This window comes from Fundulus heteroclitus, chromosome 9 (assembly GCF_011125445.2).
Source record: "Fundulus heteroclitus isolate FHET01 chromosome 9, MU-UCD_Fhet_4.1, whole genome shotgun sequence".
NCBI lineage: Eukaryota > Metazoa > Chordata > Actinopteri > Cyprinodontiformes > Fundulidae > Fundulus > Fundulus heteroclitus.
The window spans coordinates 935,917-1,008,005 of record NC_046369.1 but is presented as its reverse complement, the minus strand read 5'-3'; the positions used below and the strand labels follow the sequence as shown (position 1 = coordinate 1,008,005).

At 41.1% G+C, this 72,089-nt stretch overlaps 1 protein-coding gene across 1 annotated transcript; it reads right to left on the bottom strand.

The window, feature by feature from the left end:
* Window positions 1–18,459: 18,459 nt before the first annotated feature.
* Window positions 18,460–67,594, bottom strand: LOC118564226 (NLR family CARD domain-containing protein 3-like). Its single transcript, XM_036141640.1, has 9 exons — window positions 67,590–67,594; window positions 67,410–67,523; window positions 42,314–42,392; window positions 37,027–37,255; window positions 35,094–36,882; window positions 34,663–34,836; window positions 32,347–32,520; window positions 19,173–19,219; window positions 18,460–19,025 (listed from the first exon to the last, which is right to left on the bottom strand). The coding sequence occupies exons 1-9, from the start codon at window positions 67,592–67,594 to the stop codon at window positions 18,502–18,504; spliced, it is 3,135 nt and encodes a 1,044-aa protein (XP_035997533.1). The 3' UTR covers window positions 18,460–18,501.
* Window positions 67,595–72,089: the final 4,495 nt, after the last annotated feature.

Genomic DNA, 72,089 nt, shown 5'->3' with positions numbered 1-72,089 from the left:
GTGGTTGTGTAGCATATTTGTAAATATAATATAGTACATTTTAAATCAATGTAAGTGGATAGTGACCAATCGGGTCAATGGCTAGTTGGATCAGAAACTAGATACGACTCATAAAGGAGCAGACAGACTAGAAGGTTGCAGTTGCGAGTGCCTTGTATTTATAGTGTAGAAAATTATATACATATTTACAACATCAGTGAAACATTCAAATGGCCATATAAAATGCGCAAAAGAGTAAAACAAAATAAACCGGAAAAAAAAAACAAATTAATCAATTCCACAATTAATGAACCCACACCCTTCAGTTCATTCACCCATAGCTGAGGTTGGTTAAAGGTCCCAAGCAAGTTCTTTTTAAAGTGCTTGGTGCAGTGCAGGTCCTGACTGACGCAAGTCAGATCAGGGTAGAACAGAATTGTTCGTTGGCTGCAAGGAGCCTCCTACCAGCCTGGCAGGAGATCAACAAGTCTTCACGCACCCAAAAGTGCAAATCCTTCTTGGGCTCTAGGCCTGGATCTTCAGCTCACCATCAAAACCTGGCCTGAATAATAAGACAGGACCATTTTCTCAATATATAATCAAACATTCTAGTGTGCACACACAAATTCAATAAATGGCACTCTTTGCACTGTAGATAATTCAAACTTTCAGTCAATATGCATATTCAATATAAAGTTCAATATAACTTACATCCATGAAAATCCAATAAATATGCACTATATAAGTTAGTTGACATGAAATGTAAAGAAAACCTAATATAAACAAGTGCTCAACAAACATTTAAGGTAGTGATGTTACGTGATGTGCCGAGGCTTCGAGGCGTGTGTCGAGTAATGGAGGGGGCGTTTCCGTGAAGCGCGTATCGAGGCTTGCTTCATTTAGGGGAGGAGCCGAAAACGATGACGTCCGAAGCCTCGCTGCCCGGCTGTAACACGTGACTGCTTCAGGAAGTGGTTCAGATTTCGCTGCGGGGTTTGACAGCTTTAGAAACCCCACAGGCTCCATTCAAAATGTGGGTTGTTGTAGGCGAGTTGCGGTCAGTTGAGAGAGTGGATAGAGTTTTGATAGCAGAGTTTGGATAGTGGTTATTTAGTTTGAGACAGTTAGTTTGGTGTTTGGAGAGTTTAGGAGAGAGATAGATGGAGATCAGTGCTCTCAACTATCACGCATTGACCGTGTGACACACGCCTTTCACTGACTTCACACGGTCACACGCAACACATGGCATTTCACACACATACATGACATTTTTCACGCATAAAAATCCCAACGCCCATCTGGGCAGTGGACGATAAAAACTCCGCCTTCTGCTGAGCTGTTTCTGCTTCTTTCACAGCTTGTGGCCATCAGTAATTCCTGCTGCAGTTCATGTTAACAGAGCAGCAGGAAGAGCGATCAGAGTTATGAATAATTTTAGTCTTAACCAGTGGTGAAAGTGAGCCGGTACGGTCCTGTACTACGTACGCAGAGAGCTGCTGCCAGATAAAGCCTTCATTCCGAACCAGTGATGGCTGCACTCTGGATCATAAAACAGTTCTGCTCACCAGATGCAGTTTAAAACGCTACTTCTGTTTATAAGTTGTTTTTATTAATTCTGCATTTTTTAACTACATGCACTGTATTTCTGTGCCTCAGCGCTTGCTCCTCTACCCCCTCCTTTCCCTCAAACCCAGGGGCTTTTATCACCGTTCACCATTCAAAACGTGAATCACTACGTTCAATGTTCTCACACCCGTAGCAAAGTGTGCCAATTAAAGTCACTAGGAGTGTTATGGCTGTGTTTCATGGTTTTTTGTTTTAAACAAAACAGAACCGTGGTGCTTCGGTGCGCTGCTGCCTTGCGCTTTAATTCAGGTGCGCAAAATTACGTTACTTGTAATTTGGGTGCGAACTTTTAAGAGTCATTTTAAAGAACTTGTAACATCAGGAGGCTGATCTCAGACCGGTCAGCTCCTATGATCACTGTATAGGAGCCCTTTACAGTTTTTATTTATGCATTTCCCCCCTGTTTATCCCTCGCACGCAGCGCACCATCGGGTAAAATCCTCCCACCTCACCGCAAGTCACAGAAAAACATTATAACACTACATGCCATATCACATGTCACTACTATTTTGGGAATAATTACACACAGAGAATACATTCAAACAATATTTTATTATACACATGTGTATACAAAATTCATTTAGACAAATTATTTCGTCCTACACCTTTTGTGAAGTCATTCCCAAGAGCCATAATAGACAAAAATTCAATGCATCACACGTGTTAAGATACAGCTGGCTGTGATTTTACACCTGGCCAGTAGGTGGTGTCGTGTGCACATGAAGCATCAAGAAATTAACCCTTTCACGAACCAGTTGGCTCAAGTGGTTCAATGCCTCATGAGGCTTCATCTCACCATCACTAATTTAAGGCACCCTATTGTTCACATGTGGTTTGTTCAAACCTGATATGGTCATCCGTTTGTTTAGCTGCTAAATTACTAAGTATACAAACAAACATTGACATCAATGAGCTAACACTAAGCTACAGACAGAAACACTCACCAATTCCACAGTTTATGCCTCACACAACAGGTTTTTCTCCCCATCTCATCCTGGCAAAGCAGTTAGCTCCTGCAGCTCTGCTTCTCCCAACATGTCCTTATCTTTCCTTCTTCTTCTTCTTGATTTTATTGGCGGTTGGCAACAAACTTTAAGCAGCATTACCGCCACCTACTGGTATGGAGTGTGGTCCGAAATGGACTATCAACTTATATAAGTATTTGTATCTTCCTACTCCTACCTTTAATATATAATTTAACTAAATTAATTTCCTATTTATATATACCTACATACTCTCATCCATTTTTATATATATCTTTATAATCCACCCCCCTAGATCATGCACCCATTCACACACACACCTATTTTATATATTACATATTCTTTGAAATAATTTAATTTTCTTTAAATATTTAATAATTATTTGTATATGTTTACTCCCCGAATTCTTCCTCAAAATATCTATCAAATTAATATTTTCCTTAATACATTCAAACTCTCCTTTCATACACCTTCTTTCTCTTACATACTTATGGCATTCTAACATAACATGTTCTATCGTTTCATATCTGTCACAATAATCACATTTTCCATTATTATGCTTTTGTATTTTAAAAAGTGTATAATTAAGACCTGTATGCCCTAATCTTAATCTTGTTATTACCCTTCCCTCCTTTCTATTTCTTCTTTCATTTCTTTTCTCTCCTTCTATCTTCTGTATTTTATAAAACCATCTTCCTGTTTTTTCTTCATCCCACCTTTTTTGCCATTTTTCCATCAGTTTTTCTTTAACCATACTCTTTCCCTCATACTTACTTGTTTTAACTTTAAAACTAATATTATTATGAATTGCCCTTTTTGCCATATTATCTGCCCTCTCATTTCCTTCTACCCCTATGCGCTGGAATCCATACAAATACAACTACCAGCCCCATATTCTGTATTCTATACAATGTATAAAATATTTCTAATAATATATCCATCCTACTATCTGATTGAATTTTTTTTAAACTTAATAATGCTGAACTTGAATCTGAACATATCACTGTTTTTAATGGTTTTATTTCTTCCACCCATTGCAAGGCTAACAATATTTCCAACATTTATCCTGTGTATACTGATAACTCATCTGTGCTCCGTTTTCCTATTTTTACATCGAATTCTGGCACCACAAAAGCTACTCCTATCTTCCCATTTATCTTTGACGCATCTGTATAAATTTTAATATATTTGTAATATTTGTTTATATGTATCTGTACTGAATATTTATCTACCGTGTATGATTTATCTTGTTTCTTTTCTATTATTGACATGTCTACATTTGCTTCTGGTAAAATCCATGGCGGTATTATTGACATTGGTGTTTGACTTATTTCTAAACTATCAATCTTGAATTCTTTTATTTTATTTCCAATATTCCATCCAAAACTCCTCATTTCTTTCTTTTCTTTTTCCCAACATGGACCTAAAATTTCCCGAGTTGGATGATCAATTTTATTGCTTTGTAAATTTAACCAGTAATTTATTTCTAGTTTTGTTCTTCTTAAGTTTAATGGCATTTCTCCCATTTCTACTTCTATTGCAGCTGTTGGTGTGGTTTTAAATGCTCCAGTACATAATCTTATTGCCTGATGTTGAATTATGTCTAATTTATTCAGATGTGTTTTAGCTGCTGAACCGTAAACTATGCACCCAAAGTCTATGTTAGATCTTATCATTCCATTATAAATCTGCTTCATTGATTTTCTATCTGCTCCCCAGTCACTGCCAGCCAAGCATCTTAAAATATTTAAGATTTTCTTACACTTCTCAACCACTTTTTGAATATGTATATTCCATTTTAGTTTTACATCAAACCATATTCCTAAAAATTTTATACACTTTACTTGTTCTAATTCTTGATTATATAATTTTAATTTTATTTCCTTGTTTATTTTTTTTGTGAATATCATTACTTTTGTCTTTTCAACTGAAAACTTGAATCCCCATTGCAACGCCCATTTTTCTATTTCAATGATAACCTTTTGTACTTTCTTTACAATATGATCTACATTTTCCCCTCTTTTCCAGACCGCTCCATCATCTGCAAATAATGAACATCCTATTTCTTTTCCAATACCATTAAACACATCATTTATCATAATTAAGAACAGTAAAGGACTTATAATACTTCCTTGCGGAGTTCCATTTTCTACCTTATATTTTTCTCAATACACTTCCCCTATTCTCACTTGTATTTTTTATTTGTTAAAAAGTCTTTAATCCATTTAAATCATTTTCCTTTAATATCCAACATATATAGTTTAATCAATAATCCCTCCACCCACATCATATCGTATGCTTTTTCTATATAAAAAAAATACTGCCACCACACTTTCTTTCCTTATCTTTCCTACTTCCTTACTCCAGCTAATATACCTAGCTGATAGGCTGTGGAAGTACATGTGACCGTGATACTTGACAGTGATTGGCTATGAAGTAGTGAGGGGATGGATGTTCAATTTTACAAATGCTTGATCACTGAGATTTACACCCGGGTTACAGTTGCATACTTTGCAGTATCCTACAAAGTTCCTCTGTGGGTTCAGTGTGTTTCTCAGTCTTGTCAGTAGATTTGGAGCCTCAATTAAGAAAGGGTTTGAGCCTGACAGTGACAAAGTGGCCATAAAAACAAGACCTGGTGTATTATGAGATTTTATAGCTTTCAGTCCAAATAACAGTGTCCCAGTGGGGTAATTTGATTCTGATAACACTGATTATTATTCTGCACATGCAGGAAGCGGCGCTGCCAGTGTCTCTGGAGCTTCTCCCTCAGTCCCACCTGATTCTTCGAGGTGGATTTCAGTGCACTGTGGGACGGGTGTGAACATGTGTTGGTGTGTGAAAACATGGACAGACAACTGAAACTTTTCCTGTTTTTATTCTGCAACAAGCAGCTGGAGTTTATTAGCCACAGTAGTCGAGGTGTACCAGGTGCACCAGGAGCCAACGCCTGGAGCCACTGGCTTCTGTCAACATGCTCTGCTGCAGGATAGAGACGTGTTGGCCTGACAGCTGCGGCCCCGCTGCACTTCCCGTGCGCATGTTTCCCACTCTGTCCTCACGCATCCAGTCGGCGTCTTGCTCATCTTTGGTGAAAGCATCTCCTGACGAAAACGTAGAGGGCGGAGAGGTTGATGTCGCACCGAAGTACCCTTGGAAAATCCAGCATAGCGCAGAAACGCGGCCTGAGGGCTGCTGGATGCCCCCATGTTAATCTTTATGATCAAAGTCTGACAGCGGTGAGAACGGAGGGAAGCGGCAAAGCAGACGGCCCTGTAGCAGCAGGTTGCTGTCTGAGACTGTGCTGGGACACACTGGCCTGATGGCTGCCTCCCGTGAGCATGGACACGGCGATGGATGCAGATGTCATGAAAAGAATTCTGTTCCTGAAATGAAACACACTGCGTTTTTCAGAGACAATTAGTTCTTGAGGGCCCCATAAAACTCCGTCTACACGTATTATTGATACAATTATTACTTATTTGCGCACATTAATCATGTTTCTGATTAAAATCCTACTTATAAAATGTCATCAGAATGCATGTTGTAACATGTGTGTCTTGGGGGCCCTTCAGTCTCCACTATATTGGATCAGTCATGTGCAGAAAGGAACCAGGAAGACAGCAGCAGAACATGGAAACAACCTCATCATCAGGAACAGAGAGAAGAAGGATTTTCACCTGAGCTACAGGTATTTCTAAAAGTTCTGGCTATGATAGAAACCAGAAGGAACCCTCTCTGGGAGCTTCCACATGGATTTTCATCATGATGTGAAAATTAACTGCTCCATCTTTTAGAAATAAACTGGGGCCATAAAGTTTGTTCACTTTAGCTCCATGGTGCTTAGTTCAGTAAAAAAGCAAAGCATTTATTCCTAATGTAGCTAAAAACATTAAAAGCTCCTTGAGATCAGCACATTGCTTCTCATTCCAGCAGCAGGTCCAATTCTGCTTGGAGACAGAAAAAATAGTTTCATAAACCAGGAAATTCTACCAGATCTACTGGTGCCAGTAGGACATAGAAGTGAGTGTGAAAGTCAGCCTGCCTTTTTCCTATTTTTCCTAAGATGCAGAATTAATAAGAAAGAAATCATTGCAATCAATCACAAATGTACCATTAATCAGTTCACAGGTTTTTCTTTGTGAATAATACATGTGAAATATATTTTGTAAGCTAAACATGGACACAGTTTTACTCAAAGTAATACATAAACACCATTTTATTTATACAGTTCTTAATAAGTGAAATATTGATACTCATAACAGGACAAAGGATGAGAGTCCAGCAAAGCTCCAGGTTGAGGCTCTATGTTTTATTTTAAAGCCCACAAACAAAAGCATTTTCTCCACTGAATATAAAGATGCACTAATGGCTCGCATGCTCAGTGGAGAACAACAGACTGTGTTGTAAAATTATTTATTTTTGGCCGGACAAATGAAATGTTTTTGCTGCAAGCAATTAAACATGAAGCAATTAAAGCCCAAAATTCTGTAAATTTAAATATTCCTACATATTATTATTCCTACAGATTGTTATTCCTAGATAACAGTAATAGAATAATCTATGTTTAAGTATAGTTATGCAAGCTTCTCTGGGGGCACCTTTAACATTATTTGCATAAAATAAAAAACAGCTCATTCTAAAAGGAGTTTAAAATAACATAAAACTAGGGAAGTGAAATCTCACTATCTAAAATTGATTTTGTGCAATCCTATCCTAAATGTTTAAAGGAAGCAAATTAGATCATCTTTAAAGTAACACATCACACTGTTGACTTTGTGTTATAATCTGCTGAAGTTTAAGGGAAGCAGCAAATGAAAATGATTCCTAAATCTGAACCTTCAGGAGCCGTTTTAACGCAGCACTTCCTAAATCCATGAACCCAGTTCTGTTCTTTCCTGTTTTGAACTGATCAACACTTTGCTGCAGAAAATTTCATTTCATTGTTTAATTCTGGACAGTCAGAACACAGATGATCATCACAGAAAAACATGCAAAAATTTTGATTTAATAGAGAAAAAAAAATAGATTTATCCGTCTGCAACAGAAGGATAAATTGAACAGATGGAGAACAATTACATTTTCACAAAATCTAATTAGATTAGAGAACCTGTGTTCAGACATAATGAATAAATTTTGCACTATAACAGTCGTCCTCATTTTCTGATTATACTAATTTATACTGAAGCAAGCAGATTGTTTTCTATCTAAAACTGTTTGCCACAAAACCTGCTGAGTCCATCGGTCGTACAGCTGAAACTGGGCCCAAACCGGGTCATTTCCACCACAAATTCAGAGACAGATCTGATGATTTTTCACGTCTCGCTTGTCAATGTGCTTATTGTGTTGATATTGAATTAGAATATGTTGATATCTGTAATGTAATGAGTGCATTTCTGAGGAGTTTCTCTGTGATTCTCTCTTCAGAGTCAGAGGTCAGCGCTCTTCCTGCTGTGTCAGCGATCACCAGTGCAAAGGCTGGAGAGGATCCCCAATCACATGTGATAGGCTGGCTTGGCTCCATCCCAGCACAAGCCGAGGGGACAACAGAGGAGAGTGAGCCTGCAGCCAGCAGAGGTCCTCCATGTAGGGGAGCAGAGGAGCATGCTGGGAACCAAGGGGCCGCTACAGCCTGCTTCCACCAGGGCCGTGGAAGTGACCACCAGGGTGGAGTGGGACTCATTTTTACCTCTGGAGTTTCACACCTTAGACCAGCCCACTTTAGATAACCACCTTTCATTAATAATATTAAAATCACAGAACTCTAATCTGACATGTCAAGTCTACCATAGCTTAGTGTTCTTTGGAGCCAAAATCTTTTTCCGAAATATTTCTAATTCAAGTCAGGAGTTGCTGGACTACGTAGATTTATTTCAACAGAAGTGCCCATCTCCTACGGTATTCTTTCTAACGTCAGAATTTCCTTTTCTACAATATCAAATATGAAGCAAGTTATTGTTCACAGAAATCTAATCCTTATGATTGAAACAAGTTTTACAGTTTTCTTTAAGTCTGTTATTCCCAGTATAAAATAACTTTCTAATGAAGCCGTTATCTTTTATCTCTATGCATAAGAGTAGTTTCTAAGAAACATGGCCGACCCTGAAACATTAATAAACTCCTGAGCGATGCGACTGGAATCCCGGTCCAGCCGGTCAGCTGCAGGCCTGGTAAACAGCCTGCCAGAGAAGCAGAGGTGAAATCACATTTATGGCCTGCAGAGTAAAACACCAGCAACTGCCCTCCTCATAATAAAGATCTTCTCCTTTTCTCTGACATCTATTGCATGTATTAGTTCCCTCCACATGTATTAATCATGCTCATTTACTCTGATATAAATCTGCTTAGAGTTTTTAGGCCGGAGCTTTTCTTGTTGTTTTCTAGTGTTATCACCTTTTCAGACTTTGACAATCTTTTTATTAGCTTCTGGTTTTTGTATCTGCTCTTTTTCATCTTAGATAAAGTTGTTCCTCTTTGGTCACCTTTTTAAACCCCGTGTTTTGGAACTTTTCTTTTTCTAAGTGTCCTTCTGTCCTTTAATACATGTCTGGTTTCTCACTGGGTAATAGCCAACGATAAAGGCCCATAAGGAGGTTTTCAGGTGAATTAACTCCCTGGGGTCCCTCCGTAGGAACCAGTAGGGGACAAAAGTGCCTTGAGATGACATGTTTCATGATTTGGCGCTATATAAATAAAATTGAATTGAATTGAATTGAAAAGAGGTGCCATCTAAAGAAATACAGAATAAAAACCTAGATGGTCCTGAAGCTTCAGAAAAAATAAAGAAAAAAGTGACACAGAGGCCCTCCATAATCACTCAGCAACTATCTCTTCTTATTGTTAAGGCTCTCTGGAGTAGCCATGTTAACTTTGGATATTCTTTTAATTTTTATATATTTCTTTAAATCCAATCTATTATTGGTTGGGATATTTATTCCCAGCTAGCTTAGAGTCACTGGTGGAGAATAAGTGGTTAAATCTGATAACAGAGCAATAGCAATTCAGTCAAATATGAAAAGATATAACTTTTCAAGTTAAGCTGTAGAGCAGAGGAGAAGGAACTTCTAAGAAAGGAAAATACTGCACATTTCTTAAATAATCAGGCATATTAAAATATGTGAAATATTCAAGATAAAAAAGAAAAGGAAAACCACGACAGAAAATGACGACAGAGAGAAAAAAAAACCAGGACAATATGGAGGATTGTGGGAAGAAGCTCCCAGAGAAGTTATAAAGTGTGCTAACAGCCATTAGAAGAGAGAAGTCGCAGAAGCCACCGTTTTTCAGGTGCATCCATTCTGCCCATCTCACAGCCAGGTGACATGTCCCAGACACAGTTCATGGTTGGCTGCAGTCAAAAGCCACTGGAGCCCGACGTGGAAGACGAGCAGCCGGCAGGCAGCGCTGATTGCTGGCTAGGGAGATCAGAAGCACCCGGCCTGTCACGCTCACATCCCCGTGGGCTGACTCAGTCCCTGCAGTCCGTTGCGTGGGCTCTGCTCTCAGCTCTCTCTCCGTGGGTGGACTCTGCGTGGTTCACAGGAGCTGAGGCTGGCCAGCAGAACTCACAGGTGGATGAAAAGTTGCTGCTTTGGGGATGGGGACGCAGCTGGGAGAGATTGACAGAAAAACCAAAGAGGACGCCGAACTGTGGGAGTCCAACTTCTATACTGCACTGGAAATTATTTTGTCCTCATTGGTGCTCAAGCTCTGCCAGTAGAGCAGCTACCACTGCACTTGAGGTTGCTGGGCCAACTCCCGGCTTTTCATTCTGCTGTTTCTATATCCAGACCTTTTCACCTAAGCAAAGTCGCGTCCATAAGCTTTCCAGGAGCAAAAACATCTACACCTCTCCAGCCTGTTCACGTTTCTCTCACAGAAGAACCTGATTGTGTTCTGCATCCTGTCATTAATGTTGGTTCTTGGCTGGAACAAGAGTATAAAACAGTTCTGGACGTTAAAAAACATGTTCCTGAAGTCATATTGCTGTTTCCTCAGTGCTTTTGAGCCATGCTGAAGCTGATGTCAGAGTGTTGGACGCATAGCCCCACCTCACCATCCTCAGAGTTAAGTAGACCCTCACCAAGTTGGTGGAGTCCCAGGACATGAAGATCTGCAGAACATCCTCATCCTCCTCCTGCTTCCTCCTCTGCAGGGCTGTTTCTCAATATGCGTTCTTGAGCGTTCTCGTGTGCTCGTGTGCTCGTGACACGTCATCAGCCTCAGCCCGAGCATTGTTCCAATGCTGAGAACGCCAAATCGAGAACGCGCCGAATTCCCCGGATGTTGTTCTCGCCCGCCCTCTTTATCGAGCATGCATCAGAGCAGACTTGTGCGTTCTTCAGACTGACCGCTTGCCCAGAATGCACCGCGGCCGCAGCTTGACTCGAGACGGTGCAAACAGAGCTCACAGCGGTAAGTTAAAAAATTCCCTTTTCTGCTGCTGTTGTTCTTCAAAAGTACGTTTTAAGATCGTTTGAGGCGAGAACAATATACTTTTAAGCTTCCCTATGTGGCCTGTTTACAGAGTTAGTGCGTAATTAAAAAAAGTAGTGTGCATAATACCGCTGGTTATGATTTGTTTGTTTTGTGTTTATCTGACTGACGTGTGTTGCTTTATTAACTCAATACTTGCTGGAATAAATTGTAAATGTCTCCCTAGGACGACAGCAGCATATAAAATAAATAAATAAATACATTCTATAAATGTTTTCCCTATCTGAGTGAGTTTCTTCTGAGTCAGGACATGAATAATTGAGAGGAGAAAGAGGGAAAGAAAACAATAGTAATAATAGTATATGAAAAAACAGACATTTATTTTATACAAATGTTTAATCTTTGGAAAAGAATGGTGTAATATATTCAACACATTATTAACAGTTACTAACATGGTTTAAAACAAAGAAATAACTCCTATTAAGATCTCATACAAATAGACAATGCTTATAAACAGTGTGCGAAACACCTGTCAATATTTGGGGGGTCCCCATCTCCCGGTTGTTGCGCAATACCGATGTAAATTTTCTCAATATGCAGTAGGCCTATAACATTACAATGTCAAAGTCAAAGTTAGCTTTAATGTCAATTCTTCACATTCACCAGACATACAAGGACTCGAGAGGACGTTTCTCATTCACCAACAGTGAAACAGATAAAGTGCACAGGCACAACTGATAAGATCAGTTCCTAATACTAAAATTTAAACATTTTTAGTATTAATCCCCCTGGGATCATTAAAGTATATCTGATTCTGATATTTGTGAATAAATGTTTTGAATTTTAAATACTGGACATGTTGATCTTAAAAAATTTTTAGTGACCATTAGTGACAAAAAAATATTAAATTTTTAATTTTTTTTGACACAATTTAAGACCCCTTTTTAACTTTGCTTTTGAGGCTTTCAGGGGGTCTCATGGGTTAATCGGGGGGGTCGAGCCCCCCCGGACCCCCCCGTATTTCGCACTCTGCTTATAAACTTACAATTAAAAATAGTTGGAATGGAAATTATTTAACGATTATTTAATGTATTTTCACAGGTGGTGAAAAAAAGAAATGAAGCAGCATGTGAACATGACTCCAACTGATCTACATTAGGTCAGGTGTAGTCATGTTCACTTAAACATGCAGCCAGCTGGAGCAGCTCCCTGTCTTCAGCTGTCCTCCTCTGGGTCCACCTCCTCATCCTCCACGTCTAGCTGGTCCCCTGCCTCTATACAAATACTGTGGAGGATGCAGCAGAGGGCGATTACTTTTGGGGCAAACGTCAGGCAGACCTCCAAGCCCTTAAGAAGATGGAACGCCACCGTTTCTTCAGACCACCAAAGACACGCTCAATAATGTTTATCAGCCTTGGCGTGGTGTCTGTTGTAGCGTGCCTCCACTTGACCTGTACCAAATATAAAATTAACTTGTAATTGAGGTAATATGCTGATATGTCTTAATCTTCTATCCAATTAATATCATCTATCAATTGTGTGTCATTGCTGGCTCTATTTAAGGACAAGAAGGTAAGAGATCTTACTGGCAAGCTGTTTCCCTATATGATGCACCACAGACCAGCCAGCAGAGGGTCACCAGCACCTCTATCTCCTGTGGCCATCCATGGACCTTCTGGATGGGCAGCAGCTGAAGAAGGAGGACGATGGTGGCCCTGTTTAGCCTGAAGGCTGGTTTCAGGTCCCCTTCATTAAAAAATATTTGGAGGGTTGGCACAGAGGTGTTTATCCTCACATATTTTGTTTCTGTTTCTTCCTGTAAATAAAAAATGCCAAATGTTACCATAATTGTTTTTTGTCACCTTTTCTATGCATAAATCTATACCTGTTTAACATGCAGATTATTATAGTTCTCAAGAAAGAAAAGGTAAAATGTATAGTAAATGTAACAAATGGCTTCCCTTCTCTGGTATTTTTACCATTTCACTGAAAAAATGGGCTGAACTAACTGCACATAATTTATAGATTAATCACTGTAAAGGTGGACAGACATAAAAATGTTTTTTTTTCCTTTCTTAATGATCAATGCTGTGAAGGTCAGGAGGTGCAATAAAGTAGCTTAACCCTACTGTTATTAATGTTAAAACTGGGTCTTCATTTTTATTAATATAGGAAAATAGTCACAATTTCAACCTGATCACGTTTTTAATATCATCATCAATGGGTTTTTTTAAAGATAAAAGTAGGAAATAGGCTGTCAATCTTAAAATGCCTACCAGTTGGCAATAGATGGGTGAGCAAAGCCTGCCTTCTGAGCCTCCTCTGCTGCATCAATCTTCTCCTTGCTCGGATTTTCCTCCTCAGCTGCATCACCTCCTCTTCAGCCTGCTAGTAAAGCTGACCAACGACCAAAGCAACAGCAATATTGCTCGTATCGCTCATTTTGGTTCTATAAAGTGCTGATTTTTAAAGATGTTCAATCGCCTCTATAACTAGAACAATTACAACTCCCCACAAAGAAATTCACGCTATTGCTGGTTTTATACCCACAGTTCTGTAATTATTTTAGATATTTTTTATACTTTTTAGAAATTAATTTAAACAAAAAACGTTTTCAATAAGATATGATGGTGTAGTGTATAAATAGTTTTGAACGTTAAAGGAATGCTCAAGCGCTGTGGGTGTGATGACGTCACGAGTATACTTCTGTTCCAATGCACAATACGTGCTGCGTGCTCGCGTTCTCGTCAAGTCCGATCTTCCTGTGTTCTTACCGAGAACAGACTTGACGAGAACGCGAGTACGGACTCGCGTTCTCGTGAATTGAGAAACGGCCCAGGATTAATCTGACTTTCTTCTTTTTGTTTACTGGCAGATTGCAACCTTAGCTTTAAGGTGCATACCGCCACCTACTAATCTGACTTTCTCAACCTGGACTGGACCTTTATCTGATCAAAGCAGGAAGTGACAGGAGTTTGAGAACCATTAGAAAAAAGAATCCCGAAGGTCAGCATCACAAAGTCCCACAGAATAAAATCTGCATCTGGAAGCTTGAAATGAGCTGAACTTCAGAGAAACTGCTGCTGGAACCAGCTGTGTCATGCTGCAGCCTTGCTTGCTGCACCATGGACATTTCAGGACACTATTCACCCTCCATACATCCCAGTCTCCTCTCCACCTCAGTAATCATCTACACCTGTCAGCCACTAATCAAGCCAGAACTCAGCACACCTGTCATCCTCTCTATTTAAGCTTCCTGCATTGAGTGCTTCCTTGTCAGTTTGTTCTGTTGGTTTCTGTTTACTCTTGTTGATTTTGCTCATTGCTGCTCACCTTATCTTGTTCTCGTCAAGCCTGAGTTCTCCGCCTGTCTGCTGTGATTCTGGTCCTGCTCTTACTCCATTCGTGCAAGTATTCATCCAGTGTACTGCTGATCAAGTCTGGTTCTCAAGTCTACATTCTGCTGTGCTGCTGGTTCTGCCGTCTCTATGCTCTGGCTCCATCCTGCTTGCCAGCTCCAGCCATTTACAGCTCCAGCCTGGTCTGAACTCTGGTCATTTTCTTCCATAATTCATCATCTTCAATAAGCTCTCTTCTATACAGTACTCTGTGTGTGGTTACGTTCTGGTTCATCTAAAAACATGACAAGCTGCTCCTCTCTGATGGATCTTTGCTGAATTTATGTGGTCACATGACCGGTGTCCTCTCTGGGACCTCCAGTCTGCAGTTGGTCCTCCATAGAACCTGGAGCTCTGATCAACCCATCAGGAATAATGGATCCTTCAGCCTGGTTCTGCACAGCGACCGACCCGTTTAACAAATAAAATCCAACTTCTAAACGCTCCAAAAGTCTTTAACTTGATGTTCTGATCCAAGAACAGAAACTAAAGCGGTTCTGTTTTGCTGCAGCTCTAACAGTTTTCCTCCACTTCCAGTCTTTGTGCTAAGCAACACTAACATGGGAGGTGAAAATCTTCAGCTCCCTGAAGATTTTATTTATTTCCAGAAATGATATTTATACAGAAAACGAAATTAAAAAGACCCAAGGACTTAAGAACAGTTTGGTATGGTTCAAGTGACAAAAGAGTTTTAAAAATATACATGTATTTTAACAATATATTTTAACCATATAAACTATATTAAGAAAAAATGACTTAAAAAGAATATGGTTCTCTTCTACTGCACCTTCAACTTCATAATGATGATGATAATGGGTTTACAAATGTCAACCTTCTGGGATGCTTCTTGGTAAATATGTCTATGATTTTGTTGATGTCTAAATGAATGTCCTGGAGGACATACATAAGTAGCAAAGCCACAAACCTTTCCTGTCCCATTGTTGACCTCAGCAAAGTTTTTACTGCTTTAAGGCCCAAGTTAGCATGTTCCACAGAAGCACTCGTAACAGGTATAACTGACAGAAGGTGACGAATCATAGAAATGTTTGGGTAGCACTTCATATTTGTTATCCTTAGAATTTCAGGGGGAGAGCTGGGTTTTTCCACTGATGATGACCACTTTGTGTGCCACAACTTCACTTCCTGTCTGAATGTTGATCCTGATGGTAGATCATCTTTATATGATGTAAATATCTCTTTCTCACTCTCATCGTTCATCATATGCAAGTTGCTTGGCAATAGTTTTAAGCCTAGTATGTTTTCATAAAGGAGACTATTCTTAGTTTTAACAATAAAACGCATGTGGCACTAAAAGGTTTAGACCAGACAATACACACTACACAATAACTATTGTATGCGTGTCAATGTCCACTATTTTTTTTAACTTTACACTCTTTTTTTCATTACTTTTCAAAAACTGTGCAACAAAAATTTAATTTTCATAACTTTCCCGTTACTGGAAAAAGTTTTCCTGAAATTACATTACTTTACAACTTTACACAACTTGTGAGAACCCCATGTTTTCTCATTATCAACCATTTCTAGCGATCATCATACCTTTTTTCTGTGGGGAGAACTGGGTGCGATTTGCCAGGGGGAATGGGGGGGATTTACCCCCCCTCTGTTTGTGATGTCCCCCCCCCTCTGGTCATTCATGTTTTATCCGTGGGGGGGATACATTCCTCCCCCCCTCTGGTCTGAATTTCAAAATTTATATAAATTAGGGCTGTCAGTTTTAGCGCGTAAGATCACAACGCCGATATTTTTTTTTGTCGCCGTTAATCGCGCGTCAAAACACACACAACGTCCCCTAATGTTTTTTCCCCGCAATGCTCTCCGGACTGTTTCTTTTACCCTCTGCGCTTTCCGTAGTTTCAAGAGAGCTAGAGACTGTAGCGAAACAGATCCGTGCTCACTGTTGCACAGACTGTTCATTTCATGCGACTTTGGGCTTCTTTTATTCTAAAGGCGCTTCTAAATTTCATAAGTCACGGGTTGTGGTTTTTTTGGGCACGTTTCTGAAAGTTAAATCGCTTATTTGGGCTCTAAAATAATTGATGAAACAGCGGTTATTAAGAGACCTGCCTGCACTAGACACTTTGTATCCAGCTGAAATATCCCTCCGCCATAGAAGCCGATGGTAGTAAAGGCAGACAGAGCAACTCTGCACGTATTTTCTGCAGTTTACGGTCCAATAACCGGTGGAATGACCTGGAGATTTAAAACCTTTTTCCAGGCTTAAACTGTATGAATATGGATATAAACAGCAAGCAAAAATATTCAAAGTTATTGTTGGTGTGAAAGCTCAGAATGAGATGTGTGTGAGAGAGAGTGAAAAACGAACAATAAAACTTATGACTTTATTGAAATGTAAAATTTTTATTAATGCCTAATACCATGTTTATCTTTGTTTAAGAGGCAAAAAATATATCGGCATGGTATTTATTTACAAATTTATTTACACATTGTGTAAACATCAGGGCGTCATGATTAGTCATTTAGCCATCATAGTCCAGAGTTTAACATTTCTCACTAGGATGTTTTCATTACAATTCTCAAAAGCGCTTGAAAAATAACAAAATAAAAATATTTTTGTACAAGCATGTATTTTATTAGTGTCATTTATTGCAAAATTGCATATTAAAATGCCCAAACAGGCTATTAAACTTTCAGAAATAAAAGGATAAAACAATTAATTTGCAAATAATCTCGAGTTACCTATCGACATTATGTGATTAATCTAGAAAATGATCCCCCCCTCTGTTTTTTTTTTTTTTTGCAAATCGTACACTGGGGGAGAATATAAGATTAAGGTTGATCCATACTCCAATCTGGAAGGTGGCGGTAATGCGCCTAAAAGTTGTTTGCCAACCACTATTAAAAAAGAGAAGAAGAAGTAGTAGTAGTAGAAGAAGAACAGGCTCGTCACTGCGCTATTATCCAAGATGGCCACGACCGGTGCGGCAGAGAGTGATGGATTAATTAGCGATAGTGATGGGAGTTCCATTGATTTATCATCATCATCATTTGTAATATATAGAAGACTTTCTTGACAGTAACCTGATTTTTGATGAAATCCAGCCATACCAGTTTGAGGCAAGGAGACCATAAAGGAACGATGTGAGTTAAATCTGTCTGCTGCAGCAGCGTTCTCGATATTTTTGTGATGTTTTTCCACTTTTACCCGATGTATTGCAACATCAAACTGCCATGCACGTGGGCATTCTTGCTTCAACAATGTCTCTCGAAAATTTCAATGGTGAAGTCCTCTGGAAATCCGAAATAATTGTTGTTTATCGCAGCTGTATGAGTGCAATGCCTCTGCTAAGAAACAACACAGGATGTGACGTCAGGCCATCATTACTGCCCATATTTGGGCACTAAATATCATTTTATCATTGCTTTGAGTTTCTTCTGCTGATTTATTCAACTAAAGAACAAAAATCTGTCATTTAAAAACATGTCAGAAAGAAGATGGAAATGTTTTACTGTAAATTGGGACTTTTTAAAAGTCATTGTTGATAGAAAAAAAAACATTTGTTGTATTGAAATATAAAAAAATTATCAGAGGAACAGAAGAGAATGAGCAGCAAGTGAAAAAAATACAGAAGAAGAATTTCTGTTTATTGCTAATTAAAACACAGGAAGTATAGGTGCCGCAAATATACCAAATGAAGATTTAACATTTGAATCTATTTAGAAAAATAGGAGCAGACAGAAACAGATAATGTCCAGAGATTGAGGAAAAACTGCCCAACATTTCAATGAAATCTGACTCATGAATGAAAGTAAAAAACCAAGAGAGAAAGTCAACATGCTGATATTCAGAGTGAAGCTTTGACTGGAAACAGGCAGAAAAACAACATGTGGATCCTGGAATAATCCCAGCTTCCATCTTTAAAGGACTGGAAGAGGAAGAAGTTTCCAAGGAATCATTTAGAAGAGTTTCACAAAGAAACAGATTGAATCCATGAATCTGAAAACGTGTTTCTGAGTGAAAGAGACAGACATGAACAGACTGAACTATCTGTTCAACAGGGAGAGGCTTTCTCTGACAGGAGGAGACTCTTTAGGCTCAATCAGCACAAAAACACTGAGGAACCAGAACCGGACCACAACCCAAAGCCAGGATGCAGAGGTTCAGTGAATGTGGTGTTGAAGGTGTGGAGGTGGATCAGTGAGTCAGAGGAGACTCTGTAGAAGGACAGAATACCAGCAGGACAGTCCACATACACTGCTGCTCTGTTGGAGATGGAGGAGGAGGAGATGAATGTTCGTCTGTTATTGTGATAGACAGAGCAACTATAATCAGAGCATTTTAGACTCCAGGACTGATCATTCCCTCCAAACCAACAGTCTTTACCGTCTCCTTTCCTCCTGATTGCTCTGTAACTCACTGATATATAAACTTTTCCTCTCCACTCGACCTCCCAGTAACAGCGACCAGTCAGACCAGTTCTACACAGCAGCTGAGGAAGATCAAATCTGTCTGAATGATCAGGATATGACTGAAGCTCCTCCACAAATGTCACCTTCCTGTTGTCTTCAGACAGTTTGAGTTCTCTGCTCACTGTGTTTGTGTCGATTGTGAGTTGACAGGAATCTGATGGAGAGAACAAAGACAATCCAGCTGCAGTTATTGATCATTTATTGACACTTTGATGATGACTCCTGAATGAGTGATGGACAGTTTGAAGATGGTTGAATGTGAGCTGCTTTGTTGTCATGAATCAAATAAAAACACACTTACACTTCCTCAGACCTGGTGTCAACCATCGGACTCCAGCAGGCTCCACCCTGAAAGGAGGAGGGGGGTCAGACCATCAGTCTCTTTCAGCAGCAAACATGGACATTACATGTCTCTGAGACACACATTGTCCTCCACTGAGAAAGGACCAGTCCAACATTTGGACACGTCCACTTGTTGTAAAAATCCAGAGAAAGAAAGAACAGCTGAGAGCAGACAGACACCTGGGCTCTGATGATGATGGAAACATTACAACCTGAAAAACCACACCCTAATACCCCCCCCCCCCCCCCCCCCTGCATACCCCATCCCCACCCAACACACACACTTAAATTATTTTTATCAGTAGTAGTATTATTTTAACTTATTTCTAATTATTTAATTATTGCACAACCAATCTTGACGGTCAGGAAATGTGTTTTTTTCTCGAGTTACTTATAACCAAACGTGTAATTTCAGCTGTATAAGCTGTCAGGGCTCAGTTTCCTCCTGGACAGTACTGGCAGCTTCCTCCTTCCATACAACCCAGTATCCACTCCAGTTTCGCTAATAACCACGCATTGTATCTCGTCAGTTCTTTTCTCCCCTCTAAGCAATCGGCAAGGTCTTAGCTAAAAGCATTTACTGAGTGGGTCAGTATTAACCTGACGAGCCAGATGAATTTCGTTCCACCTAGCTTCACTCACATCCATCTGGGACCTCTTCCATAGAGAGGGATTTCTTCAACCAATTTTATTGTCCAGCCAATCAGGACGCAGGGCTGCTGAGAACAAAATGTGTCTGTTAGTAACCAGGATGTGAGCTTCAGGAGATCTGTTGGGGGGGTTGGTAAAAGAGCAGCTGGACGCAACAGGATGTGGGTGTCATGATGCGTCTATCTCAGTCAACAGACTTGTGCGGGGGGAGGGGAGATCAAAGCTTATTCAATCGAGCGAGTTTTAGGGTTTTACGACATTTTAGCAGATGTTTTTCTCCGGTTGCTTACAGTAAAATGTGTCTTTTTATTTAAACCTATCCAATGATAGTCCTGCAAAACCTTTGAACACCAATCCCTGTTTTTCTTTCAGGTTTTCCTTGAAAATTAAGGAGCCATTTGCTTATTTCATCTGTCAGAACATCGGAGAAACAGGCGTAGCTGGTTTAAATAACTTTTATTTCATTTTACATTTTCTCCAAAGATTGCACTGCATTTAGTTCCATCAAAGCCCCCTTTTGACTCTGACCAGTTTCCCTGTGTCTAGTAAAAAAAAGCATCCCCAAAGAATAAAAACAGGCAACATAAAAATGCCAAACAATGCATTGAAGGTGTAGAAGTTTGATACACATTATGCTGGGGCAGGCTGACCTGGCTCTCAGCAAGAAAGGAAACATCTGGATAACATTGTTTAACTGTAGGTTCCAAGATATGTCAAGTAGCGGAATTAATAGCCCTGTTTTTGTACTCTTTGAGATAAACATTTACGAGAATTGTAAGTCCAGTCGCCAAGAAGCTGGACGTCACTAGCTTGCAATACACATCAATGGAGACACACAGACACTTGTTATAACGCACACACATCTGTGGGCCATAAAAGGCCTGCTCACGGTATTCTATCTTGGAATTCTCTGCTTGTACCCGTTAGTATGTCCAAGTTGTAATAAAAAGGGATTCTTGCTGACAATGACAAAGGAACGGCTTCTCTCAAGTCTTCTTTCTTAAAGTTTAATAGTTAAATAATCTCCCACATAATTGGTGACCCCGACGTGATTTTTAGAGAAAAGAGAGAAATCCCAAGTCGGCCTAGGTTTCCTCTGCGAGCTGGCCACTCCAGCCGGGGTAAACGCGAACGGAGAAAGGCAGAGGTGAGTGTAAATGTCTTTTTTATACTTCTCTCTGTCTCTTTCTCTTGTTGTTAATGACAAAACTGCTGCCTGTGAGGTTTGATTTGGGAAGAGTGCTTTTGATTGTTTGATATATGGGAGGGGTTGTTCCTTTGTCTTGCCATCTATTGGTATTTTCCTGCGCAGGAAAAGGTTGTCTTAAACACAAAAAGATTTGGAATGATATGGCATTTCTACAGAATTGATTACACGCAACAACTTAAAGAGGACGTGATTTGTGTACTCCCAGCCGCTTTGATCGGATGTCTCGTTAAAAATGACGCTAGAATGACGACGTATATAGAATGGATCTAACTTTCGCGGGTTTGCTGATATTCTACTAAATACATAACTTTTTAGAATAAAAAAAGTCATCTTGAGAGGTCGATTTTAGAAATGTCCGGCTGGTCGGAGTCCTTTTAGGGCGCGGCCCTGGTAATGTAAGCGCTTGAAGAAGAAAAAAAGTAATTTCTTGGGTCATTCCATGTGCGGAAGTCCAATGAAAATGTGGCCTTCAAGAGTTACCTGCAGTTTGGTTTGTTGAGTACTCCAGGTTTAGGTCGACGAGGTGAAATCAAATTTGAAACAATAAGGCCTTGTTTTGAGCATGTGAAGTATAAATGTTAATTTTTATCTTTTATTTTTGCTACGGGTCCAATAAAAAACCTGATTTAAATTTTCTGTGCACACAGTAAAAATCCAGGAACATTGACCATTTGGACCATTAGAAAAAACAATAAGCTTCCCGGGAGAGTGAGAATGTGGGGATGTTGAGGAGTGGTGATTCAGAATGAGTGATTGATATTGTGTGACAGACGTCTACGTGTGAATTTAAATGATGAGAGCTCTATTGTTTGACTAAAACGCATGTATGAAACTGGGCGTTTCACTGGGTGCTCTGTTTTTCTCTTCAAAGTTCCGATGTAAGAGGTAAAGTTCGTCTAGGTTGATGAGGTAAACAGTGCTTGCAAACTTTTATTTTTTGCAAGGAAATCTTGGTGGACCAAGGTGTATACTTATCAGTGTTTCCCCCAGGAATTTGCTTAGGTGAGGCGTTGAGTTGTCGGACCGGCAGAGCGGGGTGGGGGTGGGGGGGGTGTGGTGGAGAAGACAAGCTTTCCGCGGACGACCGGTGGAGCGGAGCGCCTGTTTTTTTACTGCCATTCACTATATGCACGCGTGAAAGCAACAACAAAAAAGCGCCTGTTACCGTCAAATAAACATGCAAGCATATCGAGTTAGGTTTTTTTTTTTTGGAATGTTGGCAAGGCGGTAGCGTGAGTTTGGCGAGGCGACCACCTCGCCAAGATAGCAGTGCGGGAAACACTGCTTATTTAAGCTGCTGTGCTGAAAAGGTGTGGGTGCAGATATTTAAACTTTGTCCTTAAAAGTTGGATAATAATTGTGCAAAGTGATTTCGCTAGTACGAAAACGTTCAGCTGTAGGATTTACAGAGTTGTCTTCCTTTTTCTTTTTTGCATGTCAGTGGGAGAGAAAGCTGTAGCCTGAGTTATTTTTAGCCCGTCAGTGAGCGTTGCCAAGCTGCTCAGCCCTGCCCGAAGGAAAATCTTACACACAAAGGAAGAATCTGACACACAGTTCTTATCAGGCAGAGCAGGAACCATACACAGAGTTCTCCTCAGGCAAGGAGAACCACACACACAAAGTTTTTCCACCCCCCCCTCCCTCCCTCCTTCGGAGCACTCCTCCTTCCTCTTCTCTCCCCTGCCCGCGGAGAGACAAAGGAACCTTGAAAGGAAAGTTTTCAGGTGGCAAGGATTTTGTGGTTTCTGCGAGAGAAGTTAACCCTGTAGTAACTCTTAATTTATTGTTTTCTTGACTTGGTTTAACGAAACTAATACAGAATAATATGGCAAACATTCCTATCGTTATTATAGGATTAAAGAACCCCGAGGTTGCTTCAAAAATTCAAAAGATTTCTAAGAAATGCAGTAAAAGGAAAGAAAAGTTAAGTTCGCCCTGGCCTGAAACAGGCAGTTTTGACACATCTCTTTCAGAGCAAATGGAAGTCAGAATTATGGATTACAAAGCAAATAACACTAAAAAGAGAAAAGAAAAACGTGACCTCGAGCTAAAGATTTTAAACCTCTTTAAAATAGAAGGAGAGGCTTAAAGATGCGCTTTAAAGCAGAAATATATGGAAATAAAACAGCAGTCTGTAAATGATAAAGCAGAAAAGTCAAAAGCTGCAGGGATCTATCCATCCTTATCTGGGACAGTCAATATTATGGGAGATTTCCAGTACAAGAACAAGGATTTTTCTGATTTTAGATGCAATGAGAGAAGGAGATAGAACTGAAGAGGGTTCTACAGCACATAGAGAGATTATGACTAAAGCCTCACACATCAGTGTTACAAACGGAGGAGGGTCTCCTCACAGAGATGATCCCGCCCTAGGAAACATATATTCGTCTGTGCAAAAGTCAGGATCTTCAGCTGTTTTAGTTGCAAACCATCAGAATAATGAAGGCCCAATAAACTCAGATTCCCCTGTAAATGCGGACAATCTAGCACCAATGCATTGCAGTACCTCGAGAAAAAAAAAAACATCTGATGATGTCAGAAGGTCGTTGACTTTAAAACCTATGGGTGGAATAGACTGTTATGCTGACTATGCCGGGAAGCAAAAGGGTGATTCATTTTGGGTAAACCTAGATCACCAAGGGTTAGATTTGAAATTGATCGCAGCATCATTGAAGAGTTGGAACAGGAAATCGAAGAGGAAGCCATAAGACAAAATATTGTACCAGGGAATTCCAGCGAGCTCTTAGTGGAAAATCCACTTATTGCAGAACAACAGGCAGTAAAAGACCCTGGAGCAGGAACACAAGCCACTACTAGAAGAAGTGATTTTAATTTAAGATACCGACCCGGCATACACTCACCTGAGAGATGCACAGATAACAAACAATTACCAATATTAGTAAAAGGGAATTCTCGCTGACAATGACAAAGGAACGGCTTCTCTCGAGTCTTCTTTCTTAAAGTTTAATAGTTAAATAATTTCCCTCCATAATTGGGAATGTTGCGAACTACGTACCATGGACTGATCAAGACTTGGTCGGAATGGTCGCAAAATTGCCAGCCATTAACGAGGGTGCCAGCAAGTGGATCAAGGTGTTTGAAGAGTTAAATGTGGGAAAATGTTGGCTATTGGCGATTTAAAGGCTGTCTTTGCACAGCGCATGGGAACACATACCATGGAAAACGTCCTAAAGGAACGCTTTGCGTGGATGCTCCAACAGAGAGCGGATGGAAATGGATTCAATTTATTTCAAAGCACTGCGGAAGGAATTTCCAACGAAAATTGATCCGAAAGCCTTGAAGGCGAATCCCATTGATGCCACAGAAAACCCAGTCACTTACATCGCAAAGCAGATGAAAAGATGGAAGCAGGAAACAGAAGAGGAAATGGATAAGAGCCCTGTGCTAACAACTCTGTTCCAGAACTCCATCATTAAAGCAATGCCTGGTCCAATGAGAAGCAGGCTCGAGGATGTGGTGGCTCTGACGTCAATGCCTCACAAAGAGTTCCGTGATCATGTGATACATGCAGTTGAAAAACACAGAAGAGAGGAGATAAAGATTGATAGAACAAGATAAAAACGTTCAGAGAAAACTGGCACAAATGCAGCTTGGATAACTGTCAGGAAAAAACAAAGCCAAGACTCAAGCCACAATGATTAAAGCGACTGAACATGTGTCACCACCCCAAGGTTTTTCAGAACCTGTACCTGATGTGACAAATCAGGCACAACGGAGTTTTCCGGCTCCTCAATCCACCCAGCTGCAACAACCCATGGTTAATGTCTATCCTCAAGCATTTAACTCACAGCCATATGGGCCTCGTGGACAACAGCAAAGAGGTCCCGCCTGGACTAACAGAGGCAGGCCTGATACACCTGGAATAATGGGAGCATGTCGGACATGCAATGAACTTGGACATTGTGCTGAGAATTGCCCAAGAGGAAACAGCACCTACCGAAGGCAATCGTGTGGCCGGTTCCGTCCAGGTCCGACAAAACGGCCTGTAAACCCACCAAATTTTGGTTACTAGGGGGGCCCAGAGAACCTTACAGGGGAGAACCAGTGCCTGATCGTAAGTGACGGTGCTGAAAATGAACCTATGTTAAAAATTCTAAATGAAGAAAAAGAAACACCGATGCTGGTCGATACAGGAGCAGCTTACACGTGTGTAATTTCAAATTATGCAAAGCACCTCCCCATGTCTGATAAATTCATTTCAACAGTAGGGTTCTCGGGAACAAGACAGTTAATACAAATGACAGCTCCTGTGCGACTGGCAACTGATGATGATGAGATAAAAATACCAACTCTTGTCTCTGACCAAACACCAATTAACCTGTTGGGAAGAGATGCATTGTGCAGGATGAAATTAAAAATTTAGTGTTCTCCTCAGGGTTTGTATGTTGATAAAACAGGTCTGGATCTTCAAATGTACATGCAAACACATGAAGCTAATGTTTATTGGCTAGGAGACATTTCAGGCCCAGTTGAAGATGTAGTCACTAACTGGGGCCGTTACATTAAAGCTCAAATTCCAGAAGCCTGAAAACCTTTTCTAGATTACCACTGAAACATGTTCTATGACATTTCAAAGAGCATGGAGTTTTAAGAAAAATGGGACAGTTCTACAAAAAACAGAACTGTCAATCTTGAAACACAATGCATTGTTATTGGAAACCAAGGTGCGGCTTTAAATGTAAAACAAAATGATTTAATTTCAGAGTGGTACAATGTTCCAGAATCAATACCACATATTACATTGTTTGTAAATAAAGGATTTCATGCAAAAGACCTGGGACCAATGATGACACTTGCAACTGAAACAACATGGGAGGACACAGATAACCCCTTAATTTCACAATCATGTGATGGAACAATGATCAAGATTCTATGTGAAGCGACAATGACAGCAAAACCACAAGTTATGACAGTGCCTGTTGATCTTAAAGATTAGTCTGAGGAAGATGGTTCCCCTGAAGATCAACCATTAATGCAGGACATGCTAAAACATGTCTCTGAGCACTTATGGTCAGCTCAAAAAGCAGAACTAAAAGCATTGACAGAAGCGTGCAAACTAGCAAAAGGTAGCAAACATATACACAGACTCAGCTCACACCCATGGGGTGTGTTATCTGTTTGCTGCTGTTTGGAAACAAGGAGGTTTCAAACGAGCAGACGGCAGTCCAGTACTACATCAAGAACAGCTAAAAGAATTGATTACATCAATGATGCTGCCATCAAGGTTGGCAATAATTAAATGCAACGCCCATCGTAAAGGTAACGATTTAATCATTATGGGGAACAACGCAGCAGATGAGGCAGCAAGATGGCTATCTTGGCACCAGTGGTCACCTTGGAACCAATGGTGACACAAGAAGACATCATTCTGATGCAGCAGGAGGCAGGTGCGAGCGAGCATGCTCTCTGGGCGCAGAGAGGTGCGACGAGGAGTGAAAGTGATTTGTGGAGATCACAAAGTGGACATTTGGTTGCACCAGTAGCATTGCTGACAATGTTGATCTTAGAAGCCAATGGTTTGGATCACTGTGGTAGAGGTAAAGTGATGGAGAAGTTGAAAAGGCAAGGTTATTGGTCACCTTACAATGCAAGCAATGGTGGATGAAATCTTGAGCCAATGTGAAATATGTGCAGAAAACAATGTTCATAAAGGCATAAAATCACCGATTGGACACATTCCGGTCCCTGGGGGACCCTTTAAACATCTTGTGATAGATTATGTTGACATGATAAAGCCAGTGCAAGTTGTTATCATGTTGGTTGTGATCGATCGATTCAGCTGATGGGTTGAAGCAGTCCCATCAAAGACATTGGGAGTTGATACAGTGATTACGTTTCTGACAAGAGTGGTGATTCCGAGATTTGGCATCCCATCAGAAATCAGTTTAGATAATGGTTCAGCATTTATCCAAAAGGTGTGTTGAAAGGTGTTTTGTTTAAGCTAGGAATTAAACAATGCTTTGGAGCTGTCTACCACCCGCAGAGTCAGGGTATTGTTGAGAGGATCAATGGAACTTTGAAAGCTAAGCTGAATAAAAGCTGTGCTTCTACTGAGCTAAACTGGATTGATGCTTTGCCGCTTGCGCTAATGTGCTATCGCATGCAGTTGCACCGCAGCACACGTTTAACCCCGCATGAAATGCTAACAGGCAGAACAATGCCAGTGCCTGAATGGATGCTTCCATTCAAAGGCCCGGCACTTGAACAGCTACAAACAGAGTTGAAAGCATATATGGATCAACTAACTGCTATCCATAGAGCTACCTATCTGCAGGAAAAAGCCAGAAGTTCCTGTCCAGAGTCGGTGGTGAAGAGACCAGTCGAACCAGGAGACCTGGTGTACGTGAAGGTGTTCAGATTAAAATGGAACGGCTCGAGATGGGATGGACCATTTGAGGTCAAACGAGCAACCACAACCGCCGTCTAAGTTCAGGGGAGTGATACGTGGTATCATTTGACTCATTGTACTAAAGTACACGCCAGAGACACTGTAAAGCCAGGCAGTGCGAAGACAGACATTGTGTAGCCAGACATTGGGAAAAAGTGTGAACAGACGATTTGCAGCAATGAGACTAGTATTAATGACATTTCACCTGTGGATGTTGGCAGAAGTGATGGACCTAACAACAGTGAGGCCGGAGATGAACTCTCACAGCCTGCAGCCAGCACCACAGCCTCAGCCAACGTCAGCTCAACCACGAGTGGAGAGAGCAACGAGTAATGTGGGTCGAGACGTTCGACATCCAACCATGAACTGTGGGACTTCGGTCTATAAAGGGAAATCCACCTTTGTAGAACAAGATAAGTACAACACAACGTTAATAGGTTTAAACAAGTACACACCAGTGTTTTTGCCAGCTGAACTAAAGTTAATGACTCATCTAGGTCTTAGAGAACAATTAAGAGTAAAAACAAAAAGGATGCGTAAGAAAAGAGAGACCCATGCTGAATTCAAATGGAAAGCAACGGTAACCGATACAGAATTTCGTACAAAATTAGATACAGAGTTCGAGGTGAACATTTATTACAATGATCAAAAACTGTGTGTATACTCCTTTTTTACACTTTTTCCAGAGTATGGGATAAACCAGTGCTCAATTATTCTGTACATATTGGAAATATGTTATTGATTGTAATCTACACTTATTACATGTCATGTTAAATCAGCACTTGTGTAGACACCTTGATTACATTAGTATGTTATCCATTGGTTGTGTAAGCAATTAGATCTTTTTACATGTTTGTTATTATCACAGCTAGACTTGATCAGTGTGGAGTCAGATTTTCAATGTAGAGGTGTTTAACATGTGTCACGTTGTAACGTGCCAAGGGAGGATGTATGGAAGTTAGGGTCAGTCTGACCTGGCTCTCAGCAATGGGAGTAAAGAGAGGAAACGTCTGGATGTCATTGTTTAACTGTAATGTTCCAAGATCTGTCAAGTAGCGGAATTAATCACTCTGTTTTTGTACTCTTTGAGATAAACATTTACCAGAACTGTTAGTCCAGCTGCCAAGATTTGGACATCATTAGCTTGCAACACACACACACCAATGGAGACACGCAGACTCTTGTGTTTAACGCACACACATCCCTTGGCCATAAAGGCCAGCTCATTGTAATGAATGTTAGAACTCACGCTTCACACCTGTTGTACGTGCGAAGATGAAATGGAATAAATTGAGTTCTTGTTGACAAGACAAAGGAACGCCATCTCTCGAGTCTTCCTTTTCTTTTTTTTTTTAAAGGTTTTATAGTTAAATAATTCTCCCACAGTACCCTGAATGAGACTGTTTAGCAACTGTTTAGTAACTCCAGGTCCTTTGTTTGCCAACTTGATTCAGCCTTAGTTTGTCAAATACAGAGAAAACAAATTAATAAGCATTAAAGTACGGTTTATGGGTTGGGTTTCTGCAATGTTATCAGCATGTTAGAAGCTGACATCCCGGGATAAAACATGAATGATCAGAGGAGGGGGGGGGGCATCACAAACAGACGGGGGGTAAATACCCCCCATCCCCCCTGGCAAATCGCACCCAGTCTTTACATGTCATGCTATAAGAGCTGTCCACCTAGAATTTGCATCTTCTTTGAACACAGACACATGTCTTAATGCAATCAGCAGGTTTGTAGTGTTATGCCAGAAGCTGATTGAATATGATTATTATTAATAATTATAATTTGGTATTATAATTTAAATAATAAGTCATTCAAACTCAAAAATTAGCAATAACAAATATAATTCAAATGGTGGTGATACTAGAACTATAAGCTTGTAATGATTTATACTACTAATGCATTTATTAATTAGCTGTTATGAACTCATTTATGTCGGAACAAGACTATCGGCTCCTGATCGAAGAGGTTTATCCGGCAAGCTAAGAGAACACCAATATAACTGCAATTAGAGTTTAAATCCTTATTCCTTATTACCAATCCAATGATAATGTCTCTGTGGTAATATCAGATCCAAGAGGAGGAAGCTCCAAATTCTGAATAACCATGCAACTGTGAATTGGAATGAACACAAACAATTACTATTCCACAGTTGTTGTTTTTATTAAACCAAAAGCAATTCCCTGTTACATTAATTCTCTGATTCAACAACCTTGGAATTCTACTTGCTACTAAACTAAACATGCAAAATATATGTGGAAATAAAAGTCAAAATGGATTAAATGAGAGGTAGCAAATCTTAGTTCAACTCACAGTTGTTTAAACATCACATTCAAGACGTCGGCATTTGACGTCGCAGCATTGAGAGGCAGAGAACCGCTGGTTTGTTCAGCTACGTGACACCCTCCCAAGATGGCGACTATGAGGACGTAGGGCCTACAACCTTGCGTGATGCGTGAGGGGAGGTCCTAATGATGCAGTCAGCGCGTACACTATTGTGAGGCGGTGCCTCGGCCAGAGGGGGAGCGGCTGACTGGGAATTTCAAGACAGACCGCAAACTAAGTCTTAAAGACATTTCGCTGCTGATAAGAGGGGGAAAGATAAACAAGAGAGAGGGAAAAGATGGATGATGAAGTTGAAGAAGCGATCCGCGGCGGGGTCAATTATGAACCACAAAATAAGCACAGCCAAAATCACCTACAAAAATGCCTGCACATCCAACAAGAAATTATTCAACAGTTAAAAAATTCTCCATCTTGGAGTAACAAGCAATAAACTAAATCCCTAACCCCTGCCCAGGCACTAAAAGAATACCACCTTATAGGTGAAATGAAAGGGGAATCTTTCTTTACTCTGACGTTGATTCAGGAGTGAAGTCCCAGTTCCAGATCTGCGGGGTCCTGAAGGCGTCTTGACGAAACACAGGTGCGTGCGGCAGCGGGAACGGGATGAGAAAGTTCCTTTGTCTCTCTCGCTCTCCGGGCTATCAGATGCTTTGTTCGGTCAAACAAAAGCATGGTCCTCTTTCGATCACCGGGAGATAACGGTTCTCAGTCTTTGATCAGAGGGAATTCAAAAGTACTTTTAGGTCACCTCCTATATTAGCAATACAGGGATTGAGTTGCTTCGGTAACCTTCGGTCCAGCAAAGAGTTATTGAGCACGCGGCGTGTGGGGGTTGAAACCCACGGAGTGAAACAGCTGTGTGTCTCCTCAGGTTGGCGGTGTGCCAGGAAGAAGAAAGATTGCTGTGTGCGGCCGGGTTAAATAGTTATCACCATAGCAACCTTATCTCGATCAGCGGCCGTCTTGACCGTGTTGCATGATGGGAGTTGGTGGCCATTCTGACCACTTTGCATCATGGGAAATGCAGTTTGCCACGTCTGAACTGGCATTACAGTAGCAAGACGAGGACAAGTGAAGGAGATGTACTCAGACAATGGCACCAATCTAAAGGCAGCAGACATGGAGATGAAATAAGCTATTCAGCAAAGGAACAGCAGTCATATTGCAAAATATCTGCAACAAAAAGGCATTGCATGCCATTTTAATCCACCGTCAGACTCACATTATGGGGGTTGCTGGGAAAGATTGATACGTTCTGTAAGAAAAATATAGAATGTGACATCAAGAGAGAAAGTCTTAGACGAAAAGCAATCGGTAAAGGTTTTTTAAATGCATTAACGTCTCCAAGGATTTTTTAGACAAATCATCTGGAAAACTTGTGTTGGAAATGTTGAGGACACAGCGAGTCAGGCCGGCTTCACTTATTTTTGAACACTACATCCACCTTTAATCTGCATTAAGTGGTTCAGATCGAATGTTTCACAAAGATTAGAATAGTTAACTATGTAATTAAAACTTTTTTATTATTCTCTCTATTGCTACATATTCTAGATCAGTTCCTCTACTTATTTTTATGCATGTTAGATGATCTTTTCTAAATGTTGAACATCCTCCTCCTGTTTATTTCTTACTGTCACTGAAACATTTCCACTTATTCAGAAAACTAGTTTTACAGTTTTTTTGTCTTTTACACATTTTAACCATCTGGGCTTTTTTTAAACACATTCAACATGTTTTCACCTCTCATCACAACAACCTCCTGCCATCTAAGATGAAATGTCACCATGAATGATGACATTTTATGACAGTTTCTCCATAATCACGCATGAACTCTGAGCTGCAGGTTTCAGCACTGTACCTGGGTGATCTAGTCTGAAGCAAGGGGAAAGAAGGGAACCAAATCTCAGCAGCTCCAGAATTTGTTCCATAAATGTGATAAAATAAAAACGAAAAAAAATTATACTCAACTCTGGCAGATCTAGAAGTAGGAAGGAAATGAGGCAGGTAGCTTTCAAAATATAACGATGTATAAGGAGATAAAAGTCAATTTTATTTACAGTTTATTAGAATGGTATGTATAAACTGGCAACCTGTCCAGGGGTTACCCTGGATCAAAAACACCAACTGAAGAGAAAAAGTTATCCATATCTGCTGTCAGCTAAAATGAGCTGACAGAAAAGATCCAGACAAGAAACCTACTTGATAAATCATTCTGATTGGACAACAAACAAATCTCAGCAGTCTTAAGGATGCACATGTCAGGAAATACCACATAGACTGCTTCCAAAACTCGCTTGTAAAGATCCTCACTGCTTCCAGAAACACAATTTTTACATCCCTGCTAACATGACCCAAAAGCCTGTAAACTGCACCACAGACCTGCTTTCAGAACATCACTCGTCTATGGCAGCTATTTTATAAATTGAGGGGGTTAAATTTATGATCTGGGGTCATAAACCAGTCTGATCAAACTTTGTCATAAAGTACATCTACACCTTTATTCCTCCATACCTGAGAGCTTCCAGTCTCCAGCGTGGATCCTTCAGTCCACCCGACAGCAGCTCCACTCCTGAGTCTCCTGGATGATTGTAGCTCAGGTCCATCTCTTTCAGTTGGGAGGGGTTGGAGCTCAGAGCAGATGCCAGAGAAGCACAGCCTTCCTCTGAGACCAGACAGCCTGACAAGCTGCAGATACACAATTCAGCACATGATGTTAACATGAGAAAGTAGTGATCAAGAAACTACTGCTCAGTTGGTTTTTATGAATATAAAATATAAATCAAACCATATTTTGTTCTGTAGGAAATAAAAAGTAGTACCCAACACATTTAAACAGATGAATCCTTACTAGAGCTTCACTGGAATAGAAATTCAGCAAACTGACGCAAACTCTGCAGAAGGTTCCGGTTTTAAGCAAACTTCTACCTGGACCTAAAATACCAAATATAAATTGGTGGACCCAGTAGAACCATTGTTCTGGTGTTTAGATCACTTTAATCTCATTGATTGAGTGAAGTATTTAAGCTGAAATAAAGAATTAAGCTGTGGTTTTGATCAGTAGTGTTAGCAGCGTATGGTGGGCAAATATTTCACACTTGCAGAATCAGCAGAATGCCTTTGAGACATCTCCCATATGAGGTCAGATCCAGTCTTCCAGTGCACTTTCTTTCTTCCACTCTTTATTAAACTTTTCCCCATATTTTCCCCACTTACTGCATTTCATTCTCTTCCTGTCTCATCACTAGTTTACCTGTCACTCTGACCTGCATGTGTTTGGAAGCTGCTGAGTCAACTCTGGTGGGCGCATTGACCAAGAAACTGGGACGTGGAAAAGACAAACTATCTACCACTCATGTTTTGCTTTATTGTGGGAAACTGGGATATAATTAAAGGGTTTTGCTCAGAAAGCCAAGCCCAAATAAGCAACTTCACCTTAAAAAACTGGGTCCTGGTTGTAGGGGTAGTTGAGCAGTCATGGTGTTGCCTGTGCATAAATAATCTTTGCTGTCTTCTTTTTCTTTTGACTCATTGTCAGGTTATGGTGGAGCAGGTAGTGGCTAAATGGAATATAATAAAAGCTAATCTGATTTTTTTTTTATTAAATACTTAATTTAAGTGTTATCTTGGGGCTTAATCCATCTTTTTAACCGACATCTAAATCTCCTCTTTCAAGACATCCAGGGCTTATCTCTCACTTTTTCAGGTTTCAGCTCTGCTTCATCTTTCCCTGTTCTGATCTCTCCTGCTGCTCGCTCCAGTTTTTTGTTACTTTTTTGACTGTAAATCTCAATTATTTTAGTTCAAACATACATAAATAATGCAGGAGTCGTGTTAAGTGGCTGGGTGATGAGCAAGTCCCCTTATTGGTGGGAGGTTGTGATCCTCAGAGCAACAACTTCTTTTCACTGAGGTAAGAAATGGTTGTCTGTAGATGAATAATGTTAAAAAAAACTTGTGAGTGGTGGCTTAGTGGTTAGAGAGGCTGGTGTTTGTGTCTTTGAGAGGCCCCAAAGGTTGGCATTTAAAAAACTCAGTCTCTCACTCTGGGTCCCTGAGCAAGACCCTTGAACACAGATTGCTCCCTGTGCGCCACTCAGTGTCAGCAGCACCCTGCTCCCTAAGAAATGGGCTAAAAGCAGGAAAGACATTTTCCCTCTGTTGGAGTATTAAGGGAAAATATTTATTCATAATTTAAACAACTAAAAAGTAAAAAACTTAAAGTAACTTAAGCTTGTCTTAAATATCAATGGCTTGATGTTATTTTTGCCTTATTTTCAGCTCGTCTATTTTTGGTTTCTGAATTCTATTGATGATGAGGTTCATGGACAGTTAAAATTAACATGTGCCGTCTTTCCAGAGAGAGAAGGAGCTGTGTCCACAAGCAGTGAACATTTTGTTTCATTTTTTTTTACTCTAGCTATGATTAGGGTTAAAAAACTGTTATATTGTTGTTAATATTATATAGTTGAAAAATTATACCTGTGATGAACCATTGTCATATAACGTATTTCAATTTTAAAAGGGATTCTGGGTAATCTTAAAATCAAGGACATTAATGCATTAAAACAGAAAAAATTAAAGTTAAATTTTTTACCCATTGTGATGGGATGGAGAAGGAGGGTTAGGGTTGTTTATTTTTTAAAGGTGGTGCAAAATAAAACATTTGAAACCACTCCCATATGGTGAGTCTAGGTCTGGGTTGTATCCATAGTGATACAAGGCAAGACAATAAAAATTGACAAATTTATCATTTAACTAACATTTCCATCATGTTTTTAGCAGATAATGGACAGAAATCTGGTCTCAACAGGATGGAGAACTTTGTACCTGAGAGTTTCCAGTTTGCAGTTTGGACTCTCCAGTCCAGCAGAGAGAAGCTTCACTCCTGAATCCTGCAGGTTGTTGTTACTCAGATCCAGTTCTCTGAGACTGGAGGACTGGGAGCTGAGAACTGAGGACAGAGCTTCACAGCTTCTCTCTGAGAGGTTACAGCCACTCAGTCTGAGGAGACAGGGAGAAACATCTGCTATTAAACAATTCATCAGAAATATTGTTTAATCCTTTACAGTCACCAATGTTCTCCTTGGAAAGATCGATGGATCTGTCTGATTTTCATGTCTTTATGTTTCCCTTTATTGGGAACTGGTTTATTATAAATAGGCTTAAGCAACATGAATCAATATTTATGTCATTAGAAGATTTCTCACTATCAGTCACATTGGTGACTGATAGTGAGCAGCAACATTCTGTGTCCTTACAGAGCTTTGTTGGAGGCTTTAACCACTGGCAGCAGCCTCAGGAGAACCTCCTCTGAAGCAGAGTATTTCTTCAGGTCAAACACATCCAGATCTTCTGCTGATGACACTAAGATGAAACCCAGAGCTGACCACTGAGCAGGAGACAGTTTATCTGTGGAGAGACTTCCTGATCTCAGAGAACGTTTGATCTCCTCCACTAGAGAACGATCCTTCAGTTCATTCAGACAGTGGAACAGATTGATGCTTTTCTCTGCAGACACATTCTCACTGATCTTTTTCTTGATGTACTGAGCTGTTTCCTGATTGGTCTGTGAGCTACTTCCTGTCTGTGTCAGCAGACCTTGTAGGAGTCTCTGATTGGTCTGCAGTGAAAGTCCCAGGAGGAACCGGAGGAACAAGTCCAGGTGTCCATTTGGACTCTGTAAGGCCTTATCAACAGCTGTCTGGTGAAGAGACGTTAGTTTAGATTTAAAAAATAAAGACCACCAAGATGTTTGTTTTTCTTCCATCAGGTTGACACCAGAGGTGATGAAGGTCAGATGAACATGAAGAGCAGCCAGAAACTCCTGAACACTCAGATGGACGAAGCAGAACACCTTGTCCTGGTACAGCCCTGTTTCCTCTCTAAAGATCTGTGTGAACACTCCTGAGTACACTGAGGCTGCTCTGATATCGATGCCACACTCTGTCAGGTCTGATTCATAGAAGATCAGGTTTCCTTTCTGCAGCTGATCAAAAGCCAGTTTTCCCAGAGACTCAATCATCTTCCTGCTCTCTGGACTCCAGAGTGAATCTGTTTCAGCTCCTCCATCGTACTTGACCTTCTTCACTTTGGTCTGAACCACCAGGAAGTGGATGTACATCTCAGTCAGGGTGCTGGGCAGCTCTCCTCCCTCTCTGGTCTCCAACACGTCCTCCAGAACCGTAGCAGTGATCCAGCAGAAGACTGGGATGTGGCACATGATGTGGAGGCTTCTTGATGTCTTCATGTGGGAGATGATCCTCCTGGCCTGCTCCTCATCTCTGAATCTCTTCCTGAAGTACTCCTCCTTCTGTGGGTCAGTGAACCCTCTGACCTCTGTCACCATGCCAACACACTCAGGAGGGATCTGATTGGCTGCTGCAGGTCGTGTGGTTATCCAGAGGCGAGCAGAGGGAAGCAGTTTCCCCCTGATGAGGTTTGTCAGCAGAACATCCACTGAGGTGGACTCTGTAGCATCAGTCAGGATCTCCTGGTTCTGGAAGTCCAGAGGAAGTCGACTCTCATCCAGACCATCAAAGATGAACAGAACCTGGAAGTGTTCAAAGCTGCAGATTTCTTTGGTTTCAGTAAAGAAGTAATGAACAAGGTCCACCAAGCTGAACTTTTTCTCTTTCAGCACATTCAGCTCTCTGAAGGTGAATGGAAATATGAAGTGGATGTTCTGGTGGGCTTTGTCTTCAGCCCAGTCCAGAGTGAACTTCTGGGTTAAGACTGTTTTCCCAATGCCAGCCACTCCCTTTGTCATCACTGTTCTGATTGGTTGATCTCTTCCAGGTGGGACTTTAAAGATGTCTTCTTGTCTGATGGTTGTTTCTGGTCTGTGTGGTTTCCTGGATGCTGTTTCAATCTGTCTGACCTCATGTTCATCATTGACCTCTCCAGTCCCTCCCTCTGTGATGTAGAGCTCTGTGTAGATCTGGTTCAGAAGAGTTGGACTTCCTGCTTTAGCGATCCCCTCAAACACACACTGGAACTTCTCCTTCAGACCAGATTTAAGTTTATGTTGACAAACTGCAGCAAGATGTTCTAAATTAACACAAAAAATAGAAATCAGGAAGAAAACAACATGATCTTCTGCAGATGATGTGAATACACTTGATTCTATTTCTTCAGACATCAGTAAATGTGTGATTTATCCATCAGGTTAAATCTTTGTAGAAATCCTCTTACTGCTCTGCAGACGGTCAGCCAGCTCCTCCTGCTTCATCCTCCTCAGGAAGTTCAGAGTGATCTTCATCAGTGCCTCTCTGCTGCTCCTCCTCTGCTCTTCATCCTCACCTTCCAACACCTCCTCATCATCTCTCTGACTCTCTGAGCAGTCTGGGTCATCTGGACTCAGAACCTTCTGGATCTTCTTCAGCTCCTTTTTCACAAAAGTGACAATGTTGTCCTCCAGCAGCTGGAACAGAATAATTTATGAAGGACACATCAGGCTTAAATCATGGAGCTGTCAAGGTCAATAAAGGTCAAGCTTAGGATGCATGCTGGGAAATTATTTAAATATCGAAAACCCCAAAATTCTCAGGCCTAAAATTAGAAGCCTGATTCAGCGGTTACTAGAAAAAGTCCATCTCACCAGCTGAAGGCCTTAGAAAAAGCTGTATTAGGTTTAATTGTGTTTTCTTCATATGCAGAATTAAATTAGCTGTATAATCAAGATATCAATCTTGATTATTAATGTTGTGGGTATTAATGAATCAGATGTTTAAGAGTATGGTGGTTGTCATGTTTCTAATTAAAAATGCATAATGGTTGCACTGGTTCTGATCCAATCATGAATCATTTACAGTTTCTCAGATGCTAAGGTACTCTTTCACACACCTTAGCTGCTCTGAGATGCTGCTGTGCAATCATGCTTATTGCATTTTTCCCATTTTCATTCAGTAGAACTATAATACACCTTACGGTGATACTTGGACACGTCATCAGTGATTAAACCAGGGTCACGGGGTGTTTTGGGTCTTTAATAATCAGACACCCTCACCCGGGCGACCCAGCCTGGGGCGATCACTCCCTGGCTTGTGTTTAAGTAGCGCACCACGGATCCCCCCTACGGATCCACAGCCACCGCAAGGCCTTTTCTGCGGCCTTAAGAATATTCTTGGTGGCTTTCCTCAACTGCAGTACTCTAACACCAAGGAGTTTGAACAATCTCTGGAGTGAATGTCTGGCAAAACCTCTGCACCCGATTTCGAGAGGTTCGCAGCGGGCCTTCCAGCCATTGCTCCGGCACTCTGTGGTTACCTCATAATATTTGGCCCTCCCATGCTCGTTAGCCTCCTTCAATCCAGTCCTCCCATGGTAAAGCCAGTTCCAGTAGGACCACTTGCTTGGTGCTCTCTGATGTTAACACCATATCTGGGCGGAGTGAAGTGGTAGCTATGTTAACTGGGAACTTGAGTTGCCGTCCTAGGTCAACTTGGAGCTGCCAGTCACGGGCGGTAGCGAGGAGCCCTCCTGAGGAATTGGGCTGGTGGTTTGCCTTCTGCCCTGCTCTAACAAAGGTGATTGACTGCTTTGGAGCAACCTGGGTCTTGCTGTTCTCCATCGCTGTGCTGATTGAATCCGCCAAGGATTTTAGAACATGGTCGATGTGCCAGTGATACCGCCCCTCTCCTAAGGCCTTTTGGCAGCAGCTCAGAATGTGCTCCATGGTGCCCCTTCTCTGGCACAGTTTACACTCGGGACTATCCGCCAGGTCCCAGGTGTGAAGGATGGCCGGGCTTAGGAGGACGTCATAGACAGATTGTATATGGAACTTTGTGCAAACAGGTTCAGCTCTCCAGAGCTCTGCCCACATGCATGTGCGATGGTCCACATGCTCCCACCTAGTCCATGCCCCTTGCTTGGATATGCCAACCATCTTGATGTGACGTTCTTCCTCCACCTCTGCTTCTCCTTTCCACTCACACGGTCGTAGCGCAGCTTGGGAAAGCTGCCCAGGCCTGCCCTCCCCACTGCCACGGCTCCGACCAAGTTTTTATGCCTCAGCCTTGCCTCTGCTCTACTGACGGCTTCTTGTGCCTGCCACTTACTCCCAGTCTTGACAAGGATTCCTGCCGATTGCAACTTAGCATCAGCCGAGTCCCTGTACATCATCACCTCTCTTGAACGGGTGACTTTGAACTCCTCCATTAGTCCACTGAAAGGGAGGTGCAGCTTGGTGGAATGGCCATGCAGGGCGATGCTGCTTAAGGACCGAGGGAGCTCAAGCGAATATGCTTGTCTGTTTTTCCACTATTTAACTTGAATATTTCATCTTTTCTATCTGAATGTGCCGTATTAACAATAATTGTGCATTACTTACACTGGTATTTATTTTTCCTTTTATTTTTGGTCTTTCTTATAAAGTTAATTTTCTGTTGCTTCAGAACTAAATTTAGATTAGATTAGAATTATTTATTTAAAAGGGGACAGTGCAATTTAATAAAACACAGGACATGACAATTCATGATGTCAAAAACAGAATCAACCAAAGGCTATTTTTCATCTGTAGTCCCCTGGCCATTATGTTAAAAAAGCAATAAAATACAGGAATATAGGTACAACATCAACACTCAGTAAACACATGAGGTTAAACTGGATAGATCCTGACACAAAGACAACAAAGAGGGCAAATCATTATCACAATCTGAGAGATTTCACTTTGTTTTATTGTATCTGTTTCTAATATGTATTTTATATTCGATTCTTTCTATTTTATAATTGCATTGTATTTTATGATTGTGTACAGCACTTTGGCTCTGTCGGTGTATAAAGTGCTTCATAAATAAAGTTGGTATGGTATGGTATTTATATAAAGACTAAATAAAAAGGGGGCCTAAAATTTATCCCTGAGGACCTCCTGTTGCCAGTTTGAGTGCCTTAGATTTATTGTTATTAATTGAAACACACTGAGAATGATTGTTTAAATAGGATTCAATCCATCTCATTGCAGTAATGGAGAAATAAAAAAAGTTAAAGTTTTGCAAAAAGAACTGAATGATTTACTGAATTAAACAGAAATACTGCTCCTACATCATCACCCAAATCTAGAAATGCTTTTATTTTCTCTACATAAAGGCTCGTGGCCATCTCAGTGAAATGATTGGGCCAAAAGCCAAACTGCATGGGGTGGAGCAAAGAGCTGTTATCTAAATGATGGACAATTTGTTCAGCAACCCATTTTCTTAAATTTATGAAAAGATGGGAAGAATACTTTTTGGTCGATGATTGTTTAAAGACGTTAAATCACCAGATTTGAATACTGGAGTAACTAAAGCAGATTTCCATGCACCTGGGAAGAAGCCAATTGAAAGGTATGATGTATAAGATGAGACATTCAATGTTAAAATGATGGAAAGATGTCTTTGAAGTGTGCAGCTAACCCAAACAGTAACAATTAAACTCCTGAACAATCAAAGTAAGCGGTCGTCAAAGTCGCCGGCTGAACGGAGGAATTTGATGATGGAGCAGAAGAGCAGCTTCAGAGGAATTCAGCATCCTTCGCAGCAGAAAGCTGCAGATCAGTTTGTTTTCTTTGAATGTGAATGAAAAAAATCTGTAACAAATACAAGGCAGGAAAATCTGCCTATTTCAGTGCAGAATGTGCTATATACTTATTTTCCTTGAATAACTCAACGTTACTGCATTTTTGCACAAATGCCTTTTTTCATTATATTTTGGCACATATTACATCTGATCACTGCTGCACTTTATATTGTAATGTTGCCTATTGCTCCTGTAAATCTCACTATACTGTTGTAAGCTGTATGAAATGAAACTTCGTCTAAATCTAAGTCATAATTCTATAAAACTGGGAATGCTGTTACAAATGAGAAAAATTAAGAAAAGACTGCTGTATTGTTCAAAATTAAAAACATTTCAGAAGTAATGAAGGATGGAAAACCTGAGTGCAGCTCTCTGGTAAACTTTAACCCAGGGGAGTTAGAGGAGGTGGAGCTGTTATCCTGGCTGCTGATATAGAGGATTAAAATGTTCTAAGTTTTAATGAAAAGCAGACTGAGCTCATACTTTTCCACAAATTAATCTGCTCCTGTGAATCTCCTGGTTTGAGTCTTGGCTCCTTGTCTCCTTATGTGAGATCCACTGTCACCAGTTTGGGAGTGAAACTAGATGGTGACATTAAATTTGACGCTCAGATAAGTTGTCTTAAAATCTAGCTATTTTCAAATCACACAAGTTGGAAAACAGTTTTTTCTAGAAAGGATCTTGAAAGGGTCATTCCTGCTTTTATTTCCTCACATCTTGACTATTGTAATGCTCAGTATTTTGGTTTGAGACAGGCTGCTCTCAGCTACCTTCAGCTTGAGCAGAGTACAGCAACATGTCTTTTAACATAATCTCACAGGGGTGAACACATCACCCTGTACTGGCTGCTCTTCAATGGCTCCCTGTGAGCTACACAACTGATTTTAAAATTCTTCTATATTTGATTTTCAAAGCTTAAACAGTCTTGCTCCACATTATCTCTCAGACTTGATTCAACCATATTATTGGGTCTCTAACGTGATATGTACAGCACTTTGGTCGACAATCTGTTGTTTTTAAATGTACTTTAAATATAAATTGGATTGGAAAAAGGGGAGTTTCACAGAGGATCAGGGATGTTTCCCTGGGATGGGCGTTGGGAGCCAGGAGAGGAAGCGTTGCTTCAGCTGAAGACTCCACCTCCTGAGAGGATCAACCCAAGGTTCCCTGATGCTTTTGCTCCAGGGTGGATTCCTCTGCTTGGAAACCATGAGATGCAGTGTTTCCAGGTCTGATTATTCCCCCTTAGAAAATCTGATCATTTCTCCTGTGGATTTAAATTCTAAAAGCTTTTCTTTGGTGATTTCTGGACGCTGTGGATCTAAACTAGAATATAATTTTTCCTGGGATACTTTGTGATGCTGTGGGTTTATGTTGGATTGACTGTTTTTTTTGGATATTTTTGGGACTCTGTGGTTAAAAATTGGATATCATTGCATATTATTGTTCTAAAACAGATTACTCTGTCTTTGGATTTTGAGATTATTTTTTTTGTAATTTTCTTTGGGTTTTCTGTGGCGCTGTGGTTCCAGATTGGATTTATTCCCTGAGGCAACAACTCAAGACAAAGACATGGACAGCAGAAAAAGCCTGGCTGCTCCATTAATATCTGTTCCACAAGCTTTCAACTGCCTGGATGAGCTGTTTGCCAGTTTATCAATTTCCTCAACACCAGAGACCCATCAGATTCCTAATCATCTACACCGAGGACATCAGGACATGGATCGACTAAAGAAGTCATCACTAAGGCTGTCAACAAAACCCTGCATCAGGACCAGGGAGTTAGAGGGGAAGGGCTTAACTCTGTGACAACAGACCAAACATCAGAACCATGTTGCACAGACTGACAGTCCACTGGTCCACAAAGTCCAGCATGGAGACGACTGAACAGAACCGATGGAAAAGTAGTTGTTGTACATGTACAGACCATAAATATGGAGTCCAGCTGGGTTTGATGCTGCTGGGCAGACGGACCTCTGGGAACCTCTGAGTTCTGCTGGTCCACTCTGTGGAGGAACCAGAACAATCAGGAAGGAAGGAAATATTCATCCAGCAGTTTTCACAGATGAAACCACCAAGAGCTTCACAGTAAAAGTCCTTAAAACAGAAAAACTGAGCATCAAATGAACACAATGAAATAAAAGGATGAAGACCAGAACCACCAGAACCTTGGAGACAGTGGAGGTGAAGGTTCTGTCCACACAGGTCTTCAGGACAGTGTGTGGGACATCCAGCAGGTTCTGATAACTACATCTGAGGTGTTGTGGACCTGGAGGAGGTCTGAGATATGTGGCTGTCTGTTCATGTAAGGTTCTGTCCTGGATGTGATGGTGAGTATTGTAAAATGGATCCTGTAGGTCCCTGGAAGCCAGTGAGCTCACATTATATCTGTCCACACAGAGACAATCAGAAGGTAAAGGTCCATGAAGGACATCTGGATGTGAGCAGAGAACCAGATGATCCAGGTAGTTGGAGATGATGAAGCTTTCCTTCCCTGCTGAACTGCTCTCACAACGCACACAGGAACCAAGTCTTGATGGGTCAGACTGGCTCTACCAGATATTTCCCAGCGGGTCGTGGAAATGTGATCCACTGTTAGTCTGACATGGAGCCAGGAAGCAGCAGAACCTCCTGATCAGCATCAACACTCCAGACATGAAGACATGAAGGTGTTTTCATCAGAACAGGGCAGCTGATTTCTGGAGATAACGGATCAAACCTCTGTCTGCAAATAGAACTGGAACATCTGAGAACTCACTGGGAGGAACTGGGTTTTTGTTCTTGACTCTTAAAGAAATGTAACGGGTCATTTCCAGAACCTCAGACCCCGACTGAGGGGACCGGTCCATACTAGGGCTGGTGATTGGCTAAAATATCACAACATGATTCCTTGCAGTGAAATCAGGATTTTATTAGTTTCCCAAAGTAACAATAAAGCTGTTGAAGAAAAATCTTGAGAATCTTTTAGACCAGAGCATTTCTGACACATTTTAATGAGTTCTGCAGTTCTGCTAACTTGTCTGAAGCTCAATTGAAATGAAGTAAATCCATTGAGATATTTAAGAGCTGAAGAACAGCTGCAGCTCTAAACTCCTGTGAGGGAACAACACAGAGTCTCTGGTTCTGATCCGAGTGATTGTTCTAGCTCCAGCTGAGAAGAACTGAAACTCTTCAGTCACTAAAACTGAGAAAGACTTTCAGATACGATGACAAAACGGTTCAGGAACAAAGAAAGGAAGTCCAGTTGGTTCCATGTTGGATTTGATTCAATCACTATGAATATGGGAGAGGGACTAAACAGTCCAGTTAGCTCATTAACATGGAACAGAACCAATCAGAGCAAGTTCCAGTTCAAACTAAATCTTTGACTTTAACCAGAGAAAAGTGTTTAATGATGGTGACTAATCAATGAGGCCCAAAAGCAAACAGATCAGAGCTGTTAAACATGATGTAGCAGCATCCAGGACGCCTCCAACAACATCCATTCTTTCCACTTTCACTGCTGTGGTTCTGGAGAACATCCAACACACACCGCTTCACATATGAACATAGAAATGTTGGAAAAAGAGCTGAGCTCACGTTAAACACATGTTGGAATAAAACATTTCAGACTGACTCAGTTTCCACAGTTCCAGCAGTTAGATACAGCTCACCTCTCTGAGGACGGATGTTCAGAAGGTTTGAAGTCAATGGGATTGTCCTTTGACCTGTCGCTTTTAAAGGACACACAGCTGGATTCTGGTTCCTCTTGATGTGTTCGTGTCAGTCTCTTAGGAATCCTGTCAGAAGAAGAAAACTTATTATAACCCATTTTGAGACTTAACTAGTTGATCTTGGATTGACCCAGGTCCAAAAAGCTACAGAACCGCTCCATGTGGGCCACCATCTGCAGGGAGCTGAGGTTCTAGGCAAGGCAAGGCAAATTTATTTATATATCACAATTCAGTACAGAGACAATGCAAAGTGCTTTACATGATTAAAATATAGGAAAATAAAACAGAATAAAAGCAAGTAGGGATAGTGTAGAAACAAAAAAGAACATTTGAAAACAGTAAAACATTTTAACTTGAACATTCAAAGGCAATTCTAAACAAATGTGTTTTTAATCTCGATTTAAAGGAACTCAGGCTTTCAGCACTTTTACAGTTTTCTGGAAGTTTGTTCCAGATAAGTGGAGCATAGGAACTAAATGCTGCTTCTCCTTGTTTCTAGGTATGCAGAGTAGGCTGGAGCCAGAAGACCTTAGTGGTCTGGAGGGTTGATACACTGATAACAAGTCTGTGATGTATTTAGGAGCTAAGCCATTTAAGCATTTTTAGACTAACAGAAGTATTTTAAAGTCTATTCTCTGAGATACAGGGAGCCAGTGTAAGGACTTTAGAACTGGGGTTATGTGCTCTACTTTCTTAGTCTTAGTGAGGACGCGGGCAGCAGCGTTCTGGATCAGCTGCAGCTGTCTGATCCACTTTTTAGGCAGACCTGTGAAAACACCGTTGCAGTAATCAATTCTACTAAAAATAAACGCATGGATTAATTTTTCCAGATAAAAAGCCGACCTTGTAATTGTCTTTAGATGCTTTTGAAGGTTCAGGTCTGAGTCCATCACTACACCCAGGTTTCGGGCCTGATTAGTGGTTTTTAGTTGAAGCGACTGAAGCTGTGTGCTAACTTTTGATCTTTCCTCTATTGGTCCAAAAATTATTACTTCTGTTTTGTTTTTATTCAACTGAAGAAAATTTTGGCACATCCATGCATTGATTTCTTCTAGGCATTTACTCAGTGCCTGAACTGGTTCATAGTCACCTGGTGACATGGTGATGTAAAGCTGTGTGTCATCTGCATAGTTATGGTAGCTGATGTTGTTATTTTTTATTATCTGGGCTAGAGGGAGCATGTAGATATTGAAGAGGAGGGGACCCAGGATGGACCCTTCGGGAACCCCACATGTGATTTTTGTCGTCTGGGATGTAAAGTTACCTACTGATACAAAAAAGTCCCTGTCCTTTAAGTAGGATTTAAACCAGTGGAGAGCTGTAGCAGAGAGGCCGACCCAGTTCTCCAGGCGCTCTAACAGAATGGAGTGATCAACAGTATCAAATGCTGCACTAAGGTCCAATAGTACCAGCACGGTGGTTCTTCCACAGTCTGTATTTATATGGATGTCATTAAACACCTTGATAAGGGCGGTCTCTGTACTGTGGTGAGCACGGAAGCCAGACTGGAAAACGTCAAAGTGGCTGGTCGTTGTTAAGAAGGTGTTTAATTGTTGAAATACAGCTTTTTCAATAATCTTACTGATAAAGGGGAGGTTTGAGATGGGCCTGTAGTTCTGGAGTAGAAGTTTGTCTAAATTGTTCTTTTTCAGCAGTGGTCTGATAATTGCTGTTTCTAGGGACTGGGGGAAAACACCTGACAGAAGGGACGTGTTTATTATCTGGGTCAAATCAGACGCTATGACAGGCAAAACTTTCTTAAGGAAAACTGTGGGTAGAACATCAAGGCAGCTGGAGGAGGAACTTAGCTGCTGAATGATCTGCTCTAAGCTTTTGTGGTTTATTTCGCTGAAATGGGACATTTTGTCAGAAATAGTTCCAGCTGAATAAAGCATTGGTTCTGGTGTTGATATGGTAGTACAAAGTGATCCTCTAATTTTTAGGATTTTTTTCAGTAAAGAAGTTAGCAAATTCATTGCAGGCCCTGGTGGAGTGGAGTTCGGAAGTCACGGACACAGGAGGATTTGTTAACCTGTCAACTGTGGAAAATAAGACACGAGCATTATTAATGTTTTTCTTGATGATCTCAGAGAAGAAAGATTCTCTTGCATTTTTCAGTTGTAAGTTATATCTGTAAAGTCTCTCTTTATAGATGTCGTAGTGAACCTGGAGTCTGTTCTTTCTCCACCTGCGTTCAGCTTTCCGACATTCCCTTTTTTCACCTCTAACTGCTGGAGCATTTCTCCAAGGAGATTTTTTCTTCCCGGAAAAAAACTTCACTTTGACTGGAGCAATGCAGTTAATGATGTCTGAGACTTTAGAATGAAAGTTATCTACTAGCTCATCTACTGAGTTGCAGCCCAAGGTTGAGGTAGCAGAGTAAGCTTGAATAAAAGTTTCCGCGGCATTGTCCTTAAAGGTGCGTTTTCTTACGATGTCCCTTTGGCTAAATGAGTCACTGGTAATTATGCTTTCAAAGGTAACAGAAAAGTGATCAGATAGGGCAACATCAGTTACATTGACCTGTGAAATGTTTAGACCTTTAGTGATGATTAAGTCTAAAATATGTCCCTGTTTGTGTGTTGGCTGTTTAACGTGTTGACTTAAACCAAAGTTTCTAAGTGTGTCACACAGTTCTTTTGCACTTCTGTCTTCAGGGTTGTCAACGTGAAAGTTGAAGTCTCCCACAATAATTAAACAGTCATAATCAACACATATCACAGACAGGAGGTCACTAAAATCATTAAAAAAGTTTGATGTGGACTTAGGAGGACTGTACACATTCAGAAACATAGTTCGTACCGGGCTCCTTACCTGGAGAGCCAAATGTTCAAAAGAGTCAAATTTTCCTAAAAACACCTTTTTACACTTTAGTGAATCATTAAACAATGTTGCTACTCCTCCACCTTTCCTTTGCTGTCTGCTCTCACAAAGAAAATTGTAGTTTGGAGGTGTTGACTCCATCAGTATAGCTGCTTCACTAAATTCATGCAGCCATGTTTCTGTTAAAAACATTACATCAAGATTATTGTCAATAATGAAGTCATTAATTAAAAGGGATTTTCCTGACAGAGATCTAATATTTAATAAACCCAGTTTATATGACTTAGTGGTTGATGATGTCTCTGTGACAGGTTGCATCTGACAGTTTATGATTTTTAAGTGTTTGTTCCTGTTTATCATTTTGTTTTTCTTATTTCTGCCACGTATTATCACAGATATTCCATAATCTCCGGCGAAAGGCCCCGGCTGATGCTGGGAACTCTCATGTCTGATAAACGTGTGGCCAGGGCCCAATCTGTATCACAGCGAAGTAATTTGGAGTTCCTCAGTACCAGAGTGTTCTGTGATACGTGGAGGAGGAGGATCTGAGGCTCTGAGGCCTTTGGAGAATCCTGGTTTATTCACAGCAGAATGGCTGTGTGGAGAGGATGTCATCTGTAGGCCAATCTTAAATACTTTGTTCATGTTATGAGAAAATTCCAGAAAAGGAACTTCTGGGCTTTGTGGAGAAGAAGGGGAGGCGGGTCCAATCTGGACCGGTGTTTGTGAAGATGGCGGTTCTTGGTCCTCTCTTTGTCCTGCTGAGATCTGGGATGAATCGTCCTGTAGCTCTGACAACGCCTCATTCTGTGTCATCTTTCTGGCCGTCTTTATCTTGGCTTGTTCGGGCTGCACTGGGCTTATCATTTGTTTTGGCACTGGATGTACTTTGTTTTGGAACAAAAGCTGATGACGCATGGTTCACAGAATAGAAGATGTTTGAAATCAGCCGTTTTGCACCTGACCTATTTAGAGAGAAACGATCTCTGTTGAACAGATGTCTTCTTTCCCAAAATATGTTAAAGTTGTCTATGAAGGTTACAGTTGTTTCTTTGCATGTTTTTTCCAGCCATTTGTTTAGCATCAGAATTCTGGAAAAAATCTCGTCTCCGCAGTTAGCGGGTGCGTGAGGCCCGCTAAGAAAAACCTTGACATTCAGGGCATCAACAAGTTTCAACAAACAAATGTAATCCTCTTTTAATACTTCTGATTTTCTTATATGGTTGACGTCCTTCAGGGCTTCAGCTTGTATTATGAGGTTTTCCAAGGTCGGACGTTTTCTCAAGACCCTTGGAAGGTCTGTCTGAAGCATGTCTGTTAAATCAGACACCAGGCCACTGTTCATATCATTATAAATCAACACCTCTTTGTTTTTCTTGTTACAGAAATGTTTAATCCCCCTTACAGAACCATTGCATAATATCAGGGTCCTTGGCCCTGTGGCATGTCTTTTCTCTGATGTCTTAGAACGAAAATCGTTGACATACCTCTGGTTTTTGTCCTCCTGGGTCACATTTTGGAGCGGAGCAAATCTGTTTAGTAATGGAATTCCAGCATTTCCAGCAGGTTTACTCCTACTCTAATCCAGACCTATGGACATGGAGGTTCATCTCACTGCTGGGTCAGGAACCAGAGCTGGTGAAGAAGGTTAAGTGGTACCAGTAAGAAGGCTGGATTTTCTCCTGCTCTAGGGTTACCCAGAGAGGATTCTGGTGGCTGTGGGGAAACTCTTGGGCCTTCAGTTTGCCTTGAAGAAGTTCTGTCAACCTGATGGGTCCAAAAGGGACAGAACGGTCCATCCCTGGCTGTGTCTGGTTCAGGGACTGCAGACCTGGTCTTAGGATTTTATCAGGTGGTGGGAGGAGCACTCCAAGGATCTCCTCACTCTGGTCACCATGTATTCCATTGAGGAAGCAGAGTCTGAGTCCTTGGAGGAAGGTGAGTCCATCATTTTCTCTGAGGTTGGTGAAGGTGATCAAAAGCGCCCTGTTGTCATGGCAACAAAAGTAAAGGAAATCTATCCTGAGATGCTGAAGGCTGTGCACCATGTGAGGCTGTCCTGGTCAGCACGCCTCCTTTCTTTATGTCCAGTTTAGATATTTTTATACAAAATGTCAAAGAAGATTAAATTGATTTTACCGTATTGTTTGGACGATAAGTCACACTTTTTTCATAGTTTGGCCCATCCTGTGACTTATATTCAGGTGCGACTTATATATCAAATTTAAATGGTAATTCATATTAACCAACATGAACTAAGGAGCAAACATTACCGTCTATAGCCACAAGAGGGTGCTATAGGCTTATGAAAGCTATGCTGCTCCTGTACCTATTACAAATAACTGAAACATTAACTTATAGACAACAAAGACCAAACCAATTTTTGAATGTTTTGTTGTTTCAGTATTTATTCATGCAGCAGATCGTTGCGTGGTGCAGCTCTAAGGACCTAGACTATGACAGAACCTGTTATTGGGCTGTCTGTGTAGCTAATAACAGCTAGTTTACATGTCTGTTGTCCAAGCATTTAACAACTTCGCTTTATGTTGCTCTGAAACATCTGTATCATACTGTTGGCTTAGCACATAGCACCGTTATGCTCACGGTCTAATTTAGGCGTAATTAAGACAACTTTCAGCATAACAGTCCGTTACTCAAATGTGCTGGATAAAACCTTCAGGTTGGAGCTGCTAATTTACCCCATTCATCCCCTAGGTATGTTCCATGTTATTCAGCCGGTTGTGGATGCAGCTGTGTAGTTTAATAAATTGCCTTACCAGATTAAATGTCGGTTTTTAGTCTTAGATTGTGTAAATCTAACAATAAAATTAACTGTTTTTAGTGTATTTTTGAATGATGCGACTTATATTCCAGAGCGATTTATAGTCCTAAAAAATTGGTATTTCGTTTGTGTTTATATTGTTTATGTTTGAATAAATCCTTCATTAGTTATTTTAAGGGAAGGTTCTATGGTTGTAACGATACTAAAAGGTCAAGCTCAATATCGGTACCCAGGAAAATATTTGATACTCAACACCATTTCCGATACCACGGGGCAAAAAAAATACAAATAATTAAAGGCATATCAAATATGTTATTAACATGAAAAACGCACCATTTTTAATCTCTACATGGAACATGCTTCCTCAAAAGAATCACAGATGCTAGTTAAATAAGTGTGCAAATAAATGCTAAATAAATAACTAAATATGACACATGCCAAGTAGCATGCTAATCACAGCTAAACACACAACATTAATTCGGACCACCGGTCGCTCTAGCATCACTAATACGTTTGATGTATTAAATAAATTATGAACAGGAACTTTAATTTAACCTCTCAGAATTCATCATGGAGGAGTCACGTGACGCGCTTGGCGAGTATGGCTGCTTGAGAGTGAACTGCGCTTTCCCCCGTGTATATTTTTTGCTCAAAACACAACAAAGAGTCTTGAAATCTGCGCTACAATACCATGGATAATATTTCTTCGTCGCTACCATGCCAAACGTCACCAGAAACTCTGCTAAACCTGCCTCTGGGACGGGTGCGAACAAGGCATGCGAAACAGCTAGCGCTAACCAAGCTAGCCAGAAGGCCTTGCCATTGCGTGATGATATTGAGGAGACTGAGGCGGTGGCAGTGAGGCACATCTCCGGTGAGGTGGCTAAGGAGTTAGCTAGGCTCTCAGCGCTTATAGTGGAGAAGTCTGATGGCCACGATAACAAACTGGAGGAAATACGGATTAGCATGAGCGCTACGGAGAGTAAGATAGCTGATATAGCTGATCGGATTGGTGAGGTGGAGAACCGGCTGTGCTTTCTGGAAGTATGGAAGTTAGGGTCATTCTGACCCTGGCTCTCAGCAATGGGAGTAAAGAGGGGAAACATCTGGATGTCATTGTTTAACTGTAATGTTCCAAGTAGCGGAATTAATCGCTCTGTTTTTGTACTCTTTGTGATAAACATTTCCCAGAAGTTTAGTCCAACTGCCAAGATGGACGTCATTAGCTTGCAACACACACACACACTAATGGAGACATACAGACTCTTGTGTTTAACGCACACACATCCTTTTGGCCATAAAGACCAGTTCATTGTAATGAATGTTAATTCAATTCAATTCAATTCTATTTATATAGCGCCAAATCATATAACATGTCATCTCAAGGCACTTTACAAAATCAAGTTCAATCATATTATACAGATTGGGTCAGATTATACAGATTGGTCAAAAATGTCCTATATAAGGAAACCAGTTGATTGCATCAAAGTCCCAACAAGCAGCATTCACTCGTGGGGAACCGTAGAGCCACAGGGAGAGTCGTCTGCATTGTACATGGCTTTGCTGCAATCCCTCATACTGAGCAAGCATGAAGCGACAGTGGGAAGAAAAACCTCCGGCAGAACCGGGTTCAGTATGAACGGTCATCTGCCTCGACCGACTGGGGTTACAGAAGACAGAGCAGAGACACAACAAGAGAGACAAAAAAGCACAGAAGCACACATTGATCTAGTAATCTGTTCTACATTAGATGGTAGTAGCGGGTGAGCCGTCTTCTCTGGATGATGTCACAGTTAACAGAACGCCAGACCAGGTGTACCTACTATGAAGAAAAAGAGAGAGAGCAAAAAGTTAAAAGCTAAAATGACGACAGTCATTTCAATGTAATACAATGCAAAACTGGAGAACAGTAGACTGAAGAACAGTAGAAATCAGTAGAGTGAGAAAATTAGACCCTGATGTCCTCCAGCAGCCTAGGCCTATCACAGCACAACTATAGAGATAGCTCAGGGTATGAGCCACTCTAATTTTAAGCTTTGTCAAAAAGGAAAGTTTTAACATTAGTCTTAAAAGTAGACGGGGTGTCTGCCTCACGGACCAAAACTGGGAGTTGGTTCCACAGGAGAGGAGCCTGATAGCTAAAGGATCTGCCTCCCATTCTACTTTTAGAGACTCTAGGAACCACCAGCAGACCTGCAGTCTGAGAGCGAAGTGCTCTGTTAGGAACATACGGGGTAATCAATGCTCTGATATATGATGGAGCTTGATTATTAAGGGCTTTATACGTTAGAAGGAGAATTTTAAATTCTATTCTTGATTTAACAGGAAGCCAATGAAGGGAAGCAAAAATTGGAGAAATATGATCCCTCTTGTTGATTTTCATCAGAACTCTTGCCGCAGCATTTTGAATCAGCTGAAGACTTCGAACTGCATTTTGTGGACTTCCTGATAGTAAAGAATTACAATAGTCCAGCCTTGAAGTAACAAATGCATGGACTAGTTTTTCAGCATCACTCCTGGACAGAATGTTTCTAATTTTGGCGATATTCCGGAGGTGAAAAAAGGAAAGACCTCACGCTTCTCACCCGTTTGTACGTGCAAATGAAATGGAATAAATTGAGTTCTCGTTGACAAGACAGAGGAATGCCTCATTTCTCGAGTCTTTCTTTCTTTCTTTTTTAAAGGTTAATAGTTAAATAATTCTCCTACATAAATTGGTGAACCTCGACGTGATAGGAAAAGTGAGATCTGCCTTCCCGGACAGACGGCTTGGGTTTCCCCTGCTCGGAGCTGGCCCCTCCGCGCTGTGGTGGAGGAGAGAGGACAGAGGTGAGTGTAAATACATTTTTTGTACTGCTCTGTCTTCTCTTCTCCGCTTGATAATGACAAAACTGCCGCCTGTGAGATTTGAGTTGGGAAGAGTGCTTTTTTTTTGATTGATTGACAGATGGGAGTGGTTGTTCCTTTGTCTTGCCATCTATCGGTATTTTTCTACGTAGAAAAATAAGTTGTCTTAAACATCAGAAGATTTGGAATGATATGGCATTCCTCCAGAATTGAGCACACGCGACAACTTAAAGGAAGTGATTGGTTACTCCCAGCCGCTTTGAACAGATGTCCCGTCAAATATGACGTTAGAAGCGACGGCGTATAGAAAATGGATCGGACCATATATAACTCTTTAGAATCAAAAAGATCAATGTGAGAGATTGATCTTATAAATGTTCGGTTGGTCGGAGTCTTTTAGGGCGCGGCCCTGTTAATGTAAGCGCTTAAAGAAGAATAAGGCAGTTCTCGGATCATTCCATGCGTGGAATTCCGATGAAAATGTGGCCTTAAAAGAGTTGACTGCAGTCTGATTTTGGTTGAGTACTCCAGGTTTAGGCAAACGAGGTAAAAGCCTCCTATCAAAATTTGAAGCAATAAGGCCTTGCTTTGAGCACGTGAAGTATAAATGTTTATTTTTAACTTTTTTTTTTTTTTGCTGTGGGTCCTATAAAAAACCTGATTTAAATTTTCTGTGCGCACAGTTAAAATCCAGGAACATTGAACATTTGGACCACTAAGAAAAAACAATAAGTTTGCCGGGAGAGTGAGAGGGAAAGGAAAACGTGAGAATGTGGGAATGTTGAAAGGTGATGATTAAGAATGTGTGATTCTTGTTGACGTCTACGTGTGAGTTAAAATGATGAGAGCTCTATTGTCTGACTAAAATGCATGTATGAAAGTGGATGGTTGCTTTTGCTATGTTTTGTTTTTTTCAATTCAAAGTTCCACTGTCCGAGGTAAAGTTCTATAGGCTGATGAGGTAAACAGTGCTTGGAAACTTCTATTTTTTTGTAAAGAAATCTTGGTGGACCAAAGTGTATACTTATCTAAGCTGTTGTGTTGACAAGATGTGGGTGCAGACACTTAAACTTTGTGCTTGAAAGTTGGATAATTGTGCAAGAGATTTTGCTGGTGCGAAAACTATTGGCAATAAGATCTGCAAACTTCTTTGTTTTTTCCTTTTTGCCTGTCAGTGAGAGAGAGAAAACTGCAGGCTGTTATTTTTAGTCGTCAGTGACCAGTGTGCTGGTGAAGATTCTCAGTCATCCAGGTCATGGTCATTCCAAAAAAAGGTAAAAAACAAAGCAACTGGACTTGTTTTCCGTAGTTGAAGACGTTTCGCTTCCTCTCCCGAAAGCTTTTTCAATTCAAAAAGTCTGGAGTAATGATGAGTAACAAGCTTTATACCATTACCAAACAAAGGCCTGTAATGGCTTGGATAACATGCAAATTCAATCGAAACAGGTCCACCCCTTAGTAATGGGCGGTCGTTAAAGCCATTAAGCCAGCAGAATGGACCGAAACTGGTCCACTCCTCTGTAACGAGGAGTCGTTAGAGTTGTTATTGGCTTGGCTTAAAGGAACAATGTTTTAATCACCTGAATGAGGGTGAGAGTTAAGTTGACGATTGGCTGGAATTAATCCTATAGCTGTGTTGTAGGTTTTTGAGAGTTGGAACCTAAGGCCTCCTCCTCTGTTTAAGGTTGGTCTTTCTCTCTTGACGTAGATGGCTTCCTTCACATAAAATCACCGACTGGTCACATTCCGGTCCCCGAGGGACCCTTTAAACATCTTGTGATAGATTATGTTGACATGATAAAGCCAGTGCAAGGGAAAAGGTACATGCTGGTTGTGATCGATCAATTCAGCCGATGGGTTGAAGCAGTCCAATCAAAGACATTGGGAGCTGATACAGTGATTACGTTTCTGACAAGAGAGGTGATTCCGAGATTTGGCATCCCATCAGAAATCAGTTCAGATAACGGTTCAGCATTTATCCAAAAGGTGTGTTGAAAGGTGTTTTGTTTAGGCTAGGAATTAAACAATGCTTTGGAGCTGTCTACCACCCGCAGAGTCAGGGTATTGTTGAGAGGATCAATGGGACTTTGAAATCTAAGCTGAATAAAATCTGTGCTTCTACTAAGCTAAACTGGATTGATGCTTTGCCGCTTGCGCTAATGAGCTATTGCATGCAGTTGCATCGCAGCACACATTTAACCCCGCATGAAATGCTAACAGGCAAAACAATGCCAGTGCCTGAATGGAGGCTTCCATTCAAAGGGCCGGCACTTGAACAGCTACAAACAGAGTTGAAAGCATATATGGATCAACTAACTGCTATCCATAGAGCTATCTATCTGCAGGAAAAAGCCAGAAGTTCCTGTCCAGAGACGGTGGTGAAGAGACCAGGAGACCTGGTGTACGTGAAGGTGTTCAGACGAAAATGGAACGGCTCGAGATCGGATGGACCGTTTGAGGTCAAACGAGCGACCGCAACCGCCGTCTAAATTCAGGGGAGTGATACGTGGTATCATTTGACTCATTGTACTAAAGTACACGCCAGAGACACTGTGAAGCCAGACAGTGCGAAGACAGACATTGTGTAGCCAGACATTGGAAAAAAGTGTGAACAGACGATTTGCAGCAATGAGATCAGTATTAATGACATTTCACCTGTGGATGTTGGCAGAAGTGGTGAACCTAACGACAGCGAGGCCGGAGATGAACTCTCACAGCCTGCAGCCGGCACCACAGCCTCAGCCAACGTCAGCTCAACCACGAGTGGAGAGAGCAACGAGTAATGTGGGTCGAGACGTTCGACATCCAACCATGAACTGTGGGACTTCGGTCTATAAAGGGAAATCCACCTTTGTAGAACAAGATAGGTACAACACAACATTAATGGGTTTGAACAAGTACACACCAGTGTTTTTGCCAGCTGAACTAACGTTAATGACTCATCTAGGTCTTAGAGAACAATTAAGAGTAAAAACAAAAAGGATGCTTAAGAAAAGAGAGACCCATGCTGAATTCAAATGGAAAGCAACGGTAACCAATACAGAATTTCATACAAAATTAAATACAGAGTTTGAGGTGAACATTTATTACAATGACCAAAAACTATGTGTAAAAAGTGTAAAAAAGGAGTATACAGAGTATGGGATAAACCAGTGCTCAATTATTCTGTACATAATGGATGATGGTATTGAGGTAGAAATAAAATTAGAATCCCATAGGGATCCTGAGGACAATTACAAATATGAGTTAACAATGAAGAATTTAGAAAACCCAAATGTAATATCAGGAAATGGTGATTTAGAACAAATAGGAAACAAGGAGTTAACTGCTACAGTTCAAATGTTTAATTAGCAAATTAGGATACTTGTGGAACCAGACAGTGATAAATATGACTTGTTTGAAAGAAATGTGATTATTTCTAGATTACTACAAAAAGGTGACAGACGAAAGATGTGTAATTCTCATGCTAATATGAGCCATCAATTAGCAAGTCAAAATCAGGAAAACATTAATTGTAAAATGACTATTTGGAATGTAAATTGTGGATGGATTATTGAAGCAGATATAATAGCCTTCCGGATTGACAAAACATATGAGTTAAAATTTGAAGACATCACTTCGAGTGGAAAAGTAGATTCAACTATATTATGGAACTTACCAAAAAAAGAGCCTTTACCAGAACAAGTAAATCGTTTCCCCCCAACAACTATGGCTACTAGAACTACAGTAGAAGTGAAGAAAATTACAGTCCTTAGAGGACATGTGACTTTACCTACTTCAGTCACCAAATCAGGACCAAATAAACCGACAACCTTAACGGTAAAGACATTAACAGTCACATCAACATCTAAAATCTTAAATAGCAAAATACAAATTTCAACCAATAACAATAAAACTACAAAGGTAAATACAAATAAAAAGGAAGTGCAACCTACAGAGGTTGCTAGCAATACAGAAAACGCAAAACCTACAGTGAGTCGACCTGAAAATAGCATAACTGAACCTCCAACAACCGCCACAACTAAAACAAATACGCGGACAGTAGTGTCAAATACAGTTAAACCCACAACAGCAGTAGTTTAAACTACAATCAAATCCACAAAGGAAGTTTTAAAAACTACTAAATCCTCACTAATAAGATTAATTACAACAGTACCTTCTCCGATTGAGGTAACATCAAATCAGGACAACAACCCAATATTAGAATTCACAGAACCAGATCCAAAACAGTATGGATGCTCTGAAAAGGAAGGATGTATAGATTTCTCTGAAGGTTTAGACCAGTTCTATAAAACACGCAATCCAAAAGTAGCTACACCAAGAGCAATGAATAAACTACAGGATATTAAATGGCACGGAATCAGACCAAGGGGTGATCTTTTATGGCAAAGAGCCTTACATAACACATGTTATACAACATCATGGTATACTGTCAGGGAGTTAACTAAAAACGGTTGCTTAATCTGTACTGTTGCTCCGGGAGCAGTACTTATGGTTATTCCAGAAAAATACACGTCAAAAGAATGTGCAGTTCTGCAGCGTAAAAAATGTAGCAATGGTGAGTTCACTTCAAGAGAAGACGCAGTGTCATTTTTTAAATTACCTATGTGTGGTTTGAGTTGCAGACTCTTATATGGTTCAAGAAACTCTCATCAATACTTAGAAAAATGGAAAGGGTATAAATTAGAATCATTGAGTACAGAATTTAACATCAGTACTACAGATAATGTTCCACCTACTGATTATGACATAGATTATGATGCAGACTACGAATGTTTCGTCAGTGGAGGTATTGAGGATAATGAAGGAATTAATGTAGGAAACACCACTGTGAAATGTAATGTAACCTGGGTGTTATCTTGGTTTAAGCATGCAAATGTAACACCAGTGTTTGCTACAAAGCCCGTTTGGTTTGTAAACCCAGAATTTGTAGTAGAGGACTTTTCCCAAACTTTTCTTTTAAGGAGATCAAACGTATCCAGTGGCAGACAGTTACTGGATGTGTGGTGATGACATGCTAATGAACACTTTACCAATTAAGTGGGTAGGACTTTGTGCATTAGTACGAATGAAAGTACTGATAACCTTAGTGTATGAAGGGGTAAAAGAATTAGCTCAATTTGAAACAGGTAAAACTAGGTCTCGTCGGAGTCTAGGAGATTACGGATTAAATTAAAAAGTTTATTTAAATCTTATTGGTCAACCAAGAGGAATTCCGGATGAATTTAAAGCACAACATGAAGTTAAAGCAGGTTTTGAGTCTATTTTGCCTCAAATTACTATTAATAAAAATGTTGAATGGATAAATTACATTTATTATAATCAGCAAAGGATGATCAATTTCACGGTAGAAGGATTTATGGCACTGGGAGACCAATTGCAGGAAACAAGTAGAATGGTAATACAAAACAGACAAGCTTTAGATTGGCTTTTAGCAAGTAAGGGAGGTGTTTGTCACATGTCTGGTAATCAATGCTGTACATATATTCCCATGAACACAGCTCCTAAAGGTTTGTTTAGGGTAGTAATGGCTAAACTTATGAAACTTAGAGAAGAACTAAAAGAGAATGCTGGAAGAAACAACTGGTCGTGGAAAAGTCTGGAAGAAATTTTAGGAGAATGGGGAGCATTGGCTGCAAATAATTGAATAATTTTGGTGATAATGCTGATTGTATTCTTTTAATTGTGTGTTGTGCTGTGCCTATTTTGAAAAGGTGGATTGTGGGGACGGTGTATAGATGGATGACATCAGGCAGCAGCCATCCGAAGGGCTGATCCCCAGCCGCCTGGACACGTCCATGGACTCATGCGTATGCTACAGACTCATGCCACATGAAAAGGAGCCCTGTGATCGGGACGAACTCTTCTTGTTTTGCTACGTGTCCAGGAACTCATTCAAGCCAAGCATATGAACTGAAGATGACTAACCCTATTAACCTTGTTTAAGTTACTCAATAAATAAATAAGTAAATAAAATACAATACAATGAAGCTTTGATAGATAAGGTAGCACAGGCGGCCAGTTAGGTTAGTTTAAATTATCATAACATTAGATTCTAACATCAATTTCGTTTATTAATCCTGCGGATCAATATTATTAGCAAGATAATTTACATATATATATAATCCATGTATTTGATATGTTGTTTGTTGTTTGTATTATGATGTTATATTATTGTATTATGCTTATGTACTCTTTTTATATGACAAGTGCTGGATGGCATTGCGAGTAGCATGGCTGACTTCCAATTGATGCCGTCGGTCAGGCGACCGATGATAACGGCGGATGCTCTGAGGAATAGAGGTCCATGGAAGACATTTTCCCTGAGGAATACACATAAATAAGTGTCAATTTCCGGGGGGTTTTCACTTTCATATCAAATTGGACAGATGTTACTGCGAAAGCAATGACTGTTTTGCATACTTTCTCTCTGTTTCTTTTCTCTCTCTCTCTCTCTTTCTGACCCTCTCTGACTCTCTCTCACTCTCTCTGTCTCTCTCTGTCTCTCTCTGACTCTCTTTCTCTCTGTCTCACTCAGTCCTCTCTATTATTAGAAATATGTTATTGATTGTAATCTGCACTTATTACATCCGTCCGTCCGTCTTCTTCCGCTTATCCGGGGTCGGGTCGCGGGGGTAGCAGCTTCATTAGGGAGGCCCAGGCGTCCCTCTCCCCGGCCACTTGGGCCAGCTCCTCCGGGGGAATCCCAAGGCGTTCCCAGCCAAGAGACATAGTCCCTCCAGCATCTCCTGGGTCTTCCCCTGGGCCTCCTCCCGGTGGGACGTGCCCGGAACACCTCACCAGGGAGGCGTCCAGGAGGCATCCTGACCAGATGCCCGAGCCACCTCAACTGGCTCCTCTCGACGTGGAGGAGCAGCAGCTCTACTCTGAGTCCTCCCCGGATGACTGAGCTCCTCACCCTATCTCTAAGGGAGAGCCCAGACACACTACGGAGAAAACTCATTTCAGCCGCTTGTATCCGGGATCTCGTTCTTTCGTCACGACCCAAAGCTCGTGACCATAGATGAGGGTAGGAACGTAGATCGACCGGTAAATCGAGAGCTTCGCTTTTTGGCTCAGCTCTCTCTTCACCACAACGGATCGGTACAGTGCCCGCTTCACAGCAGATGCTGCACCAATCCGCCTGTCGATCTCCCGCTCCATCCTCCCCTCATTCGTGAACAACACCCCAAGATACTTGAACTCCTCCACTAGGGGCAGCACATCCTCCCCAACCTGGAGAAGGCACTCTACCCTTTTCCGGTTCAAAACCATGGTCTCGGATTTGGAGGCACTGATTTTCATCCCGGCCGCTTCGCACTCGGCTGCGAACCGCTCCAGTGAGAGCTGTAGATCACACCCTGATGAAGCCAACAGGACCACGTCATCCGCGAATAGCAGAGACGCAATCCTAAGGCCACCAAAACGGATCCCCTCAACACCTTGGCTGCGCCTAGAAATTCTGTCCATAAAAGTTATGAACAGAATCGGTGACAAAGGGCAACCTTGGCGGAGTCCAACTCTCACCGGAAACGAGTCCGACTTACTGCTGGCAATGCGGACCAGACTCTGACACCGGTCGTACAGAGACCTGACAGCCCTTATTAAAGGGTCCGGTATTCCATACTCCCGGAGTACCCCCCACAGGATCCCTCGGGGGACACGGTCGAATGCCTTCTCCAGATCCACAAAGCACATGTAGACTGGTTGGGCAAACTCCCATGCCCCCTCCAGAATCCTGCTGAGAGTATAGAGCTGGTCCAGTGTTCCACGGCCAGGACGAAAACCACACTGCTCTTCCTGAATCTGAGATTCGACTATCCGACGGACCCTCCTTTCAAGAACCCCTGAATAGACCTTACCTGGGAGGCTTAAGAGTGTGATCCCTCTGTAGTTGGAACACACTCTCCGGTCCCCCTTTTTAAATAGGGGGACCACCACCCCAGTCTGCCAATCCAGGGGAACTGCCCCCGATGTCCACGCAATGTTGCAGAGCCACGTTACCCAACGCAGCCCCACAACATCCAGAGCCTTAAGGTACTCCGGGCGAATCTCATCCACCCCCGGGGCCTTGCCACCAAGGAGCTTTTTAACAACCCCGGCAACCTCAGCACCAGAGATGAGAGAACCCGACCCAGAGTCCTCAGGCTCTGCTTCCGCAACAGAAGACGTGTTGGTGGGATTAAGGAGGTCTTCGAAGTATTCCGCCCACCGAAACACGCTGTCCCGAGTCGAGGTCAGCAGCACACCACCCCCACTGTAAACAGTGTTGGTACTGCACTGCTTCCCCCTCCTGAGACGCCGGATAGTGGACCAGAATCGCTTCGAGGCCGTACGGAAGTCTTATTACATGTCATTTTTATATCAGCACTTGTGTAGACACCTTGATTACGTTAGTATGTTATCCATTGGTTGTGTAAGCAATTACATCTTTTCACAGCTAGACTTGATCAGTGTGGAGTCAGAGTTTAAATGTAGAGGTTTTCTAGATATGTCACGCTGTAACGTGTCAAGGGAGGATTTATGGAAGTTAGGGTCATTCTGACCCTGGCTCTCAGCAATGGGATTAAGAGGGGAAACATCTGGATGTCATTTTTTAACTGTAATGTTCCAAGTAGCGGAATTAATCGCTCTGTTTTTGTACTCTTTGTGATAAACATTTCCCAGAAGTTTAATCCAACTGCCAAGATGGACGTCATTAGCTTGCAACACACACACACCAATGGAGACATACAGACTCTTGTGTTTAACGCACACACATCCTTTTGGCCATAAAGGCCAGCTCATTGTAATGAATGTTAGAACTCACGCTTTTCACCCGTTTGTATGTGCGAAGATGAAATGGAATAAATTGAGTTCTCGTTGACAAGACGGAGGAACGCCATTTTCTCGAGTCTTTCTTTCTTTCTTTTTTAAAGCTTAATAGTTAAATAATTCTCCCACAGAAGATGAGCACGAGAGGCGAAAGGCTAACCCTGCGGCCACTGCTGATGAAGTTGCAGTACTTCAGCAGAAGCTAGATGACATTGAACAACGAAGGAATAATTTGCGCTTTGTCGGATTCCCTGAGGGCTGTGAGGATAATGATACGGTGCATTTTTTGGAAGGAATCATACCCAAGATCTTTAACTTGGATTTCCCAAAGAGACTGGAAATTGAGAGGGCACACAGAATTGGAGCTTTGCCAAAGAAGTACGACGGTGACCAGCCTCCGCGAGCGAGACTGCTGATTGCTAGATTTCTGAGATTTCAAGACCGTAATCCCATCGCTGAGGCTGCACGTAAACTGGGTGACGTTTCCTGGGAAGAGCACCGTGTTATGGTTTTTGCAGATTACGCCAAGCTTTTGAGTGACAAGCGTGTGAAGTTCAACGAATGCAAAAAACTTCTACACAACAAAAACATGGGCTTCTCCTTGGTCTACCCTGTGGTACTCGTCGTGAAACCCCTCAAGGACCCCGCCGCTTTGAAGACCACAAAAAAGCCCTGACTTTTATTCACTCTTTGGAGTAAAATGGGCCCTTTTGCTTTTTCTTCTGGACATGTTCATGCGATCTGGACTATACCTACAACGCATATGGATACTAAAAAGATATTGACTTTTACAGACCTTATACAACAGACAGGCATGGACCTTTTATTTTGTGTTTTTCTTCATCTTCCCATGAACGACTGAGAGTATAATGCGGATTTGGTACGTGGCGGTGGCAAGGTGAGCACGACTTTGATGTGGTGGCGACTCTTAGTAGACTCTTTGTTGTTGTTTTATTTTATACTGGGCTCAGGGATTTTTGTCTTGTCTTTTTATATATGTATGGGTATGTATGTGGATGAGTGTATGTTTGAGTGTATGTATATACATATATATTTACTCACCTGTCCCAGAGTTCGGGGAGTAGGGGGCTTAAAGGCGGGACGAGTGTATGATCACGGACCTTGGTGAGGGAGGGATTAGTGTCCTTTTTTTGGATACTATTTGGGTCTTGTTCTGACAAGTTTGTCATGCGTGTTCATATTGTTGTTTTGTTCTTTTGATGCCAAAAACACTAACTCGTTTTGTAGGTTACTGTGCATTCAGTTTTATATGTATCTTGTGCATTACCAATTAGTAATAATAACTTGAGCTTTATGAGCTGGAACGTCAAGGGCCTTAACAATGTTGTTAAGAAAAGGAAAGCATTGTCTTTTATAAAATCTAAAAAATGCGATATTGTCTTTGTCCAAGAGACACATCTTTTGCCACTGAATTCTCAGAGGTTGTAGGTGGGTTGGGTGGGCTTTGTGGGTGCAGCCAGTGGCAGTAGCAAAAGCAGAGGGGTGGCAACGCCGATTAGTAAACACCTACAGTTTAAATATTTCAAACAGAGCAAAGATGACGCTGGGAGGATGTTGCTGATGCTGTGTGAAATTCAAGGGAATACTATAATTTTGGCCAATGTATATGCTCCGAATATTGATGATCCAACATTTTTTGGACAACTTGAGAAAAAAATAATTGATATGGGAGATTATCCAGTTATTTTGGGGGGTGATTTTAACGAGGTTATGGACCCATTACTAGACCGAAGCTCTAAACTGGTACGGGTTTCTAGGGCCCACACTGCTCTTAAGGGGATGTCTGAGGCATGTGCTCTAATAGATGTTTGGCGGTTGCAAAATCCTTCTGGGAGGGACTATACCTTTTTCTCTTCTCCCCACCACTCCTTCTCGAGAATAGATTTTTGTCTGGTGTCTCAATCACTGATGTCGGCTGTTGAATCTAGTACTATTGGCAATATAATTCTCGCAGACCACAGCCCTGTCTACCTTCATATGTTTGCTTTCAATGCTACCATTAGGACCCCTAGATGGAGACTAAACTCCAGCCTCCTATTAGATGAAACATTCAAAGAGTCTCTTAAGTCTCAAATTAACCTGTACATACAGACCAATGTGCCCAGTGCCCCTTCAGCTGGAGTGGCATGGGAGGCATTGAAGGCCTTTTTAAGAAGACACATGCTTCCTTTAAGAAGAGCGAGAGCCTTGCCAAGCTCCAGGATCTTGAACAACAGATTGCAATCACTGAATCTAGTTTTAAAAGAAACTCCTCTTCATCAAACTTGAACAAATTGACCAAATTGAAATATGAATTTAATGCAATACAAACAGCAGAATTTTCTTTATTTCGTGAGAGACAGAAGTATTTTGAAGAAGGGGATAAGGCAGGTAGGCTCCTGGCAAGATATATTAAGCAGAGGGAGGCCCTGACCACTATTTCAGCCATTAAAGATGGTAATGGACATCTCCTTTATGAGCCCAAGAGAATTAATACAGTATTCAGTAACTTCTATATGGACCTGTACAGCCCGGAGTCAAAGGCTTCAGAGACTGATATAAGAAATTTTATGCTACCTTTAAATCTTCCCAAAGTCAGAGCCGATCAGCTTAAGTATCTGGATTCACCCATTACTATTGAGGAGTTAGTTGGGGTTATAAAACATCTTCCCTCAAGTAAGGCTCCAGGTTTAGACGGCTTTACAGCCGAGTTTTATAAATCATTTCCTGAAGAATTGGCACCTTTACTCCTAAACACCTATAATGAAGCTTATCAAATGGGCAGGCTTCCACCTTCGCTGTCAGAGGCCATTATTACGCTCATTTTGAAAAAAGACAAGGATGCTTCTGATTGTAAAAGCTACCGTCCCATAAGTTTGACCTCTTATGATAGTAAAATTTTATCTAAAGTTCTGGCCAATCGATTAAATCGAATTATAACCTCGCTCATTCATGCGGATCAGGTTGGATTTATACACTCGCGCTCCTCAGCAGATAACATCAGGCGACTGATCGACATCATGTGGGCAGTTCAGGATAGTCAGTCTCCTGTGGCGGCTATCTCGTTGGATGCCGAAAAGGCATTCAACAGAGTTGAATAGCGATATTTATTCACAACTCTGGAATGCTTTGGCTTCAGTAAAGGCTTTATTGACTGGATTAGGCTTATATACGTTCACCCCAAGGCTTCGGTACTTACAAATGGTATTATGGGTCCCTCATTTGAACTAGGTCGCGGCACTAGGCAGGGGGATCCTCTTTTCCCCCCCTTCTCTTCGCTCTTGCCCTTGAACCATTGGCAGTTGCTATACGCAGAGAGCCCACAATTCCAGGTGTAAGCGTAGGGGGTGACTGTCATAAACTTATGCTGTATGCCAACGACATTCTTCTTTTTGTATCGGACCCAGAGCATTCCTTGAATTCTCTGTTCACAATAATTAACACTTTTTCAGATATATCTGGCTATAAAGTAAACTGGATCAAGTCGGAGGCCCTACCTCTAACTTGCTACTGCCCTAAGACCCTTTTTCCAACTGGCATGTTCTCTTGGCCTCAGAAAGGCATAAAGTATCTTGGTATTGTCTTCCCACCGCTGTTGTCAGACTTAATAAAAATAAATTTTGAACCGCTATTAAATGGGATGAAGGCTGATGTTGACTGCTGGAGTCAGCTTTATCTCTCTATGTGGGGGAAGGTAAATATCATAAAAATGGTCTGTACACCCAAGCTTTTAACTATTTGTTACAAGCTCTGCCTGTCCATGTTCCTTTGAACTACTTTAAACAATTTGATCAACTTTGTAATTCATTTATTTGGAGCAATAAGAAACCCAGACTTAACTTGAAAAAGTTACAGAGACCAGTGGATAAAGGTGGACTTGGGATTCCTAATTTACTCCATTATCACTATGCTTTTTCTCTCAGGCACTTGGTACATTGGTTTCTACCCGCTGAGAAAGCACCCCCTTGGTTCCACCTTGAGACCATGGCTTGTCTACCCTTTACACCGCTCTATAGTCTATCAACTAATCTTGGCCTTCCTAACCAGTCAAACCCTATTCTGTCTCACTTGAAAGGTGTATGGAAGAAAATGCCAAAATTTTTTAAATTTGACCCCCACCTCAACCGGTCTGCTGGTATTTGGCATAATCCCAAACTCTGCATAGCAAAGTCGCCATTTTTTTTGGAAGTCCTGGTATCAGAAAGGTATAAAAGTGTTGGGTGATTTATACAACAACAATGTATCAAAATCTTTTGAAAAATTCGTACAAGATTTTAATTTACCCCGACAGGATTTTTGGAAATATTTGCAATTACGACATCTGATGGTAAATACATTTGGCTCACCCACAAAGCCCCCCTTGTGCTGTGATACTCTGGAGCACATTAAAAATGTGTTTGGACGCAGACATGAGGCCTCAGTCTATTATAAAATGTTACTGTCATCCTCAGATCCCAATATGCTATCCCTTAAAAGAACCTGGGAAACTGATTTGAATCTCTGTTTTACAGAAGAGGAGTGGGATAAAATTCTTGGGAATATGACAAAATTGTCACGAGAATTACGGTCTAGATTGGTCCAATTTAAAATCCTGAACAGCGTAAACTGGACACCTTCTAGATTGCATAAAGTGGGATTAGCAGACTCTGATGCCTATTGAAAGTGCCAGCATGATAGTGGCACACTTTTGCATATGCTTTGGGAATGTCCTAAAGTTCAAGCGTATTGGTCTTCTGTTCACACTGTTGTGGAGAGAGTCGCTGGTCAGGGAATTCCCTTTACTAACAAGCTTTATGTACTGGGGGATCCTTCAGTTTTGAGTTATTTGCCCTCTTCTCTTGCACAGTGGGTACAGACAGCCATCATGCTGGGGAGGAAACTTTTAGTAAGGGAGTGGAAGGCCCCATCAACACCTACTTTCACCCAGTGGCACACCTCACTTGGACAACTGGCAGTATTTGAAAGATTATCATACAGACTGTTAAATAGAGTAGAGGATTATAATGACAAATGGGCCCCCTACTTTTTCTATACGGGTCAATGACGTCTCCAGCTCAGACCAACTTTAATCAGTAATGTCTGCTGTAACCTTGCATAAGTGTATTGTTGGCATCTTTTTTGTTCTTGTTCTTCTTATGTTTTGTTTTGTTTTTTTATTGTCTATGTTTTCAGTGCTTGCATACCCAATTGGTCTAATATGCAACATGGTATGCCTTGTATATTTTATTTAGTTTACACCTAAATAAAGTTCAAGTCATAAAAAAAAAGAAAAAGAATTCATCATGGAGGCAAAGGTGTCGTTCCTTGAGATGTTTGACCAAGTTTATTGTGCTGCTTGACTTTGTTGCACCACTTTAAAGCACTATTTAAAAAGAGGCTTGTCAAGATCTTTGGGTTTCCTTCTTCGTTTGTTTTCTATGCTAAAATATTTAGTATGAATACAATGACAAGTTAACATTGTATTTGCATACAGTGTTAGGGTATCAATATTTTTTACAACCTCAGAAGGGTCAGCAATAAAGGTATGTAAAGCTTCATCTTCAAGTAGAATAAATTGTTTATTTTTAAAAATTCAATAAACAATCATTTAAATGCTAGTTACTTCAATATGGAGAAAACATATTCCTGATTAGATTTGTGAGTCATAACAAAGCAACTTTGGGTTCAGGGACTTTTACTGGTGAACAGGATTAGGCCTGGATTCTGCAGAACCACAGAGAACCAATCAGAGTGAGCTCCAGTCCAAACTAAATCTTTGACTTTAACCAGAGAAAAGTGTTTAATGATGGCGACTAATCAATGAGGCCCAAAAGCAAACAGATCAGAGCTGTTAAACATGATGTAGCAGCATCCAGGACGCCTCCAACAACATCCATTCTTTCCACTTTCACTGCTGTGGTTCTGGAGAACATCCAACACACACCGCTTCACATATGAACATAGAAATGTGGGAAAAAGAGCTGAGCTCACGTTAAACACATGTTGGAATAAAACATTTCAGACTGACTCAGTTTCCACAGTTCCAGCAGTTAGATACAGCTCACCTCTCTGAGGATGCAGGTCCTGAAGATTTGAAGTTATAGAAAGCACCCTTTGACCTGTCGCTCTTAAAGGACACACAGCTGGGTTCTGGTTCTGGTCTGAGACTCTGATGGATCCTGACAGAAACATTATGATCAAAACACATCCTGTGAAGTTCTGTTAACATACCAGCCCACATTTACCTCATGGATCCATGCGATGGCCGCAGGGGCAACCACAAAACAGATGGTATGGTAATTCTTTTATTTAAATAAATCTCTAATATTTTACATTACTGTATTTCAATTTTTTACTTTGATTTGGCATGGGTAACCTATCTGGGTGCACGCATTTAGTTGACTCATTTAGCCATTTCTTGCTTGTTTGGTTTACTTCTCATTTGAGTTGCCAGTTCCTGGCAGGCTGCCATGTAGGTGTGGCCAGTAAATGAAAGGAGTCTGCAGCTGAAAAGGATCTCCTCAGTGGCACTGAGGCCTAGTTGGACTCTTCCACTTGGTTTTAGAAGGGTAGTAGGAAGAGATTAGGTTTTTCTATTTGGTTTTGCTTTCTGTAATTAAATTTGGGAAGTTTAATTATTTAAGTCCTCTTCCTCATAGGTTGCCGATTTAGTATTGTACTGATTAGTTTGGTCTTTTGTTGTAGTTTTGTTTAGGTAAATGTAATTACATGTTCCCCTCTTGTGTCAAAATGGTCTGATCAACCAGTATATATGTTTCCCTTGTGTCAGTTGGCAGGTCTGTTCCTGTGTTAGGTTTGGGTTATGTTGTTTTTTTCTTTTGTGTTCCTTTATGGGCCCAGTTTTATATTAGAAGTTTGATTTTTTTTGGTAAATAAATTTAATACTATCTTTTCCTCATTGACTTCCCTCACAACTCATATGGGCAGCAACTGGACTGAAAAATGGACCCAGATGTAATTGTTTATAAGTTATATAACGGCTCTGTATTAATTGTCTATTTAGGTTTGATGCAGAACAACTCTGGGTAAAAACTGGGACCCATATGAGTTCCAGAGGTTCTGCTACATTTGATCTGATTAACCTGAGACCCATTTGAGACCCAGTCAGTACCTCCATAGAGGGACCAGCTGGTTCTGTTGATCTGGGTCGTATTTAGACAGAAAATAAATGTAAAGATTCTTCCATAAATGTCTGATCAGCCGTCCTTCTTTCTAGGATGAATAATGTTAAACACATGTTGGTCATCAAGATCCAGGAAATGTTCTGGAAGTTGGTGAGTTCTTCCAGATGTGTCCTGCTGGAACCCAGAGCTCTAAGCAACAGGCTGGTGTCACTCAGCTGGTTCTGCAACACTGACTTGCTGTTTGTCAGAACCCACTGGTACCATGCTGAGCTGCTCTGTTCAGTCTGGATGAAGCAGCAAAGAGGAACAGCAGCAGCTTCAGGACCACTTGGTCTCTTCTGGCCTGATATAGTGAGAACGCTGTGTGAAAAGACACAGTTAGAGATGCTGATCTCACCTCAGAGCGTGGCTCTGGCTCTCAGCTTCCCCACATAGAGTGGTTTTAGAGGGAGGGACTCCCTCCTCTCTGTCCTCACACTGATCCATGCTGCTGAATTCACATCAGCTCACACACACTTTCTACCTTCACCTGCAGAGTAAACACAAATCATTCATCTGCACATCAACTCTGATCATCCTTTACATCATTAGTGCTGGAAAAAGATCAGCTGCTCCTCCTCTGATTGGCTCTTCTTCTCTGCTTCATATCAGTGTCAGTTGAATGCAGTCAGACAGCAGTGAGAGGCAGAGGAAGCTGCCATCAGCTGCTGTACTTCTACTATCAGTCCACTAGATGGAGCCATGGAGCAACATTTCATCCACTGACACTGATTCACTCTGACTGAACATCAGCAACTATTTTATTTCACAATCATCAAACTATTACTAAACTATTTAATAATCTGACTGAATTAAACACATTTTAACATTGATGTCGTTTTATTTTGAAAGGACTCACAGGAAGCAGCAGGAAGCTGTTGTGTCTGACTTTAATGGGAGACCAGAGTTTGATTCCAGGAAATAAAAACATGAAGCAGTTTGTTGAGTGAAGAAAACAAAGAAACATCAGCTGTTCATCATGTTGTTTGGTTCCAGTTCATCAATAATTTAATAATCCTGTAGATTAGTCTTCAAACAGCAGAGATGAAACTTTGTGCTGAAATCAGAAGTGAACATGTTCTCCAGACATCAGAGAGCAGAAACAAACAGGAAAGTTCTTCAAGACAAAGTTCTGGTAGGAAACAAAGCAAACTTACAGTTTGTTCAAACGGTCCAAAGTGCTGAAGAACAAGATCTGAACAAGAGACTGAGACCAAACAGAACCACCGTAGAACCGAGCTGTGGGCCTCACCTGAACAGACGAGTTCAAACTGAAAGTAGTTCTTCTTCTTCCTCTTCTTACGACTTCTCTATTTATTGGAGGAGTCTGCCAAAACAAAAGGAATAAGCCAAATCCTTGACTTTGGAGTTTCACTTCCACAGGGCAGTTCTGTTCTGGGGTTTAATAAAGTTTTATGTAATGTGTCAGACAAAGGAGAACTACAAAACAACAAGCTCCTTATTTAAGTATTTTAATTAAATTGTTTCTGTAAGATTTTACTTTTTGTAAACATAGGGTTCTTAAAAGTAAAAAGTCTTCTACTTTTTCTGCTTTTTCTTCTTCGTGTGGCAGGAGTGTGTGTGAAGGAGTGGAAGAGAGAGCGCGTGAGGAAAATCTGTTTGAGTGTTTTTTCTTCTAAATATTGTTTGTATAGTTGTATAGTTGTGGGGTTTGTGGCCATCAGGCTTTACCTGGCAGCAAGTCGGCATCTTGCATGCCATGGTGGCAGGTGGTCGTTCGGGCGTCTTCTCCACGATGACACGGAGGAACGGCATCAAGGTGGGTGCTGGTGGGTGCCCTTTTCACCGTGACGTCATACAACTTCCATTATGTGGAGAAGCAGGTAATCTTGATTTGCGGTATCTCAGAGAGCAGTGTTTTACAGACGGATTTCACACACTCCCTCACCAATCTACCCAGATTTCATGTGGGAGACGTGTACAGACTGGCACAAAAGCTGTCGGCCACGCCAGCCTCCAGACTCGACAAAGGTTTCAAATTCTTTGTAGAACAATACCTTTTCCACTATGAAGGTAAGTGTTTTGTCTTCATAGCTCTGATGTTAGCAGAGATGCTAAGATTATGATAGCTACCAACAGGAGTTTTCGTCATTTATTAGTTTTCTATTTGTCCAGTTTCAACGCTAGCTTTATAATATTAAACTATTGCTATATCAGCTATTCTGTTTCACAGCTACCAATGAGTCACACCAGGAATATAGTTGATGTATAATGTTGAGCCTTTTCATACATTGTTTTGGAACAGTGTCAAACGTTGTTGGCCACTTGGTCAAAGTGAGAGCACGCTGTCACAGGTCTATGAAGAAAAATGAGGAGCCTCATTACCTTCAGGTTTTTCCAATAAAATTATTGGGTTTGGTTTTCTCTTGTGTAGTATTGTTCAAAAGACCCTTAAATAGTTTAAGTTTGATGTTGAGTACTACTGTTTGTATTCCGTGATTTCTTTCATCCCTTAAGGCAAACCGTAGTTAGGGCAGTGAACACATTGACGTAATCAACGTTACGAAGTTCGGTAGTCGAGCCACTGTGCTAACACGGGGGAGAGACTTGCAAGATTTGTGTGTTCTCCTTAGAAGTGTGCGTCTTTTATAAGTAAGTTGCAATATTTGAGTGTTTACTGCAGCAAAATTAGTGATCTGAAGTTTGTTTGCTATTATTTCACCTGTTGCTAAGTCCGAGCTATATGCTATATGTGTGTATTGGAGAGCGTTGAGCTGAACATACATTTCTACTTGACGGGCGCAGAGGCATGGTTATTAGTTAATTTGTCTTAGTTTGCTTATTAATCGTGATTTAGAGGTTGAGCTTATTTAGGGTTTATCTATTTCCTTCTTAGTTTAGCTAAGGTATAATGGCATGGTGTAATGTGTAATGATAGGACACTTTGAACTTATTTTACATATTTTGTTTATTCTAGGAAACCACACACACACACACACACACACACACACACCGAAACACACACACACACCGAAACACACACATCTGTGCCCATCCATGTTCAATCGGATCAGGATCTGTAACACAGTTTGGAATACAGACCAGTTAAAAGGATCCATCCTCGTGTCTTCATTATTCATCTGCTGCACCTCATCCTAACCTCTGGTCCTGAGTTGATTCCTGGCCTAAGTGGTGTTCTGGCCGACACTCCAGGTTCAGAGCAGTGATAAACCTGAACAGTGCCTTACAATTCTTCAACCCCAGAGCAAACTCACCTACAAGTATTATACTGTGGTTGCAGACTTTGCACTACCCTACAAAGTTCCTCTGTGGGTTCAGTGTGTTTCTCAGTCTCATCAGTAGATTTGGAGCCTTAATAAAGAAAGGTTTGAGCCTGACAGAGACAAAGTGGCCATAAAAAACAAGACCTGGTGTATTTTCAGATTTTTATAGCTTTCAGTCCAAATAACAGTGTCTCAGTGGTGTAATTTGATTCTGATAACACTGATTATTATTCTGGACATGCAGGAAGCGGCGCTGCCAGTGTCTCTGGAGCTTCTCCTTCAGTCCCACCTGATCCTCTGTGGTGGATTTCAGTGC

Coding starts and splice junctions, on each gene's coding strand:
- LOC118564226 (XM_036141640.1), bottom strand. Junction 42,393..67,409: donor GGACCTGCATCCTCAGAGAG/GTGAGCTGTATC, acceptor GTTCCTCCACAG/AGTGGACCAGCAGAACTCAG. Junction 19,026..19,172: donor GACACCAGGTCTGAGGAAGT/GTAAGTGTGTTT, acceptor TCTCTCCATCAG/ATTCCTGTCAACTCACAATC.